Here is a 72,089-nt window from a genome sequence, read left to right on the forward strand (position 1 = left end):
CCTTCTTGTGGGTGTAAAAACAGTGATAGCTGAGCTTAGCTTGGCAAATTTCATTGACCCCATAGACCAGCGATGCCCATGCAGCTGGGCTGGGAGCACAGAGGGGCACGAGAGCACAGAGGGGCACAGGAGCACGGGCGCTTGAGGTTGCTCCTGGCTGGGTTTGGACGCAGACTCCCAAACCTCTCTTTGCCATCGCCCATTCCTGAAACACGAGCTTTGCCTCCAGGAAGGCCACGGCTCCTGCAGCAACAACATGATTTCCCCAAGGAGCAGTCAATATATTGCCACGATCTTAATCTTCTTTAGCATGGTAGCATGGTTTTAATTTTTCTGTGTTTGATCCCTCAGCTTTAGGAGTATTGATAGAAATAGGGGCTGCGAAGATCAAATAAAGAGCAGACTGTTGCATATGAAAAAATACCCTTCAGTCCTCACTCTCTCCGAGGTGATTCAGCTTTTCCAACCGCGCTGCCGAGATAAAAGGCTCGCATGTGAGCAGAAGTGTTAGCGAGGTCTGTAAGGCTTTCAGCTCAGCGTCTTGAATAAAAAAGCCTCGGCTGCGGGACCAGATACCGTCTACTCCTCAATCTCCTGCAGCTGCAGGGAGGCTGGGAGTGCGGGTGGGGATGCAGAAGAGGCTTTTGCCCCCTTCGCATGCCGGCACGGGCTGTTTGCTGCTCGCCGCAGCTCGCTGTTAGTCGGTAGCTCTGTTTATGCTCCTATGTTGGTTTTCCTGGCAGGGCGGTTGAAGGAGGCTGGCAGCCCCTCCTCGCCCAGCCAGGCCGGGCAGAGCCGGGCCGTCCGCCTTGCCCCGGCACCGCAGCCCTCATCAGTGGCAAGCTCCGGGCGCGGGGTAATTAGAAACATGGAAGGGGCTTTCTGTCTTTTGAAATCTGTCTCTCAACATCAAAGTGCTCCGCGTAAGTCGTCCTCCAGAGGTCGGCTCCCATATCTAAATGAGTGATGTATTTCATGGTGTCTGTCGGGAGGGATATAATGAAGAAAACCAAACAGGCTTTGAGATGGGGCATGATGTGAAAAACAGGTGGCCCACTTTAACGGGGTGAGGAGCATCTGTTTTGGAGTCCGGTTGTGTTCCCGTAAACTACGCAAACACGGCCGGCCGGCGGCGGTTGCGCAACCTCCGCGGGCGCGCAACCTCCGCGGCGCCGGGCGCTGCCCGGCCCGAAACGACGCGTTTCTAGGGAGAGGCAAAGGGGAAGGCAGAAAGGCGGCTCTGCCCCCCGGGCTGCTCCCCTTAAATCACTGCCTCCTCACAGTGACAAAGCAAAGCCCGACCCCCGCCCCTCCCCTATTTCGCTGCAGATCTTCTCCTTCCCCTCCTGCAAGAAAAGCGGGCACTGCCTCCACCTCGGGGAGATGTACAACCCCCTCCAAGCTCCCCCGCCCCCAAAGCACCCAGGGGTGTGGGTGCAGGTGCCGTGCGAGGTACCTGGCAATGCAAGCTTCCCCCCCTCTCCGCGCTGGCCCTCAGTCGCTCCCCCGGGGCTGCCTGCACGCCCCCACCCCGAGGCACCACCCTCTTTCGGGCGGTCACGGCCCCTCGAGGGAGCCGGCTTCCCCCTTCAAGAGGTTGTTGGCCTCGGGTCGCCCCCGGTTTGGCCTGTAAGAAATACTCCGCTGAGATCACACCGCTTGCTGGCACCGTTTCCAGCGCCGCCTCCTTTCTCGGCTTGCACAACCACTCCGGCTTTATTCTGACTCTATCTCTGCATTAATAGAAAATGTTGGCTAACATCAACCAAGCCATAAATCCAGCCGAGCGTGCACGTTTCAAGTGCCCGCGGGCAAATCGCCGTGATTTCCTTGAGGGTGCGCAGGGACGGCGGGCTGAGCGCCTGCTGCGCGCCGGCTGCGCTTGGCTCGGGCAGCGCGCACTGGGAACCCCTACGCGGTGACTTGATCTGCAGTGCGCGATGTCAGATGGCTGGCTGGGATAATATGCACGGTGTCGCCTCGGGAGCCCTCTGCCCTGCCGGGGTGGGACCCTCCCAAACCTACCGCAGGAAGGCAATCCGAGCCTCCCGCCGCCTGCGGGGGTGGGGGGGGGATCCCACTCAAACCAGGGAGGGCTGCAGGTGTCCCAACAGTTTTGGAAACGCGTTTCATATGGTTATGAACACGCTTACTTTGCAAAAAAATTATCCCGGCCTGCAACCTTGTCCTCCTCTACACCCGTGAAATCCCACTGAGCGCAGCAGGAACAGGGGCTGGCTCGGGAAGTCTGCAACGAAGCTGCCCGGGCATGGCCGAAAGGTAAAAAAAACCGCTGCTGCTGCTGCTAGGCAAGAACAGAAATGATTGGGGGTGTGGAAAAACCCCAAATCCCCGCAAAACGCAAACACCCCCCCCCCCCCAAAAAAAAAAACCAAACCCAAACCCCATCAACTACCACCAATCCCCCGGGGTCCAGCAAGCACAAAAGCCCGGCTGTTCATCACCCACGGCGAGCTTCCCTCCCACCCCCGCGGGGAGGGCAGGTGGCACCGCCCCGGCGGGCGGAGCGAGTACCGCGGGGAGGTGCGCAGCGGCCGCTAGGCAGCGCGTAGCGGCGCTGGGAGGCCACGCTGCGCGCGGGACCCTGCTGCCCCGCCAGGCAGAGCCCTCCCCTTCACCCCGTGTGATTTTATTTTAATTGGTGATTACGCGCCCTCAGTTATTTTTATGTGGTGATTAGTGCCGGGCTCCGGGAGTCCCGCTGGGAAGGGGCGCCCGGCCCGGCGTGCCGCTGGCGGGCAGCTGCCCGCGCCTCTGCCCGCCCGGTGTGCGGGGCCGCGGGTGGGCCGTGCCGCCGGTGCCTGCGGAGGGCTCTCGGGAGACAGCGACAGAAAGGCTGTAAGAGCGGCTGCTGGGAGAGGCGGTGGATCTCCTCCATCCCCTCCGGAGGCTGCCGCTGCCCGCTGCCCTGCGGGTCCGGGCGCTGGGGGCTGAGCGCCGCTTTCTGCCGGCGCTGAGGGAAACGCTGGCGATCGCAGCACGCTGGCTCCTGGGAGCCGTCGCCGATTTCCCCCCCCCCCCCCCCCCCTCTTATTGCCCCTCTTTTTTCCTTGGGTGTGTCCGATGTGTATTACCTAAGTGCTTCGTCCCTTTCCCTTGTTGGAAATGATTTCCCGCTTCCATTGTGGTGAACTTTGCCTCTCCTGACTCTTTACGGCTTTTCTCTTGCTGATGGGCTTCCCTTTGTGGAAGTTTCGCGGGCTGATTGTATTTGTTAATTAGTTGCTAACAGCATCGTAATGGGGGCTTGATGGATAACCATGTCATTAGCACTCACCCCTGCAATTCACATCTCCAACAGGGCAGGGGCTGCCCCATGCCGAGACCGTGATTTGTGGCTGTGGCCTCGTGTGCGCACCCCGCGCCCCCCTCTCCCCTCCACTGTCCAGCCCTCCTCCGCGCCCGCGCTGTGCCAGAAAAAGGCATCGGACCCCCCTTCCTTTCCGTGGCTACGTGGGTGCTTGTGCCCCCCCCCCACCCGCGACTGCCAGGGAGGGGGACGAACACAGGGCGTCCCGCACACACCGCTGCCGGCACGACTGTCACCGCGCGGCGCGGACACGCGTGGGAGCACCACAGCCACGCAGCTCCCGCCCGTCCCGGCAGCCCCGCCGGCGGCGCCCCCACCGCTGGGGCCGCGGCGCCCGTCGGGGGGGTGTGTCCGCCCGCCCACCCGCCCCGCCCCGCCCTGCGCCTTCCCTGCCGGGGGGCTCGGCCGAGCCTGGGAGATGTAGTCCCGGCTCCCGGGCTGGCCGGCGGGGCTTCCGCGAGGGACTACGTTTCCCAGGCCCCCCTGCTGCTCGGCCGGGCCGCGGGAAGGGCCGGGCTGTCAATCATTGCGCGTCGGCGGGGGTAGCGAGCCGGGGATCCCCCCCGCCCCCCCGCCCTCCTCCGCGTCCCGCTAATAATAAGTGCTTCAGAGGCTTAAAAGCAGGGAGGCAAGTGTCATGCGGGAGCGCCGTAAGGGGCTGAGCTCCGTCTGAGCGCCCGGGTCCGCTCTGCCGCCGGCACAGCCCGGAGAGGAAAAAAAAAAAGGGGGGGGGGGGAAAGCCTCGGAGCTGGTTCCCGGGGAAGGGGCGAGAGCAGAGAAGCCCGAAAGGCTGGACCAGCCGGCAGCGAAGTGGCGATGAGGCGCAGGAAAACGGCGGCGGCGGCCGGCTGCTGCCTCGCCTTCCTCCTGGGCACCCTGCTCAACGTCCTCTTCATCCCCGGCTCCGATCACCCGCCGCCCCGCGACGGGGCGCCCCCCTCCCCGCCCGGCGCCCCCCTCTACCCGCCGGAGGAGGAGGGCGGCGGCGGCGGCCGGGCCGCCCTAGCGCGGCAGATCCGCGAGCGCTACGAGGAGGTGCTGCGCTACCGGCAGCACCGGGCGGCGGCGGCGGGGCGGCGGCCGCTGCGGCCGCGGGAGCGGCGCCTGATGGACCTGGCGCCGCCGCGCACCTCGGCAGAGCAGCCGCGGCCGCCGGGGCCGCGGGGCCGAGCGGCGGCGGGGCCGCGGGCCGGCGCCTCGGCCGAGCTCTCGCTGGAGCCGCCGTTGCTGGGCTGCCGCGACATCCGCAATGTCAGCGGCGTGCAGTACTTGGGCTCGGGGTACACCAAGGCGGTCTACAAGGCGGTGCTCAACCGCACGCTGGCCGTGGCGCTGAAGGCGGTGGATTTCGGCGGGCACGACATCGCCCACTGCGTGCGGCAGTTCTCCGCCCTGGGGGACTGCTACCGCCTGGCTGCCTACAAGATCGTCAAGGAGATGATCCTGCTGCAGCGGCTGCGCCACGCCAACGTCCTGCAGGTACACGGGTCCTGCGCGGGCGGCCGCGGAGCCCCGCCGAGGCGTGTGGGTTGCGCCGGTTTTCCGCCGCTTTTTTGGCCCCGCTGCGGGCAGGCTGTCGGTGCTATCACCGCCGGCCCGAGCGTGAGCGGGGAGCGGGCCGGGGGCGTCCCGCGGAGCCCCCGAGAGTTTACCCCCCTCTCCGTGGGCAGCCGCAGCCCCGTCGAGAGGCGCGGTGGGGGGTGGTGGTGCTGACACAGAGGTCCCTGCGGGCACGGCGGGTCCTCACCTCCCGTCCCCATCCCGGGTCCCGGTCGATGGGCGCTTTCCGCCGGCAGCCGCGCACCGTCAGCGGTGCTCACCCCCTGCCGACACCCCGCGGGGCGCGGCGGGCCCGGGGGCACGGCCGAGGAAAGGTGCGGGATGCGGCGCATTCCCCCTGCGCCCGCTGCAGGGCTCACCTCACCGACGTCCTCCCGCCGCGGCCGGCCTTGCGGCTTGCCTCCCGATCGCTTTTCCTCGTAAATAACACTGAGGTGAGGAAGAGGGCGAGGGAGAGGGTTTAGGGAGGACTTGGAGATTGAAAAGCGCTCCCCACATGTAGGAAATAAAAGCTCTCTTGGATGCAAGCGCCGCTTGCTCCGGGCAGCCCTGGAGAGAAGCAGGCAGAGGGGGCACCCCTGGCAGCGCTTGCGGTGGCTTTCGGCGGGCAGCCCCTGGGTACCCGCAGCCCCGGCACACGGATCAGCCCAGGGGCTAACCAGCGGGGACGGGCCCAGGGTTCGTCTCGTTAGTCAGCGCGCCGGCACCGCGGCACTTGCCAGAAGGGCTGCATAGTCGGACTGTTACACATCAGCATGAATCTCAACGGGTCCATTTGGATGTAAATGCTGGTATGGAAATTCCTATTGCGTTGCAGTAGAATAAAAAATGAACGTTAGAGCAGCCGGTCTCACAGTAGGTGCTTTTTGAACTGAATCGAGTAAAGGAGTTTTGTGTTTCTGCAGCAGCAGCAGCAGGAGTACCAGCTCCCCCACGAGAACTTCAGATCCCAACGATCAAAGCTCTCGAGTTTCATATACCGTTCAAAGAAAGGGTAGTCATGATTTATCCACGACAAGAAAATAGGTATTAAAATTCCTTCCTTCCTTCCTTCCTTCCTTCCTTCCTTCCTTCCTTCCTATTTCCGTATTCTTTCCTCAGAGGTGTCAGGTCTAACTATAAAACATGAGGAGAACAACATCTAGCAAGTTACAAAGAGCTGTGCTCCTAGTAAGGATGTTACTTGCCTCTCTGTTGCTGTGATGAATTCTTGTTGGGAAAACCGTGCTTGGGTGCAGCCATCGTTACTGATTGAGGTGACAGCAGGAAATACACCCTACAGTTGTAAACGTGGAGGGGATTTTTTTTTTTTTGCCCCCAGGATTGTTTTTCTTGCTCAGTGGAAGCGAGCTTGCCAGGTCGAGCTTGAAGTGTGTGTTTTTAAACTTGCGGGTCGTTTTGGTAGGCACTAGTGTTTCTTCCCCATGTTACTCGTGTGTAGTTTTCTGCTCTGGAGAGATTAATTTGTAAATAGCTCATCCTCCTGACAAAATGACAAGGGGTTGCGTTGTGTGTGAAGGGTCCCCAGCAGCCGCCCCGTGGTGTTCCCGCGTGTGCAGGCAGCAGGCTGGCAGGGCCGGCTGCGCTGCCGGAGCTGCCTGGAGCACTGCTCCCTCCGTAGCAAACCTTACAGGAGCCGCAGTAATTCACTCCTCCCTTTTGGGATGTCAGGTGGACTCTGGAGGGCGAAGCGCAGGCGAGGTGTGGGGTGTCCCTCGGCGAGGAGGGCCGGGGCCGGAGGAGCTGGAGGATGAGCAGGCGCTTCCCCAAGCGCCGGGAGGAGAAACACACCCAACCTCCATGCTGGGAAAATGCTCTCACGGGCAAAAATCCCACGTGTTAATTAGGGCTTCATATTTACATGCCACCCAATTTAAAAATAGATTTCACTTAAATCAGAAACATGTTTTCAGTTTTGTTCCGATTTTGTCATGGCGTTTTCTTTTGTCTGCCCTGCGGCTCCATCAGCCCCTGGCAGAGCTGCCTGGCTGAGATCAGAGGAGCCCCGAGCCCCCGTACATCACCAACCTTTTTGTTTGACATATTTCGTTCTGGAGATGCATGGGGCGAGGTTACTGCGATGTGAGTGAGGGATGAACGTTTGATAAGACATTACCTTGAAAGGAGACTATAAAAATCGACCTGATGGGCTTTATCTAGGCACAGTCGGGGCAGCCGTATGGGCCAGGAATAGGTCTCTGGTGTCAAGCTGGAGTCGTAAAACCAGTGCGGAAAATGGGCACCAGTGAGCAACGTGAAATTTATGGATTATGTCTCTGTTAAAATCTCAAAGGGGACAGGATCTACCGACTTCAAGACTGATTTTTAGCTTGTTTTCAGCGGAAGCTGGCCCAGGGCTTAGAAATCACCGTCCAGGGTTTGCGGCCGAGGGAGAGGCAATCAGTTCAAAAGTCAACATCTCCTCCCTGCTCCTCTGGCTTTTGACAGGCGCTTCAGCTTCCATAGGAGCAGTGGGACCCACACTGCTTACAGATGGCACAGGCACCTCCCAACATCGACTGGGCCACCGAAGGCCGGGAGTTTTTCTGCCTTTCCTCCTTACCCCCTTTTTTCTCTCCTTACCCCCCCGGCGGCTCCTGGCATACCCAAATATGAGCCGGCTGCTATAAATAGCTCGAAGGACATGCCACCCTCCTGCCACCGTGCCGTGCTGGGGGAGGGCAGGGCTGGCGGGCAGCCTGCAGCAGCCCCGGCTCGGGGCAGGAAGGGGGGAGCCGGAAGGGTTTTGGGCATGGAGGGCGGCGATGCTTGTCCCTCGACCCCCCCGCGCTGCCACCTGCGAGCGCCGCCCGGCTGCCAGCGCGGCGGGATCCCCGCAGCCCCCGCCCGGGGCTGCTTGAGGACAGCGGGAGGTCTGCCTCCGCCTGCCCCCGCCGCGGGGTGGGATGGGAGGACGGCCCCGGTACCCGGGGACCCATCCACGCAGCCGCCCCCCTCCCCGGGCTGCCTTGTCCTGCTCTGTGCCCGGCCGCTCCGAAGCAGTCCTGGTCCCGGTCAGGGGCTATTCGGGGTGAATGTGTTCGTGAGGTTCTTTTGCTGGAAATAAAAGTCCCGTGTAGGTTCAGTCCTAGGAAAGGGGGTTTTCCTGTAAATCTCTGGCAGCTGACAGCCTGAAGTGTAGTTTGTAAGATAACAGGCTTGTTCTTTACTGTCTCAGCAGTTCCCATTCTGGCCTGTCTCTTGTCAAAATCAGCTTTTTTTTTTCTTTTTTTTTTTTTTTTTTGTTAGCCATCCTTTTAAAAGACTTGATTATTGTACAATATATGATAGCGGGGAAAAGAGCTCTTTCCAGAAAGTACCACTGCCTTCAGACAACATGTTGACATATCCGCCGTGCCCTCTGCCTGGGGAAGGAGCCAGATGTGTCGGCTCTGGCAGATGTGGTGAATCAAGCCCATCAAAAGAAACATGGAAAACCAGCAAGAGGGAGAGTGATTTTGCATTAGCCAACGCTGATGCAAAGGCAGCTTGCCTTCATATTTTTATTTCTGTGCCCTGCCCATCACTTGTATGCCCGCTGGAGTGCCAGCGCTGGGCCATCGCCCCCCCTTGCCCCAGCAAATCTGGGGCAGCCCCCCGCCCTCCCCCCTGCAGCTCGCCGGGGCTTCCCGAGGCTCCCTGGGCCACTGGGAAGGGCAGGTGCAGACTGCAGTGAAAATATATTTGCTTTGGAGTGGGAAAGAGAGGGGTTGATTAAAGTTGATTTTATAATGAAGGGCACTGGGGAAGAGGGGGAACTGGGTCACTGATTTATTGTAACAGAGGATTTAGCGGCCCGCTAATTGCTTTGCAGTCGCTCTGTGTCAAACGTGGTGCCTGATCTCTTCCTTTCCCTCTGTGCTGTGGTTTCTTTTCTTGCAAAGTTCAAATGCTGCAGTCTGAATCCTGGCTTTCCATGCGTTTTAGTGGGGAAGATGATTTAGTGTGCTTTAATTCCTCCCTGCCCGTATTTGAGGAAGAAAAGAAAATCAAACCATTTGCAGTTAATTTCAAACAATGAGCGCGATTGTAAAGACACAAAGGCAATGTTTGATTTACTGTAATAATGTAATTATAGCCCTGGAGTATCAGAATTAAGGGTGTTGCCATTCATGGGCATAAGCCGTTCTTTGGAGGAATTCTTTCTTCCTTTGCATTGCTGAAGCTAAAGAGAGGGGAGGGAAGGTTTGAAAGTGCAGACGTTTGGAAAAGTGCAAGCTTATTTCTGTGACAGCTATTTATCAGCACTTCTAGTGTGAGTTCACAATGATTCATTTAAGAAGGAGCTACCTCTTTCTTAAAAACAAAGCACAAAAGCTCAAGGCAAAGGGTTGCCTTTGTCTGAAGCCAGTGGAAGACACCAGCTGCTCACAGAACCATTGGTTTGCTGAATGCCCAGACAAGGCCGTTTCATTTGGCTTAGTGAGCTTTAGGGTAAAGTTAAAACACGCAGATGAAATACTGGGATGGAATTGACACTAAAAAAGTCACCATCCAATTTATGACATCAAAGCAGTTTCTGTATGAATTGGTTCAGTTAGCTCTAGTGTATTTGTTACTGATCGGTTTTAAATGGTCATGATTACAGTGAGAATATTTATCACTTAGAAAATTCATTGAATGAAATAGTACTGAAAATAATTCATCACTTGCTGTTGACAAGTTCATAGACTTAAGATGTGCTAGCCGGTCATGGTATTTTTAAATACCTATTTTAAAATAAGGTTTTCTTTTCTTTACATGTGATAATTAACAGACACTTTACCCTGATGGTTTCCCTATACGTATGCGTAGCCAGCAGGATAGAGCAGTTTTAATTTTAATGTGAGAATTAAAATAGTAAAGCTTTCTATACAGTTTGCTTATTCCAAGTGGAAGTAGACAGTCTTTCCAAATCTGAAGAAAGTCAATATACAATTAATTTCCAGTGCAAATACATTTGCATAGGAAGTGTATGGACTCTTGAAGGTCTGGTCCTTCTCCATCCTTCTTGCATGAATACACTGTTGTTTTCACAGAAAGGAGGGGGGAAGGGGAGATCAAGCCATGGTGGAAACAGCTACTTGGGGACCTCTTCCCTCTTGCCAGCGGGTGGGCATTGAATCCCCTTTGTGGTGGCAATGGTGCAAGATTCCCAGCAACAAGCCTTGATCTGCAGTTGTCTGGAGTTTGACCATGACAGCTTTGGGAATGGCTGGCCTGAGAAGAGTGCTGTGGTTGCTGATATCAGCTGGTGGGTGACTATGTGGAGAATTTGTCATTCTGAATTTCGGATGGAGCAGCAGAGGTTCACAGCTCTTGGGAGCAAACCTTTCGAAACCAAGCACCTAATGAGAATTAACCTTCCAGACTGGGGCTGGGGCTGGCTGGGGTCTGACCATGCGCTCCACATGCAGTCATCGTTGCTGGAAGTAGGAGGGTCATTTTAGACCAGGATTTTTTTCTAATGCTTTTCTAAAGTAGCTCAGTTGAGCTGCTCTTGGGACAGGTTGGCTAAAGATGAATGAGGCTACCACACACGGTGCAAGACCAGGCTGACACCATCGGTGTAACTGGCTTTAGGATCAGAGGAACTTCAGATCCCAGGCAGATGAGCCTGCCAAATCCTGGTGAGCTGGCAGGAGAGGTTTGCACTGCTCGCTTGCCACCTCTGTCCTCTGGTAAAGCTGTCACCACCGCTGCCTGGTGAGCTGCGATGGAACTGCTTCTTTGTCCCAGTCACTCCATTGCTTGACATTGCTGTAGGTGCACCTTGCAGGACACGAGGTGCCTAAGTCACTTGGGCATCTTTCAAAATTGTTAGTGGTGGTCAATATAGGGTGTCAGCACTGGACATTTACGTGGGTGGAGCGAAAAGAAGCAGGCAGTGCCACCTACTGATGGCTCGGTGGAGACAGCTCGCTGCTGCTAACAGATGTCCCCACAGCCCCAAGGAGCTCGGGGTGGAGTGGAGAAGGGCAGAGAGAGCAGACAGATGCGGTTTGGCGAGGAAAGAAGAATTACACAAAGTGCTTCTTTATTGCAAGACTGCTTCCCAAAAGGCCCAGATGTTATCCTGCACTTTTAAGAGTGAAGAAAGGATCTGTTAACAAGAACTCCAGAGCTGCTGGAAGCGCAGAGCTGATACAATTGCAAACCAACTCTAACTGTTCATGTCACTGGAAGGCAAGCTGTACGTCTTGATGATGAAGTCGCCAAAAACCAGTTTTTCCCATTGAATTGCATGGGATGGCAGAGGGTGTTCAACTTGCAAAGCTGTTGGCAGGAACAGCTTTCCATAAGGCACGTGCCATCTCATAAGTTAAAAGGGCTACATTGTCCGTCCTTTTGTAAGCAGCATTCATAAAACTAATCCCAGTCACTTGTTGAATGATTTCTGTGATTGCTTCTCATTTTTATGTGCCATATAAATCGTTCCAGAAGACTCTGGTTTGAATTTCTGCCTCCTTTATGGGAGCTGATGACTCGCAACCTCATCCAGTTGCCTTCAGGGGAGCCCAGCACTGCTCCTTCTGTGCAGCAGCTTGGGGAGATCGCTGGTCACCATGGGATGCTGGGGGTATGATCAAGTTCTCCCTTGCTGCTTGCTTTTTTCATGGGAGTGACAATGAGTGAACAAGGCCGCTCCACCCCGTGAATATCCTGCCCTGGAAATTAGTTATGACCAGGGCAGAATTGCAAGGGAAAGCACATGCTTTTTAGAGTTTCTCTTTTCACTCTTGCAGCCCCCACAAATGTGGGGTATCTGGGTAAACCTCTTCTCCCTGGTATCCAGTGATAGGACGTGTGGCAGTGGTTCAAAGCTGTGCCAGGGGAGGTTTAGACTGGACATTAAGAAGCATTTCTTTACCAAGAGGGTGATCAAACACTGGAACAGGCTTCCTAGAGAGGTGGTCGAAGCCCCAAGCCTGTCAGTGTTTAAGAGGCATTTGGACAATGCCCTTAATAACATGCTCTAAGTTTTGGTCAGCCCTGAAGTGGTTAGACAGTTGGACTAGGTGATGGTTGTAGGTCCCTTCCAACCGAAAATATTCTATTCTAATCTGTTCTGTTCTATTCTGTTGTATCCTATCCTTGTAACGGATGGTTGTGGCCCTTTTGCACATGCTCTGTCTTCTCCTTGCAGCCCTGTTTTGGGAAGGGCTGGTAGGGCTGGAGGCAGGAGATGACCCCTGGAAGGGCACACCAGGGCTGACAGAGCTCTGCTTCTCTGGCCCTCTGCTCGCTGCACAGACACAGAGTCTTGGTGGCCTCAGGCATGAGCTGGCCCACACTTAGAAGTGTTGCAGCCCTGGTTTATGAAGTGTCTGTGTCAGATATACAAGCTGGGTTTTTTAAAGGTCTTTTTCATGGATTTTCATGGATTTTTTTGTGCCAACACAGCCACCTGATGGTTCACATCAGTGCCTTGTGGCATCTAACTCCCATTGCAATATTTCATTTCTGTGATGGCCATGAAAAACTTGACAAGAACGAGTTCTCACAGGCACTGTGCTAATACTAATATTGACTCTAGACTAATTTTAAAGGAGTTGTTATTTTTTGTCACACTCAGCTGAACCACTCAGTTTAGGTAGTAGGCACAAAACACGGATATTTTATATTGTTTTAGGCCAAATTTGGAACAATATAGTTTGGAAAGAGTTACTTTTTCTTGGACTATGTAGCTGCAGATAGATTCCAAGCTTATTTTAAAGCTCCTGATAAAGTACACAGTCATATGACTCAGGTACCTAAGAAAGAAGAATTATACAGACGAGTAATGAATCCAAATCAAGCTTTTACGAACACACAGTGCACAGTTATTTGATAGTTTTGTAATGCAAAATCACGTCATTAGGAAGGGTTAAACTTGAGGAGCAGTGGAACTGAATGCAGTGGCTGTGGCTGGAGGTCAGGGGAGCTTCTGGTCTGGCTATTTACAAGCTAATGAACTGTGCATCCAGTGATATCAGCCCATTTCCACTGAAATCATGGTTGTGTGAGTGATCTATTTGTCTTCACTGGAAGGCTTTACAAGAGTAGGCTACTTGTGTGACTAAATATTTGCAGGGTTGGGCCTTGAGCTTGTGCAGTGCGATGCAAATTCAAAGTGCTGTAAATGTTTTTAGTAGAAGAATTTTCCACTTCAGAGTGTAAGTAAAGCAGGGAGAGTAAAAGGGAGATAACGTTATTAAATCATAAGATTATAGCCAACATAATATGTGTCAGAACAGCAGGTATATATGGATATGTATACACACTCATACATTTAAAATATATGGAGATATCTATGGACCTCTGTGGATATACTGACAGGTATGGTTAGATATACATATGTGTGTGTTTCTAAATAATAAGTTCCAATTTTTCTATTAATGAACTTCCATGTTTCGTAACAGTGCCAGGTCTGAGATTCCTGTACCTTCCAGCTCTTCTGGAGTTTAGTGCTAATCGTAATAATGCATTTATAAATAAAAGCCTAGGCAGAGCTGTGAATTTGGAGTTTAATATTAGAATTACCCACTGCTCGCTCTTGGTTCTAGTATCCAGCAGCAGAGGAAATCCTGCCTCACAGCTGTCAACACACAGTTTTGGTCCTGTTCTTCAAAGGTTCTATGTGGTGCTTGGGTTGCCCTGTATGAAAGTCTTTTTTCCAATGAAGCTCAGCACTTGGCAGGGCTTGATTGCTAGATTCACTTCTCATGCATCATCTCTATATACTCTGTAGCAGGAAGGCTGATGTTGCATCGATCTTTATTAAGTTTAGGCCTTTCAGGGAACCCATCCTTTTTCCAGGGAGGTGCATGTTTGCAGATGCTTTTGGGCTGAGTAGGTGTGACAAGATATAAAAATATTTTAATGTATTTTTATATGTATAAAACACATTAAAATATAGACACAAATATTATGTGTATATATTATATAAACACACATATACATATATATGTCATATATACCCAAATATGTACATATATTTGTGCTTGTGTGTATGTGTGTATACTTATATATGTATATACCATCAGAAGTGTGTATATTTATATATGTATATATATTATATATTCATCAGCAATGAAGGGAGATATTTAAAATCTGAGAGATTACTAGATTTTAGAGTGACATAAACATCTCAAATCATGTATTGGTAAATCATAGCTGTATGAGGCAGTGCTGTATGTTCCTGCTCTCACAGGGACTGTCCCAGCGCTCCAAGAATTAAAGGTGAATCCAAGGACTGGTGGGCATAAAAAAATATTACATTCACTTTGATAGCAATACAGTGGAGAGAGCTTCCAAAATGTGCTGTTCTGGTTTTGACTTGTAGCAAATGTCTCATCAAATGGCTAGCAATGGCAGTGGGAGCTTTTTATTTCCGTCGGGCACCAAGTCACTACAAAATGCCGTCTTGACACAATGAGTTTTGATTAAGTAACCTTGTGTCCATGTATTTTTGAAGTTGAAGACTGTGGCCAGTGTTGACTGCTGTTGCTCTTCATAAAAGTGAGATTCTTTTTTTTTTTTAATTGCACTTTTCTATTGTGGGGAGCAGTTAGGCCTTACTGTAGTAGTTTGTGCAAGTCCAAATGAAAAGAGAATTAGGTTTCTAGAAATTACTTCTGGTGTAATGCAGTTGAGTGTGTCACTTATATTACTGCTGGAAATAGTGTTCTCGAAGTTCCTGTTCCTGGGATCATGGAAATCACATGTTCATTAAATAAAAAAGGGGGAAATTTCCAACTTTTGTGGCTGTAGAGAAAATCTAAAAATCGTGAACATTAAGGGTAAAACCTAGCAAGGCAAAGAGAAAGATTCACAGCGTGTTGTGATTTTTAGGGAAACCACATGATCTTTACAGGGGAGTTTTGCCCTCCAGTAGCCGGGGCAGCAATTCTGCCACAGCCGGGCAGAGCCAAGCCCAGGCGGGGAAGGTGGCCGGTCCTACCCTTCCCCGCTGAGCAACCTCGATAAATGAAATGTAGCACTTTGGCAGAGGTTCTGGCTTGACATTTATTTTTCTGAAAATCCAGCTAGGGCGCCTACGGTGATGCAGGAGGGCCCGTTGTTTGCACAGACTTACCCTGCTGATGACAGCTTAATAAGCTCCTTTATTTTGTGTTTTTATTCAGTAATCTTGTCAGCTTTTGTGTAGGGGCTGACCTCTGCTTTCGCCCTCCCCCTCTGCCCCAGCTCCTCTGAAAGGGGCACCTCTGTCCCCATAATTTGTAGTAAAAGGGGATTGTAAAGGGAGGTGAACTGACCGGCTGTAGGGACATGGGCTCCTGCAAAGCAATATAACTTTCGCAGGGGCTGACCCTGCGTGCCCAGCGTGCCTAAAAACTGCTGAAGTCAGTGGGAGTTTTGTGAGCATAACGACTAATACAGGATCGAGCCTTTATGACTGTGAAAATCCAAACAGTGAGGGAAGGATTCGGTAAACAGGGCTCCTCGAAATGAATTACGGCACACGATGTGAGAACAGGTCAACATTTCATCTCTGGCATATGTTTTTCTAAACAGACAGAAAGGCATCCCAGTATTGTGACTGTTTGCTATTAGATTCTACACAAAAATATATTGGGGTGGCATTTAAATGCAGTGACACGAGATAGCAAAAAGATGTGGGATTGTATTTCTTTCCATTCATTTAATTGGAACCACGCTGAAAAGGCGTATGAAAACCATCACTCTTGAATATATCTAAAGTGTAGCTTTGCGACGCTGAGAATGATGTCCAACCTAATAGAATTTCAGATAGAGGAGATATTTTGGCTCATCTTTTGCTTCCAGCTATATTCAGTTTCCCCATGTGGTTATTTTACTTGTTATTGTATGCATCCAGCTATCTGCTTCTTACTTCACTGTCTGGGAATACAAACCATTTTGTCTCATTTCAGACCTTAAAATGGATTGGACAAAAACAAAAAGGAAGGAAAAAAAAAAGTATTTTGGGTAGTACCTCTGTACTTGTTGTTTCTTTGTCTTAATAAGTCAGCTTCTTAAACGAAAGGCCTAAGAATTACTGTCTTGGAATATTTTGCATCTAAATATATTCTATATTTTGTAACATCTGTGTGCTGGGTGGTGGTTCATCAGGAGGGGATGAATGTAACCAGTTTAGATGCTTAACTGGCTGTTGGGACATGCCCAGTTTGTAATCATGGTAATTGCACATACAAATATGGCCATGTAATTACATGTGCATTTTTGCATTTAGTTTCAGGAGTTCGTTTAGAAAAGTATAAATGCAGCCCAATAAATCCTTTATATCTCAGACTTCTGTGCTTTTATAACTCTGTATAATTATGTAATAAACACTGCATCTGGAGAGGTTTCACTTAAGTAAAAGCAATAAAGAGCTCAGGTTAGATTATATGTTTTTGAGTTAGACCTATACTAACTTGCTCAGTACTGTGTTTTTCAGCTTGTAAGATTGATTGAGTTCAGCAGTACTCGTGCAAGAAAATTTTCTTGTGAGAATAAAGAGCAATTTAATATAAAACCAAAACGGAATCAGGTAATTTAAGCTTCCACAATGACTGGAGTAATTAAATGGGCATTACTATAGTAAAATATACACTGAATACTCATACACTCAGGCAGTGAAGACTTTTTTGCCAAGGTACAAATTGAATACTACAATGAAAGAATTACTTACAAGCAAAGTTCCAGCTCTCTGAGAACAAATCTAAATCATTATTATTACTATTGGCATTCATGGATTGAGATAAAATAGATACAAATAGATACTGTAATTCATTTCTAGTTACGTGTTCATATGCACATAAATAGATAATAAGACTGATTTCTCATTTATTTTGTGTGTACAGATATGTATGTATTATGTTTTTATAATCAAGTGGATGTATAGTTGTCTGTCTCCCATATTTCTGTTTCTGGGGTGGTTTTCACAAATGCTGAGAATATCTAGTGAAGACTGCTATCTTTTTTGTATTCAGTGTTACCGTGACCCAGCAGTTACTGCGATACTGTCATTTCCCAGTCTGTATTGCTTGCTAATTTCCCTTATGGTGCTTTTTTTTTCCCCCTGCAGTGGATAGTATTACTGTGCTAAAGACAAGCGTTGAACTCTGCAGATGATACAGAAGCAGATGTTAGCTTTTGACATCAGAAGTGAGGGTTTTCAAACCTACTGAGCTTCATCCTGCCTTCTTAGTCTGCCCCCACACAAGACAGACGTGAAATGCCTAGTAAGAGCTGCAGAACCCAGCTCGTCTCCTAAGAGAAGATATTGTATTAAATCTTTTCATTTAATTTCTTTTTTTGCTAGTTCAGAAGGCTTAAACAGAATTGTGCTCATGTGATCCTCAAAGATAGTTTGCAGCACACGAAGATTTAACTCCTGTCAATTAAGCTGCCCAAAAATGGTGTCACAGATGATAAGGAACAAACCCAAGTCTGATATGAATGGCTCTAGATTAAGAAATGGTTGCTGTTTCAATCTTTGTCATGGTTCTGGCAGTAAAGAGAAGGGTCCCTTTTCCTATTTCAGATGTTCATATCGGCATCTATCTCAAATTCTCTTGTGCATCAGTGCCAAAATCTGTTCGGCATGTTTTAAAATAAAATCTTCTAGCCCTTTTTTTTTGTTTAGGTTAACGTCCGTGTTTAAGCAGCTGTTTTGAAATACAGCGCCATTTTTACACTAAAAAGAAAAATTGTTTACTTCTTTTACATTTTTTGGCACCCTTTTTTCCTTTAAATGTAGACAGCTACAGTCAGAGCTAGCAGAACGGTTCATAACAAATCCCCGTAGTTGCTGACTTTAGCCTGGTCTTTGCTCTTCTGTCTGTGAGGGTCACAAGGCATAAGAATGTGCTTGGTACTCGAATCTGCTCGCAGAGGTTGTGTTCAGCCTCACCCCACTCCCTCCATCCATGACACTCGCTAGTCTGGCTCTCTGCTTTCCTGGTGAGTTGGGGTCGGTCCCCCTTCTGCTCTGGATGAGCCTGGCTGCTTCTGTGGGGCCATATCCAACTCCCCTCAGCTCAGAGGAGACCCCCTGTCAGCTTCCCTGAGCTTTTGAAAACTAAGAGGTTTGAAAAGTGAAATTACTCAGGGCAAGGCAGTAGAGCAATAGCAGCAGGGCATTTTTTAATGCTGCATTTTCACACAGACCCTTTTGCTGTATGGTTTATTTGACTGGCGGCAGAGATTACATTTAATTTTATTTCATGTGCATGCTGTTCTGGCTGGAAAGTTGCAATCAGATCCTTATCAGGCTCATTTAACTGACTCTTTGCCAGGGCTTGGCATGGAGTTTGTAGAAGTCTGTCCCCTAGCCCTGTCAGACATTGTGCCACTCCATATAAAGCAAGACATCTCTTCTCCACAGTCTTTAAATATTCTTCTTGTGCAATTCTTTGTGCAAGTGAAAATTAATCATTCAAATGTCCTTGGAAAGGAAGTGCAAGAAGGAGCTGGAGTATAGCCGAAATTGCCATTTAAATGCTTTTAAATTGAAGAAGCTACTGGTAGATAATATTTTGGAGTATTTGCCCTTCTTTAGAGATTCTGCACACACAACTCCATCAAGTGTAGTGAGAGACATTTCTGGCTGGGAACAGATATGTTTTGGCATTTCAGTTGCTTTTCAAGCTACCGTGTCATTGAAATACACATTGCCACTCAATGCACAAACAGTAGTGTCATTAAAAACTATTTTGTGGTGTCTTTTAAGCAGAAAATCAGTCTGATTTAGCCAAATATTGCATAGGCTAAACTACTTTTCCTCAGATAGAATTCTATTTCTGCATTCATGGCTATTTTAATTTCCCCCCCCCCTCCTAAACATTCATTGGTATAAGATCCTGTACAGAGGGATATTCAGGGGCCACTTCACTGGCACTGTGCTGTATGATGCCCACAAGAGACTGCCAGCTAATTTGGGAGTTTCAAGGGAGCGTCACTCAAATGAGAGGATACAAAAGCTACTGGGGAGGACTTCAAGGCAATACAATGTGTAGAGCTCAGAGCCTTGTAAGAAATGCTCACTTAGCACCTCATCCACAGAGAAATGTAAAAGCATGCCAAGATACGTTACACTGATATTGCCTGGTTGTGATTTTTTTTCAGCTTTATGGCTATTGTTACCAAGATAGCAATGACATCCCAGACACGCTGACGACCATCACTGAACTAGGCTCGCCTTTAGAGATGATTCAGCTTTTACAGACTTCCTGGGAAGACAGATTTCGAGTGAGTAACAGCTGTTTTAAAAGGACTTTTAAGAGAGCGATGAATACAAAATAACATCAAGCATGAAGTAGGGGTTATGTACTATGCAGTGCAATTCACATTTATTAAACATTTGCTTTGCTTATGTTTACATCTTGGTTTAGAAAAAACATTTAGCACTCCCTTTCTGCAGTGTTTAAGATACTGTGCTATTTTGTCTCTTGATGTTATCTAATTGTAGCTGGTTATATGCTTTTTACATGGTATCTTCAAACATTTCTTTCTTGTTAAAGCTTGAGGCCCAGAATTTTTGGCGTTGAGCGTTGTGTTCTGCAACTGTGATTTAAACAATAGAAGGATGTTACATTTCTTTCCTGATCCTTATCGTAGGTTGGTTTTATAATTGTTTTCTACTGCTTCCTGCTCTGTTCGTCTTTTAGTGGGGGGAGAGTGAAATAAATGTACACAAATCTCAAACCCGAGTTGTCCACCACATTGGCAATTTACCAGGAGCATGAAGGTCACACTTAATTTGTCCAGAATGAAGCCAGACTGTAGCAATGCTTTGATCAAGACAGCGCTGTCTCGCTCAGTGTATATTGGGACGTGTCGTCAGCTGAGGTTAACTCCCTCAGACGTTGCGAGGCAGCAGCAGTCCTCATCTAAAACACTTTGGATTGCATGGCTACATCTGTACCAGAAAATTAAAAGTGCGCCGGGTTGATCTTGGAGACGAACCAGCAAGGTGCAGCCCACGTCTGTGCCATTGGATTCCTGCTCTCTCTGAAGGCCGGGCGGCTGCTCGCAGGGTGCCCGTTGGGAGTGGTCGCCCGGCCCTGCTGCCTTCTGGATCCTGTCTGGGGACAGTGGGGGAGAGCAGCCGTGGTGCCAGTCAGACCTGGGCCAAGGCCGTGCCAGCAAGTGTGCGTGTGGGATTAAGTTTCTGTGCCCAGGAATGTTCCCAGGCAGAGTTTATTTTACTAATATAGATGGAGCAAGTGTGTTCCCTGCGCTAAGATTCAGCTCCCTTTTCCTGAAAGAAGTATGGCCTTCATACACAGTAGAGGTGTTCGTCACGGCACCTGAAGTACAGGACCTGTCTGCGGCTCATCTAATCCAGGGAATGCAAATAACAGACTGTGACAGCAACTACGTGCAAAGTAAATGACCAAGAGATATGTTAGATTGTGGATAATAAACGGGGAAGTTTCCTTCCAGCATGGATATTTCTGAGCAAGCAATTGCGAAGGGAGATGAAGGAGAATTAGATGAAGGTGCTGAGCTGATTCACAGAGGTGGAATTACAGATGAAACATTCCTGCAACCGCTGTAATGACGTCTTAGATAATGTCATACTCGTTAGCTTGTCTAGAATGCGACTAACACATAGAAGAAGGAGGAAATAAAATTGTATCTTCTTGATATGTGAGACTTATTTGTGGTCCAGCCCTGAAAACGGCTGCATAAATATTTGACCTTATTCCTACAAATAATAATCTCCTTGTGTTGAAAGACTCAGCAGTAAGCTTTGTCCCCAGATCAGCGGCCCTGCGCTCGGCAGAGGTGTGCGATACTGAGCAAAGCCTTCCTCTGTGTGCTTAAAGCTTGTTGTATGGGGGCATTTGCAGTCCCAGCCTGGCAGCAGGTACGCAGGGCAGCAGCCCGTCGGGGTCAGCCTGGTCACAGAGGCTGCCAGTGTGGGAGTAGGGGCCTTTTGGTATTTCAGATGACAGCCTGTGTTTTTATTCAAGCTAAGTTCTGGGTTTGTTGGCAATTGAAGATACGTGTATTATAGGTTACTTTGGGCTGGATGTGCCTTTCATGTAAAGTGTATTGTAGGATGGCACATACGTGAATCCTGTGTCCTTCCAGAGGGAGGAAAGGCTGGTCAAGTCTGGCGTCCCATAACCAGGCCCGTGTTCGTCTACACCTACAGGCATCTCCATGTGAACTGTGGTATCCTATAAGTAGGATAAAAATGTTCTAGTCTGGTCAAGCAGGAGAGTGATTATAGAAGTGTGAGATAGTCCTCATGTCCCGCAGGTGAAGGGTCTGTGAGGGATAACTTCAGACCCGCTCAGCTTTCTTATGAAGGACACATTTAGGTGCTCCCCTGAGTATACCGTTTATGCCCCGAGATTGAATTTAGGTTTGACTGCTTCAGTGCACGTGGCCTTAACGGTGTATTTTAACAGAAAACAAAGATTATATCTAAACAATAAAAAGCTTGCTAGACTAAGGCCTGTTATTAATTTAATACATAGAATAAAAATTCCAGTATTTAACTGTTCACATTAATGCTACGTTTGCATTAATACGTGACATAGTGGACTCTAAAGGAATGCAAGAATTGAATACAGTGCTTTGGTAAGGGGGCTGAGTTCAACGTTCATCGAGTTTGCTGTCTAGTAATAGTTACTCAGGTTTCTAACCTGCAATTATAAAGTGCAGCATCAGCGCAGAGCTCCCACCCCAGCCTCAAAGTGGCACATGAGGGTCCACTGAGGCAGACCCATCAAGGCAGACGGACATATACGCTTACCCTGAGGCACAGTGAAGAGTTATGGGGGAGCTTTGGAACTCCTCTTTCTGGGAATTTGCTTCCTTCTTCCCTGGAAAAAGGCAAACATAAGACGAACCAGTGGAAAAAAATTCTAAAAGCAGTTAACGGCAGGATCAGTAGGGAGGCAATACAGACAGCATCTACAGTTGGAGCTCCAGGCGTGGTTGCAGGGCAGTCCGGCCAAAACTTCCAGACCTGGAGTTTGTAAAAGAGCAGAACCAGGCTGCATGGTCAAGGCCTGTGCATAATGTGTTATTAAAAGTTAATGCTTTTATTTCTATTAAAAGTAAGAATAGCAACAATGAGCCTTGCTTCAAGAATAGTGTGGGAAAGCACTGGTAAAGCAGCTTATTTTTGTTTCAAGTCTCTAAGGGTTTTACAATCAACTATGTTAATCCTTTGAAAAATACCTTAGTTGCAACATTCAGTTTTGAGGTTAAGTTATAATGCTTATATTAAGTCATATATTTATGAATATATCTTCAACTAAAGTGGTTTCACTTATATACTTTGCACTGAGAAAGTAACGCAAGGTACCCACGTTTTTGCATTTCAGATATGTCTCAGCTTAGTTCGCCTTCTCCATTATTTGGCTCACTCTCCTCTTGGCTCTGTGACGTTACTGGATTTTCGTCCCCGGCAGTTTGTGATCGTGGATGGGGAACTGAAGGTGACAGATCTGGACGATGCCAGTATCGAGGAGAGCTCTTGCACCAGTAACAGCGACTGCTTCATGGAATTCCCCGCGAGGAACTTCACCCTGCCCTGTTCGGTTGAGGGACGGTGTCAGAGTATGAACGAAAAGAGGAATCTCTACAATGCCTACAGGTGCGTGATCGGATAAGGTAAAAGAGAGTTGAAAGTGGGCAAAAAGTGTCTAGCGTCCTTTATAGTTATTCACATCAATGAGTACGTATTGCCTCAGAACTGTTACCCAAGAGTAAGTGAAGCCATGAATAATTGTTTCATTTTTGAAAATACGTAGCATTTATAACTTTGGACATGTTTTGCATATTTTGAGTGTGATTCACCACTTTTAGTCTATTTTTACCTTGGTTTCATTTCACTGTATTCTTCACACGAGTAGAGATTTTCATAGGAGTGAAACAGAGGTGCCTGTGGAGGTGGGGGCCCATTAGCTCTGTGGTGGGATGATTCAGGCAGCTCTTCTTCAGTGTGAGTTAAGAAGGGTCATCACGTGTTCCCCACCACCGTCTGAGGAAAGGGCTGGCTTCAGAGGCAGAGGTAGAGCTCAGCTCTCATCCTGTGCTCCGGCTCGATGGTCCCCGCCTCACCGGAGCCTGCCTCGGTAGGGTGATAACAGTCCCCAGTGCAGCCATGGGGCTACATAGAGCACCCTCAGTGGCTGACCATCTGGGGTGTAATCCCAAACCTTTGAAAGCAAGGGGTGCTCCCTTTCACCCCCCTCCCAGCACTGGGGGACTGGCTCTTAGTGCTGTTCCCGCTCCGCGGCAACGCCACGCCCGCAGCGGGGGAGACGTAGGTGACTGGCCACGCCAGACCAGTCGGCCACGCTGAAGAAAGCGTTCAGCTGATGCATCCGTCTTCTGAATTTGATTTTAAGGGTTTCTCCAGATTTACAGCAGAGTCCTTCTGAGCGATGGCTTTGTGTTTGTGGTCTCGGCTCTGCCCCGTCGGCCATCGCTCCTCTCGGAGAGCTGGGCTGGGATGCTGGGGGAGCCGTGTCGCTGCTTCCCAGGGAGCCGGTAGCCAATGCTCAGTGCTGCGCTCCTCCTGCCGCCGCTGCTCCGGCTGACAGGCGCTGCTGGGGCAGGCAGCCGCCTTGTCTGATCCAGATAGGAGGATCTCAAAGCAATGCCATAATGCTGTGCTCATTTCTTAGACTTCCCTTTCAAGTATCATACCATTCACTGTCTGCCAGACCACAGCGAGGAGAGGCTGCTCCAAAGAGAGTCTTCTGCTGTGGTCCCAGGGCGCTCACCAGCATGTGTGTTGCATTAGCTGACCACAGTGAAATGGGCTGCACCACATGACAGCCATCTGCAGTTGTGCAGCGCAGTTTTTAGTGTGTCCTGCAAAATTTTCCGTTCCCATTTGCTTGGCTTAAAGATCCTGCTTAGCTTGCTAGCTTTTGGTTAAGACTGTTTTACTGGTCTGGCTAAGAAACCTTTAATAGGCACCCATCCATCTCGGTCGTAAGTGGGGATATGTCTGCGGTGTGGTGGGCTTGCGGCAGGTTGCTGGTCTCGCTGAAGGAAGCAGTCTTTCTCTGTTACGGTTCTTAATATTGCCTTTGAACTGCGCACCAGTGTGTAACAGGCACAGTGCCCCAGTGTTTTCAGCCCCCGCTTTTGCTTAATTCGATAGAGACAGTGGGTTTTTGTTTAACAGCAGATTCATGCTATGGTAGGTTTAGACCACCCATGCTAGGGCATTAGCAACAAACTGCGCACTTGCCTTGGGAGGCGAAATCTTCGGTTCATTCGGTATAGGCTACTAGATTTTGTATTTTCATGGATGCCCTCTGTTGCTGTAGGGTTAGAGATTGCCCTCAGGAAAGGATTGCTGGTGCTGTTAGGTAGAAGTCAAAAGCAGCAACATGTCAAACAATGCATAAAACCGTCATAATTTCAAAATATAGCAGGCCGTAGCCTTGAAAGCGTAATTAGGCTATCTAGCTGGTTTCTTTATGAGGTAAATAATTGAAGGAAAGAACTCTACTATGCAAGAACTGGCCTGCCTTGACTTTCAGATGGTTACCTTCTGTCACAAATGTGCCTTTATGAGTTTTACTCCAAATGTTTGGAGGAACAATTTTCAAAGCACTGGACAGTTTTAAAAGGAAGGATAATTAATATTTTGAACTATTAACCAACGGCTGATATGAATTCTCCATCATTTCATCATTCTAGATGATCTCCAGAGGTCCCTTCCAACCCTAATCATTCTCTGATTCTGTGATCATTGACAATTCTTAAATTAAGATCAGATAGTTCTCAAAAAAAAAGGAAAAAAAAGGCCGTAGGAACAAATGTAAAAGGGTCTGACAGTCTGTGTTATGCAGATCACAAGGGATGCCACTGGCCCTGGAATTGATGAATAACAAATGTTCCTGCGATTAAGTTGTGCGGGCACCAGTGTCCCTACATGTCAGAATTTCACATGTGGGTGTTTGCATTAGAACAAGTCGTATATTTATATAGCCACGGAAAAAGAAAAATCTCCATGACTCGCATCCATCCAGCGTTTAGCACAGTAAATGACAGCTACTGAATTTTTGCAAAGAGCTAATCACAGTCAGTCGGACTCTGCTTATGGATAATCTCTAAGCAGAAAAATAAGGTAAAATTTGCCAGGCAAATTATTCATTACAAATGTTATGCTGCTCTTTAGATTTCTGTGTGTATTTATATTGGCTGTTTTTATACTCATCGCTAAGAAAACCTACCAGTGGATAATCTTGCTTAATAATATATATATATTTATTTATATATATTTAAATATATTTTAATACAGTTTTATATAGTAGTAATAATATAAATATTATAGATATTGTTTATAATTAAACAATATGAATATATAATAAATCATATAAATATTTTTGTAAGGGATGAAAAAGGGACTTAAAATCTTAAGGAAATATTCATTGTGTAAGTGGAATATGTCAGCTCAATAATACCTGTGTCTATGATCAATTTTTACTATCAGTAACTTAATTTTTTAATTTATGCCTATGTAAGATATCTGCTAGTCTCCCTTCTGAGCATGAGTCCCTGGAGGTTTCTGTTTGACAATGTGGTCTCTGTACATGAAAAAAAAACGTTTACTTTGCAGGTTAGGTGTAAAGCAGGGCAATTTCCCAATTGTGTTCCTGTTCTGCTCATTACCTAATATTTATGTCTGGTAGTTCTGTTTATATTGTCAGATCCTGAACTGTCCATCTCCCTCTTAGGTTGCTATGACACTAAGTTTGCAATAGGCAGCAATATTGGCAGAGTAATAGAAATTTAAAGGAGCAATGTGAAAATTAAGTGTACTTCAGGTGATGGTAAAGGCATATTGTTTTTTCTTTTGTAATTAAAAATGTTAAAATGGAGACTATACATCCATCGATGAATATCTACATGACTGCATCTTGAATTTAGATAAATGATGAGAACGGAGAAGACGTTTTGAATTGCAGTGGTGTTAAAACAATAGAAGGTGGCTTTCTCCTGGCAATTCGTTTGAAAGTCTAAGAAAACTGTAGAAAAGAAAATACTAGTCAATTATTTGAAATGAGCAGAAATTTGATTTATGCACTTTCAAGGTTTGAAAAAAAAAAATCCCAAGACTTCTGGGGTTGATGGCATCCTTTTAGTTTGTTAAAGTAGAGACAGCTTTGCAAATAGTCACAATCCACGGGGCTTCACAGCAAATTTCTGTATTAATGGAACATTTACATGTAGTTACAAGGCCGCCTTGTGTATAACAGCATGGTCTAGGTACGCCAGACAGCTGTGTGAATAGTCTCAGCTATATATTTATTTAACTATAGAATATGATTATATTTCCTGAATAGGTCAGTGGCTTACAAGCAATAGGAATTTTATTCTTTATTTTGTTCAGTAGTTACCAGACATTTGTAAACTCTTTTTTTTTTTTTCAAATTTTTCAATATGGGTTACTTTTCCATTGCAGGTTTTTTTTTACGTATCTTCTTCCACACAGTGCGCCATCCTCACTGAGACCATTACTGGATAAGATAGTCAATGCAACAGGTAATCACAATAAATATGGTAATGCCAAGTATTTTCCTTTTTTAGTGTGACTATCATGTTTGGGATGGGGAGGATGCTGCTTTTATGTTCACTGCAATAGAACCAGATTGTTGTTCTATTCAGGATAAAATTTCCCCCATACAGAGAAGGTAAGAATGGCCCCGTATACCAGAGAAATCCCATTTTGAGATTTTTATCTAGGCTTCTCAGAGGCATTTACTTCCTCCTGTCACCTCAGCGCTGGGGTGAACAACTGCATCGGAATGCAATCCCTTGTGGAATCTGGAGGAACCCCTGTCTCTGGCAAGGGGAATTTTAATGATAAACCCAGGATACTTCCCCATTGCCAATGGCAGGGGTGGTGCTTCTCTACCTCAGAAGCCAGAGGCAAGTGACATTGCCATAGATCTTTACTAATTACCAAGGTAGTGCCTTTGGGACAAGAGTAGTTGCAGGTGCCTGTAAATCTGATTTGAGGGGTTTTGGTGCATTGTTTTAGGGGTTTTATACCTTGTACTGTGTGTATTCAATGGGGAAGTTAATGATGCTGGGCTACAGCTAATTAACAAGCAAAGCCTTTGGAGTTCCCTGTATTGGCTAAAGCTCGTCCCTCGTGGGGAGCTCATGGCAATGTTTTCTGTCCACAAACCTGGGGTTCCCAGCTGGGCGAGCCAGCCTTTGACATGCCTGGCTCATGTCAGGTGTGAAACCCAATTCGTAGTAACTTACGGACTTCATGTCCACATCACAACACCGTCGTAGAAGAGGGCACCGCTGGGCTCTGCTGCTTAGGGCTTTATTCAAATGCAACCTTGTTTTGTCCTGTACAGGTTGCTTCTCATCTAACTCATTCTTTTTCTGTGCTTTTAAAGGAGAGCTTCGCTGGGGAATAGATGAGACGGCTGCTCAGCTAGAGAGAGTTTTGAATCTGTATAAGAGTGGAGAGTACCTACAGAACATGACTCGGATGCCAAAAGCTGGTAAAGTGGTCTTTCTTGAAACTTAAAATTAGAGACTCTGCTTTGTCTTTTATTTGAGGTTTGAAAGGGCAAATGTGCAGAAAATGGAGCTCAATGGCCCTTGAAATCATGCACATGATAATCTGTTGTCTGCTTTTTGTTTACTGGGTGCATTCTGAAGCCCTTCTCTCTGAATGAGGTAGCTGGGCATCCATAGGTGTGAGCAGGCTGTAATGGGGATAAGGAAATCCAACGGAGCTTTGCTCTCCGTAGCAGATCTGCGGAAAATGTTTTTTTCATCACATCCGCACACTTCTCTGCTGTTGGAGTATCAGAACCTCCCCAAACATGAGCTGGAAGGAATCTAATCAAGATGCCATAAACCTCCATGGATTTCCTGGGACTTACAGGAATTTCTTGCTACGTAAGCACTTGTGGATTGTAAGACTAAAATTTTTGCTTGCTTTGCAAGAGAAAAACAATGCGTCCCTCAGCTTCTGCTAGCAATAGAGTAAAAAAGAAAATAAAGGACAGGATGAAAACGAAATCTCTGCAGCACCACAGGTATGTAAAATGCTGTTCAAGCAACTGTGATACGGAGGGATGCGTATTCTTGCCGGAAGGATAGCTTGTGGAATTACACACGTCAAAGAGGATTATGTATGATGGAAATGGCTGTGAAGTCTAACAATTGAAAAAGCTGTTTTGCAAATTATTTTTGTGTACGTACAGTATTCATGTCAAACTGTCAATGTAATTGACTGCAAGCTGATAGGAAAATTATTGCTTTGCTGCAGAAGCTCAGTAAAGAGGGAAAGATGGGTTCTAAATGAAGATGAATGTTGGCACAGGGGGTTTGAAGGTTCAGTGAAGCATTTGCTCTGTGAAAGAGACACAGGAGCCAAATTCATTCTTGTCGTAGCGCTGTTAACCTCAAAGGGCCATGACACCAGGGATGAATTTGACCCACTTACCAGAATAATTCAATATTTATTTTGTTGTAAAATTGGCAGGAAAATTGTTGCAGGTGTTCATTTAACTTTCTAATTTTCAGCTTTTCATCACAATCTGTGCTGAGTGATGCCTGTCAACACAGCAAAATTATTTTCAGCAGTACAATCAATAGTACAAACACATCCTTTGTTGAAGAAGTGCCAGGAGGGCTGAAGTTTTTCTGTGATGCTGCTTGATTCCAGATTTAACTGCCGTATCAGGACAAGATGAAGTTTTGAATTTGAGAGGGCTGTCCTGTTTATAAAGAATCTCAGGGAGAGAAGTTTAGGACAGCGGTGGTAAATGTAACAGTGCAGGTTTCTAGTGATATGGAGCAGAGCTCCGTATGTATTTGGCTACTGTAATAATTACACATTTTTGTGTTAGTGTAATTCCATAGAGTCCTGGATAGTATAACTCAGAATCCGCTACCCACATTCGTGGTTAGTAATGCCCTTCTGTGCAAGGAGCCCTGTTTATTTGTAGGACACTGCTCGTGGATTTAGGCACTCTACTGCGTGAGCAAAGACGTTGAAAATCCATAGATGCTTTGTGTAACATATTTGGCCAGTCTACATTAAAGACTGTGTGTAATATTGAATTCCTTGATAAGAAAATGTTCTCAACCCATGGCAAGCCTGAGGAATCTGATATCTTAGTGGAAATTACACTTAGATGAGATGTGTTCTCAGACTTAGCTGCCATGCTTTTAAGATGTGCAGGCCTGTTTCTTGTTTGTTCTAAGGCTACTTTAACCAAACAGAAAAAGGGTTGTAATTTATTTCTATTTTAAGGCTCCCTTTCCTTGCCAGAAGAGTATGAAGAAGTCATATTGTGAGGGTGAAAATATGCTTACCTACCCATTCGTGTCACTTTTATTCCAAACATATTCCTTCCTCAACTGGTATTTGACTGGTAATACCATACTAGAATTAATTTTTAATATTCTCAGTCCAGAGATTATGGAATTAGGAATTATTAATTAGAAATTATCTAGAGATTTTGGAATGAGATATTCTCCTGTGGTGTGGTGAAGTTGCAGGAGAGGGTGACAGTGGTGCTGGAAGGGACTGACATCCAAGTGATCAACCTCTTCACGCTGGCATGATGTTCACTGCTGAGCTGGTGTCCTGACCACCAAAACCAGGGCTGAACAGCTGAGCTGATAGAATATTTCATATCACTCTTGGTGGGTAGTAGAGGGGGAGACAGGGGTGAAAATGGACAACTGTGATCCTTTCCCAGGCTGTCAGCTGAGGTCCTGCTTTGGCCCTGTTTGGGGTCTACGAGGACACTGTGTTACTCTCTGAAAGCAAAGAAAAAATATTTTTAAAATTGTGGGATTTTTTTTAAACCTTTTCTGTCTTGCTCTACAGCATAATGAAAGTTCAAGGAGAGTGTTTTCCAACCCAGTGCTAGGTTAAGATAAAACTAGAGATGATCACAGAATCACAGAATGTTAGGGATTGGAAGGGACCTTGAAAGATCATCTAGTCCAATCCCCCTGCCGGAGCAGGATTACCTAGACCATATCACACAGGAACGCATCCAGGCGGGTTTTGAATGTCTCCAGAGAAGGAGAGTCCACAACCTCTCTGGGCGGCCTGTTCCAGTGTTCGGTCACCCTCCCCGTAAAGAAGTTTTTCCTCATATTTATGTGGAACCTCCTGTGTTCCAGCTTGCACCCATTGCCCCTTGTCCTGTCAAGGGATGTCACTGAGAAGAGCCTGGCTCCATCCTCATGACACTTGCCCTTTACATATTTATAAACATTAATGAGGTCACCCCTCAGTCTCCTCTTCTCTAAGCTAAAGAGACCCAGCTCCCTCAGCCTCTCCTCATAAGGGAGATGTTCCACTCCCTTAATCATCTTCGTGGCTCTGCGCTGGGCTCTCTCTAGCAGTTCCCTGTCCTTCTTGAACTGAGGGGCCCAGAACTGGACACAATACTCCAGATGCGGCCTCACCAGGGCAGAGTAGAGGGGGAGGAGAACCTCTCTTGACCTGCTAACCACACCCCTTCTAATCCACCCCAGGATGCCATTGGCCTTCTTGGCCACGAGGGCACACTGCTGGCTCATGGTCATCCTGCTGTCCACTAGCACCCCCAGGTCCCTTTCCCCTATGCTGCTCTCCAACAGGTCTGTCCCCAACTTGTACTCATACATGGGGTTGTTCTTGCCCAGATGCAGGACTCTACACTTGCCCTTGTTATATTTCATTAAATTTCTCCCCGCCCAACTCTCCAGCCTGTCTAGGTCTCTCTGAATGGCTGCGCAGCCTTCCGGTGCGTCGGCCACTCCTCCCAGTTTTGTGTCATCAGCGAACTTGCTGACAGTGCACTCTATTCCCTCATCCAAGTCATTAATGAATATATTGAATAGAACTGGTCCCAGTACTGACCCTTGAGGGACTCCGCTAGACACAGGGCCTCCAACTGGACTCTGTCCCGCTGACCACCACTCTCTGGCTTCTTTCCTTCAGCCAGTTCACAATCCACCTCACTACCCGATCATCCAGACCACACTTCCTCAGTTTAGCTGCGAGGATGCTGTGGGAGACCATGCCAAACACTTTACTGAAATCAAGATAGACCACATCCACTGCTTTACCATCATCTATCCACCGGGTTATGTCCTCATAAAAGGCTATCAAGTTGGTTAAGCATGACTTCCCCTTGGTGAAGCCATGCTGAGTGCCCCTAATGATCCCCCTATCCTTGATGATTTGGTTCTCAGGCCGAATCAGAGTTAATCAGAGCTTTGCATTCCTATGCTGGTGTGCCAAGATCGGGCAGGCACAAGTTCACATCGATTATGTTCCAGGTAATGGAAATCTCACAAGGTGACTTGGCTCCCAGGATTTTCACTCTCTCAAACAGTAGAAATGACAAGAATTAACAATGCCAATCTATTCTGGCATCTGAAGGGTTGTGAGAAAATAAGGCCTTTCTGGTATGTGATCTGTTTTGAAATCCTAAAAGCAGAACTGGAGGAGAATTCAGATCCAAGAATTGCAAGGTTTTGGGTGGTTTTCTTTTTTGGGAAAAGAAACCACAGAAGGTTCAGGTAATGGCACTTCAGAATTTGTCTTAGGTCTAAATGCATTGAATTATCCGTTGTCTTGGATAGAGCATTGTAAATTCATACTAGGAAAGAAGAGATCATGATCTTGGGCAAGTGATCTAAGGCCGTAACTAAAACATAAACTTTGAGGAAACAGTCTGTTATCTATCTGAACCTATGTTTTGAAAGGAAGACCTCTTCCTATGAACACCATGAAGTGAGAAAGGTGATATTGATAATCAGTAGGGAAGCGACATGAAGAAAGTTCTTGTCAACCCCAGTGTTCCCATAAATAATGTTTAACAAGATGACACAGTCATATTACAGAAGGTCTTGGATATTAAGCTTTCACTGTGCCTCAGTTGTAAAAGATTTTATAGTGCTGTAAATTATATTATGCTCTGGACTTTGCTTTAGTATCTTAGAAACAGAGTAGAGGCACGGGAGACATTTGATAGCTATGTATGTGTTCTGTAATCATAAATCACACTACTGTTAATGTTGATATAGGAACATTACGGTGTTTAAAACACCACCATGAACAAATACTTTTATATTCCGTTGACACTTGGTCTCTCTTGCTGGAATCCAGAAGAACGTGAATTAAAACAGGAACCATGTATTTCTTCTGACATACGGTATCTAAAAATGATGAAATTGTTCCATTAATTATCCAGATTAAGTAAACTATAAAAAAATCTACTGATGTTCATCAGTAAAGTCCTGCCCCAGCATCAACATTTTTATTACTTCAATCGAGTGACACTGATTTGTACCAACTGGATGTCTGGCCCTTGAGCTAAGCTCCAGCCCTTCAGTTAACTCAGAATTTACTCAGAAATGCGTGAAATCAGCTAACACTAGTAAATCCGATAGCTTTGATATTAATTAAAGCTAATAGATGACCCATTATTAGGCCTGAGGGTGTGCAAGCCCACAGAAAGGCATAATTAGCTGCTGTTGTTAGTTGGAAGTACATTCTCAATGCTAAAAAAGCTGGAAGGCTGGACATAAAGCAAAGTGTTTTCCTTTGTCCTAAGACAATTTGGCAGGATTATGCTGTATGTAAACATTTACAGTACAACAGTGTTTTGAAAAAATATTCTGCAGGGTCACTATAGCAACCTGCTTAGGAAATGGTAAATCCACCCAAAAATTATGGAAATCGAGGCGGGGGGTGTGTTTGTGCACATGTGTATGTGTGAGAGAGAAATTTTGCAGGGTTGCTGGAGTATTGTTTGAGGCAGTTTGTATATCCTACGGCAGGCCACGATGTGAAGGCTAAAGTATGCTGCTGAAGGCGCTTGAAGGCTCAGCCAGGAACATACTGTAGCCCAGATTCCTGCTTTATCTGGCACTTGCACGTTTGGTGTTTCTTCCCCAGGGACATCAGGGCTGCTTTGGGACCAGCTGAGGGGGAAAGGTGCACGGGGCTGCAAGCATGGGCAGAAAGCCTTCCTCTGTGCCCTGCCTTGCACAGAGGGCTTTTGCATCAGCAGCCGGGCAACCCCAACACACAGAGGAATACAGGAGCAGGTTCCTTTGCACCCACATGGCACTGGAAATACAGTGGGGCTATATAGCTGTATAGTGACCAGTTGGTTGTTGCTCACAGGTATCTCCACCATTGTGCAAACCATACGCCCTATTCACTGAGCAATGTGTTCTGCTGTTGCTAAACTTCTCCAGATCGAGCTTGGCAGGGTACAGCAGAATGCTTTCTGCTGATGGATTAGGTCCTCAGCTCCTTTCAAGAACACTAAAGAAGTCACCGAGTCTTTTACAGATCCCATAGACAGCTGTCTTTAAGCTTAAATACCCCCCCCACATGACCCTATACACCTTCTGGCTCGTCCATCATCAACATCACTGTTTTTAGGAGCGTGTGGGCCAGACGCAGCTTACAAGCACCTGTGGCACTAGTTGGGGATAGTTGCCTTCAGTAAATCGGTGTGCTCTGCAGCGGTGGCCGTGGGTGCAGAGCGGCTCCGCAGCCCAGTGAGCATCCCTGGGACGTGGGGCACGAGGCAGGAAAACTGCTCCAGCTGTGTCATGTTAACGGGAATAAAATGTAAGGGAACATGTCGTTCTTCTCCTTATTTATTTGTGTTTCGGTGACAGCCTGCATACCGATTTAAATATGGCTCTACTGTAAGCACAATAGAAGCATGTGAAAAGAGGCAAGCCTTCCTTCGCTTCCAGCGTGAAACAGCCAAAGGACGAAAATACTCACCAGAGAAGCGGGGCTATCTCCCGGTCTGATGGCAAACCCCTGTCCTGCCAGGCCTGTCTGTCTTTCCAGACAGTTGGGAATCGTCAGAAATGATTGAAAGCAGAGGCACGCGGGATACGCCTAGCATGTCATTTGCTCAGACATACCAAAAAATAGCTTTCCGTAGCACAACTGTGCATATGGGCTTGTGGGGCTTGTTGTCAGAAGCGTGATTAAATATGAGGTATTGAAGCATGAGGCAAATTTCAGGATAAAATGAAGTGTACTAAAAACATAAGTGTATTATTGTCTATTCGGGATCCTGTTCTGTTCTCCTTAAGCTCCCTGGGAATCAGTGGGGACTGTGTGTTGAGCAAAACACTGCTCAATACTACTTTTTGCCGAGATTGGCAAGATCAGGCTCTTTCTGCTCACTTGTAAGCAAAGCAATTAAAAGCAAATCCAGATTCGACTGCCAATGTTCCTCTCAAGAGTGGAGGAAAAGAGGAGGGAGGAAAAGGAGCAACTTGGTTTCCCTCTCAAGGATGAGCATTACTGCATCTGTGTCATTGACCCATGGTGTATTGACAGGTGATAACTAGAAAAGAAAACTGGGCAAATTTCCAACGAGTAGCTGTAGTTGGTAGTAAAAATGCAGTCTGGCTGCTGTGGCTGAAATAAATGGTCATTAGGACTGATTAAAGTCAGATTTAGGGTGACTCAAACAAGCTAAAATGGGGAAACCACAGGTGGTTTCACATAGTTTATTATATGCTTGTGGAGTTATTTATATGATTAAGTCATGTACAGTGAAAATGAGTATGTTTATAGATTGTAGTCAGCTTTGGGACAACGCAGGTGATTTTTGATGGAAAAATTTTAGAAGGAGATTTTAAGCATTGACTTTCTTTTGTAGCTCTTGCCCTGGTCAGTGAGGCTGCAGGTTGGTTTTTAAAGATGCCTCTCTTACCTGTCAGGAGAAGGTGCTCGGTTTGAATATCACCGTGGCTGCTGTGGGGGCTGGCTAGTGCTGTAAGAAACTTCTAAGAAGATTTTGGCCTGATTGAAATGGCATATTTTGATTGACCAGAGTGAACTTGCAAAAATATTTCAAAACTATTAAAAATATCACAGACCAAAACTTCTGAGGATTGCCCAGATTCAGCATAGCAAGATATTTGGAAGTTTCAAAATGTTTACAGGGCAGGACAAATGTTTCCTAATGGGATTTATTTGTATAACTGTGAGCAGCAGATCAGCTCCTGTATGTTAAGATGGAGTAAGTCTGTCATAAGTCACATCAAGATCAGGCTTACTGCATTACAGTTATTTGCTTCAGTCCTCACAAAATCTGTAAAAGGAGAAAAGGATTCTTTTTCCTTTGTGATACTGGTAGGAGCATCTTGCTTTTCTCTGATCTGTTCCCTGCCGTTACCTTGATAGACTTTATGTACTCTGTGTCAAGCTACGTGTATGTACGCAAAAGTGTAAATTTATGGCTGCATTTATAGTATTAGGCAAGTATTTATTGGTTTTAAACACCATTAGTCTGGAAATCGACCAGAACTTTGACCTTTTTATGATGTGATTTACTGCCGTGAGCCTTCAAATTCCACGGACTCCATTTAAGCAAGTCTCAGGTCTTGGCAGGACAAAAACCTGAGCTAGGGCTGTCTTTAAACCAGAGGAGTTTTGCTAAATTGAGCAGGTAACTGCACTGTAGTGACCAGGATGATCATTTAAAGGTGTAGGGGACACCCAGCTCTCCTGTGGGCTGGGGCTCAGGGAGTGCAAGCAGGAGCAGGAGGCGCCTGTCATTGCCAGGGCGCATCTCGATGGAGGGGCATCCTTCAGGAACGCCCTTGTAGTTCACATGAGAGGAGGGCATTTCTTCACAACTCATGCAAATAAGGGCTAAGGGGTCAGCTGCCTAATTTGTTGCTGTGTAAACAAGAGATTCCAGGGATATTTGCCTTCGCTGTGCAAGTGGGGAAGGCGCTACCTTGCTCTGCTTGAGATAAAGTGAGTTTTGGAGAAAAATGCAGTTTACTCAGACCAGCACTCGGTTGGTGTTGCAGTGAGTTTCTGATCGTTTCTGACTGTAATAATTTAAGAGGAGATCCAGTGTTGGCTTCTCAGGGTGATGGGAGCACCTGGCTGGTTTGGGAGCATGAGCCAGGGTGCGGGGCCATCGCATGTCCCGCTCTGTGCTCCTCGTGGGCGCCTTCCCATCGGGATGCTCCTGGGGGAAAGCTCTCCTGGGCAACCATCCCTGCTGCCTGCCATACACGTGGGGAGAGGGGCTGCCTTCCTGCCTTTCCCCCTCGCTGCATCCCACTCCCCTCCCTGCAGGCAGTGTAGGCTCAGAGGGGGAATGGTTTTAAACTGAAAGATGATAGATTTAGATTAGGTATTAGGAAGAAATTCTTTACTGTGAGGGTGGTGAGGCACTGGAACAGGTTGCCCAGAGAAGCTGTGGCTGCCCCCTCCCTGGCAGTGTTTAAGGCCAGGTTGGATGGGGCTTTGAGAAACCTGCTCTAGTGGAAAGGTGTCCCTGCCTGTGGCAGGGGGCTTGGAACTAGATGATCTTTAAGGTCCCTTCCAACCGAAACCATTCTGTGATTCTGTCCCCAAGCTGTGGACATTCAGCGGTCTGTGTCAGTTTGGGGGAGCTGCCAGAAGCTGCCTTTGCAGACCCCATGTGCCTCTGTGCTTTCACTTAGACTCCAGTGGCTGTGTTTTCACCTGTCTGGCACTTGGTGATCTCCCAGCTGAGGAGAATGCTCTTTGCATGTGGGTTGTGTTGTTGTGTACCTGTTACGCCACCCTGTTTCCACAGGTGTGGCACCCTGAGGTCGTTGCAGATGATGGTGGCTTCCCTCATGTAGGAACTGGTGGGGAACAGCAAGGAGAGGAGGGACAGCTACAGGGCTCTGCCGCATGGCAAGACCATTCTAAGTACTGGTGTTGGATGTTTCCATCCTCTCTGCCACGCACAAACCAGGACCTCGCCATCACCATCGCAGTTATTGCTGGCCCAACTCTGTCGATTAATGTGTCCAGGCTGCCCAAATGATTTACCAAGCTCGGTCACCTTGAAAAAGTCAATGGAAAGAGAGAACTTTATCTCCGGCCTCTGACAGAGCCTCAGGTCACGTAAATCACTGCTGCTCTTTTGAAATCTGTTTACAGCAGCAGAGAGCCTAACCCCTGACAGCTGTGACGGGAACAGTGCTGAGAAGAAAAAAAGTGCTATGGGGCTATCAAGAGGCATATCCATGCGCAGAAGAGTTTAAAAATTGAACTATAATTCAAAATAAGGATTTCCAGACAGGCTTCAGCCTTACATGACGTGACGTGGGGCTGCCTTTGCTTCGTGCCCTAATGGAGTGCTGAAGGATGGTGCAGCTCCCTCCCAGTGCCAGCGCGGAGGCTGGCAGGCTCCGAGAGTGCCCTCGGGAAGGGCCGGCGCACAGTCCCTGCTGACATGGAGAATCAGGCAGATGCTTCATCTTCTGCTGCTGCAGCAAGTGCTGTCATTCTGTGAACATCCTCTGTGGCGTGGGCTTTGGCGGAGTGTGGTGTAAGGTGGCACTTCTGTAGCCATGCAGAGGAAAGTTGTGAATAGTCACATTTTATATCCAGTAGACATGGCACACACACTGATACAGATGGTTGTGTACGGTGCTGACAACGATGAATAGATTTTTTTTTGCATCTCATTTGCAGACACCATTTTAGTGACCTTGACTGTGAGGTACAAATCAATACTCGGCAGTTACCACACGGAGATATTATTCAGTTACATGCAATTACTGTTACACTGTACGGTTGGCACAGAAATTGGGAAAAAAAGGGACTTTACCTATCCAGCCAGTAGCAGTTTGATTTATGCTCTGACTTTTCTTTGGAAGAAATATATATATATTTTTGATGGAGGAAGGACCATTTTTAATGTGAAACTACATTTTGCTTTGCTTTTTTTTTTCTTGATGTGCATGAGTCTGCATGTTCTGAATTAATGAAAACTTTTTTGCCTTTGATTAAGTGGGATGTGATCAGCTCTGATTTTGCTTCTTGTTTGTGAAGGTTTCTTATGATACTTTTAATGAGCCAGGCTTAAAAAAAGAATGCATTTACTGCATTTGTTTCCCCCTCTTTCAGACTGTGTGGTGTGAACGAGCACCTGTGGTTGTGTACTTCTTTTCCCAGTTGAAATACTGGCAGTTTAGAGTAGCAGACGCACTCGCCTCTCACTCGGTGGTGTTCGTACAATGTGCTGCCTGAAATATTAGCGGGCTGAATCAGAAGAAAATTTCAGCAGAAAATGCCTGAACCAAAGTGGCTTAAGAATAGGCTGTGAGTCAGGGCCGGCAGCTCTGGTTTCCATAATAGATACAATTAGAAGAAATATGGAATGTTATTTATTTTTTTGAATAGGATGTGGGGGGGAGAGGCGGGGACAACCGTCAATTTGTGCGTCTGGATGCTAAATGGAAATGTTTATAAATGATGAGTTGAATTTGGTGATGCATTCATTAGAGAAACCCCCGTCAGCGGCTGGGAAAGTGAGAGGAGCTGCGAACAGAGAACAAGAGGCAGCTCATAAAGGCAAGTGAGACTGAACGGCAGCCAAGGGAGAGGAGTAATCGGCAGGGAAGTGCGGAGGCGCTGGGCAAGGACCACGCTGACATACTCCTGCTATTTTTTTTCCCCCCTTCTCTTCGGAGGCCCATCAAGCGACTCCCCTTTTGTGCTAATCTGAGCAAGCAAAAAAAGTTTGCTTAATTAAAAGCCTGTCTTTTTTTCCGTCTGTAAAGGGGCCAGAGGAAAATAGCATGCTCTTCTGCGGGAGAGGGAGGGCTGGGAACGCCTGGTCGGGTCTCACCCCGACAAGCCCGCTCGCTGTTAAGTAGGACAGTGAGTCAGTTCATTCAAGTGGATGCTGTTTATTCAATGGGACATTCTTCCTGTAAAACTCCCAGTAAAACCAAAGCCTCGCCTACGCAGTGGGGAAGGGGAAAGGGTTTTGTGCACAGACTGTTTATTTACAGATGCTTTCTGGAGAAAAAGGTGAGAAGAAGAAAGGAGGAAAGGAAAAGGAAAGTAAGGTGCAGAGCTATAAACACGTTTGGCAGTAAAGCAAGGCCAGTACAGTCTAGCCCTTCACCTTTTCCATCATGTATCCTGCTCCTAAGCTGTTGTAACAAACCTTGCCTGTTAAAAACAAACAGTGTGCTGGAGCTTTCAAAACAATCACTTTGCTCTGGTTGTTTGCAGAGTACAGACGGGTGCCTGAAGCTTTTATTCCTGATGAGAACTACAGGTGCTGGCCATCTTATCATCATAAGGGCTGCCTCCTCTCTGTGTTTGATGTCAATGAAGCCATTGAGATCTGTGACAGCTACTCGCAATGCAAAGCTTTCGTCTTAACTAACCGGACAACTTGGACAGGTAGGTTGCGGATGCTGCTGAGCAGAAACTGCATCCAAGCTACATATTCTGGCTGCTTCAAGTGTTTTAATACAGTTTGGGGAGCAGGCTGCGCTGGGCTGTGGGAGCCACCAGCAGCAGCTAGAAGTTTCTGAAGCTCCAGCAAGGTGGTTTGATTTTTGGTGGGGCTTCTCTTTGCTTGCTGTCGGGGGAGCAGGAACCTGTGGACAGGCTCAAAGGAGCTGGCACCAAAAGGGCTACAGCACATGGACCATAGGTCTCCAAACTGTGGGAGTCTGAAATTTTATTTTAAAACACAGGAGCAGAAACAACAACATAAGCCTGTGACCTGTTTCTGCAGTTAAATGTGCAGGACATAGTCCAACATCTGCATTTAAATAAATCTTTCTGATCCATATGGTTGTTGCGGTTTGACACAAAATCAAACAGGTTCTCCCATGCATCTAGCTGGGACTTCCCAGCTGGTGTCAGAGATGCCCTGCCACTGGTGGGAACACTGTGCTTCTAGCAGCAGGGCTTTGGCTAAAGGACAGCGAGGAGGGAGGGTTTAAAACTAGGTAGCAGTAGAGGTAGAAGTAAGTAGAACTTCCAGGGGAAAATCCCATTTGCTACCACAACTCATTTTCTTGTCTAATAGAATACACTTGTTGAAAAGGGAAATACTTTTTCCAAAAAGTCTGTGGGCCTGGCAGTCCCCATGTGGTTCCCCTGAAGGCAGGCAGTCGGTGCCGATTGACATCAAGTGGAGAATTGGCTCTGGCTCGCTGCTTCTGCACCAGACTTGTGCCTATTTCAGGCAATTCCAGAGCAGTCTGAGAAATGAAAATGTTACAAGTCTCTGCTAAAAATCTCTGGTAGCTGCAGCTCTGGAGTAGCTGAGGGGTTCAAAGAGCTGAATGCCAGAGCCAGCTCCCAACCCTGTGCCCCATCCCTGGCCAGCTCAGCTGGGCAAACTGCACCCCTTGAAGGGTAAAGGAAAAAGTCACGTTTGCGTGTATAAGGTGCAATGGACCAAATCCGTGTTCTTTTGTAATCTTCCCCCAAGATAAAGCGCCCCCTGAAGTCAGGGTGAGTTTTTCTTCTGTGTGTTGTCTCCACACGCACGGAGCTGTTTCCCTGCCTGCGATTGCCATTTTTTGCTGGGGCCAGGTCGGCTGTCTTTGCGAGGAAGGGTGGCTGGTGCTAGCCACACCTTGGGTGAGGTGGTTGAAATCCTTGCTCTGCCGCAGACTTCAGTGTGGCAAGTTATGTAGGCTCTGAGGCTCAGCTTTCTGTGTGCACATCTGCGATCACAACGTGTCTTAACCTTAAAGTCAGAATTTGCCCTGTGTGCAGGTGGGTGCTTTAGTTGTTCTTAGCTGAGCAACGTAAATACACGCCAAAGCCAGGCTTATACACATGCCTAGCAGGTCCCCAGCTCTGAAAGTGTCACAAACTAGTAGAAACTTTAGACAGTCCATACGTTTCAGAGTGTTTTAGGCAGTGGGCTGCTATGGCTTTCTGCATTTTTTGTGCTTCTGAGAGGTTTGAACAGAGACTTCCATGGAATGTAGAAAAAACTAATTTATATTAAGCTTGCCTGTGGCTAACTGGTGACACTAGGTCATCATGTCAGACTATTCATAGTCAGACTATTGAAGTTAATTAATATACTAAAAAAGTAATTATTAGGGCACAGGGAAATTCATAGGAAGTTTAGAGCAGCTCCTGTCTCAGATTATCATATTAAAAGCAAATGAGATATATTAGCAATATTTCTAGTCTTATTTGTCATTCTCTTTACCTTGTTGCTCCTGATGTATAAGGACTCGAGTCCCTGAAATCTGCAGCATGGAAATTTGCTGAGTAGTTGAGGCATCCCATTTGCTGTGTGATACTTTTTAAGAAAATAGTGTTATGGGAGCCCCCTAGAGAGGCAGGCTGGGAGTAAATAGCATTTGATTTTCTGAAGTACAGAGAGAGGGAAGGCAGAGGTTGAATAGCTGTGGAAAATTTCTCTGTGGCCCTTGCTCCAAGGAAAGGCAATGACAGTGCGGGTCTGTGGGACAGCAGGTTCTCATGGAGGGGCAGGGATGTGAATGAGATGCCAGGTCAGTAAGCACAGGGAGATACAACAACTGTGCTGCGGCTCCCACAAATACCGCTGGGTGAAACCTCACCAAACTCAGCCGCCGCTGGCCTCGGATGCCTGTGTGGCAGGTGCCTTACCCTGCCCAGGCTGTTAGCGCTTGATGGTGCTTTTTGTATGAGGAGTAGAATCCTCTTTCCAGCTTCTTTAAAACCCAGAGCTATGAAGTGATCAGCAAGAGCTATTTCAGAGAAAGTCGTGTTTAACACGCATTGCACTGATCAGTTTTGCAAATATTCGAGGACGCAAAGATGATTCTGCTCCTGTACAATCAAATGAATGCCCTGAACCCAAGCCTGTTTTTATCAGTGGGAGAGTCTTTAAATAAGTTTTTTAAAGATCACGTGGAATTTGTATTAAAATCTTCAGACTGTTCCTTCATTTACCATATTAGTTGTGCGCAGCTGTATCTTGACCATAATTAGGTAAGAGTAAACATACTGAAAGCAGGGGAGATTCAGTGTCATTTTAGACGAAAGCATTTCAGTTTTATACCAGGTAAAGTTAAGAGTGAGCTCAGTCTTGGGTTCCCTGAAGAATGCATAGGTTGAAGAAAAATATGAAATGTCAATATTTTAAAGTTTGCAACCTTTTGCTCATCACTTCTAATTAATTTTTTTTCCTGCCCCTTCCTTTTCCTATTTGGTGCAGGTCGGCAGCTTGTCTTCTTCAAGATGGCCTCAAATCATATTGTGCCTGATCCTGACAAGATAACATATGTGAAGGTGACAGACTGACGGCTAAAGTGGCTCAGTCTGACGCGTGAGTGACAAGAGCTGTTTGTGTATAAATATAGGCAGCTGTTAGGTATAAGGTGGCTGTGGCCGGAGAGATAATTGCACTATTACTCATTCTAATCTATAGAGTGCTAAACAAAACTTTAAAGAAATAACCTGCATGACCAGGATGAATGTGCAATAAAACAACATTTTGAAAATGTGATTTTTTTTAATAAAACAAAACAAAATACAAGATATGATACACTGTTAGGGTATAATTTAGGTTATAAATCAGCTGGCAGCTCTGGTTTTTCTAACCAAGGTTAGCATAATGTTTCTGACCTGTGCTTTTGTGCACAGGGATGAAAGCTGATCATTTCTATGGGAAGTCTGTATCCTCTGCGCTGATATTTATTTGGGCACGTACAATCACAACAGAGTAACTGAAGCATATCAGTTTGTAAGCTGAATAGCAAACGTTTCTGAAGACAATCAGCATTTGTGTTGAAGCTATCAAACATGCACTGCCGGCGTATTTGTCAAAAGGAAGGAATTGGTTATGTTTAGAACTGCAAGACTGTAGCTAATTTTCATTTGTGCTTCCAATGTTATCATAAAGTTTCATTTTTAATTTAAAAGAGCCATTTTGTAGGTCTAGCAAATCACATAAGTATATGAATAGTCCCACTGAACTAGTGGGGACTTACCCAAGTGCCTAGTGCTTTGCTGAATAGGGATAGGCCTAAGCATATGCTTACAATTAAGCTTGTGCTTAAGACTTTTGTTGAATTGAGTTTGAATTGTTCAGGAAGCCTCATCTTTGACAGACAGGCAAAGCAATCCAGCTGGTGGAACAATACTAGTTTAGTGACTATCTTGCAGTTACTCATATTTTTTATCATAAAATCCTTGGTTTTCTAAGGCACCGCTTGCTAATTCTTAGAGTGAATGAAGTAAATGACCTTAATAATGGCAAATGAATGCTAGCCTTAATTCTATATAAAATGTGTTTTACAGGCATGGTGTGTCTAGAGAACTTGCTTTCAGTGAAAGCAATAAAGTAAATGCTAAAGTGACCAATGTCATACTGTTTTGTAGTTTGTACAGTCAGGAAAAAAAATGTGCTTTTGTTTCACAAATTGTTTATTTTTGTAAAAAAAATAAAAGATAAATACAATTTCTTTCCTACTCTATTTTTTTTTTTGTGTTGCAAATAAATGCCTACATCCAGTGAAGGCGTAGACATAACGTATTTTATGTAAACTTAAGCCTGGGATATTTTTTCCAGGAAGGAACTGAGTTTGTTTCAGCGGCTCCCAGTGAGGGGTATGTTTCTGGGGGTGCGTGGGGGCTTTGTCTGCGTGGTTACCTGTTGCAAAGCAAGTGACCATTAGAAGACAAGGCTTGAGCAGCCTTTCTTTCTCTGTAGTTTGAGTCACATCAGTACCAGTCTTTTAACATTTGGAAGGGGTGAGGATGAGAGCAGAACCTGAAGGAATTACTCATCGGGCTAAGTGGTGGTTTTTCTTACCGGGCTTTACCAAGGAGGGTCTGAGAAGGAGTGCAGGAAAGCCAGGGAAGCTGGGCAGAAGTGCTCATAGCCTGTGTGACTGCTCAGGAGAGATGGTGTTACTGTTCCTCAGCAGCGGGTCTTGTCTCACTGTGGTTTCTCTGAGGTCACCGATACGCTAACGACTTCTGGCAATTGACTGAAATGACATGCTGTAACGGCTGTAACTCACAAATTATCAAACTACCAGCCGTAATAGCTCAGCTGATTGTGTCGCTGTGCACTTAGGAACCCATCAATCATGCTGTGGTAATAAACAAACACTATGGATTCTTTTAAAATTGCTACATAAATCATGCCAACACATACTGCACAGTTCATTGAAGTGATATGGGTTGTTGGCACTGAGGTGCTGGTATGTATTTTGAAAGTCTTTAACCTCCCGTGATTGCCTTACCATTAAGCACTGTACACCGCTCCAAAAATACTCAGCCTTTAAAAACATTGTGAACAGTTAAATTCTTCAGTTGCATTCCTAGGTAAAAAATACCAATATTTAAAAGAAAAAAAAAATATATTGGGGTAATTCTTTCTTTAATGTTGTAGACAGGTAACTTAGGATAATTTTATTCCATCACTTTCCGCACACCAGAAAAAAATGCCTCTTAAGTCAGGAATTGTTTATCCCTGGAATTAAACAAACTTGCCAAACCAATTTACATCAGCTTTTGCAAACAGAGATCAAGTAAGCAAGAAAGAAACATAGCCATGAGCCAAGAAGCTGGATTCTAGATTTCAGCAGTAGTCAACTTTATACAGGCAGTTTTATAGCTCTTTGAGAGTAAGGCTTTCCAATGGAAACGCTGATTAAAATCTTAATAAGAGAGGCGTGATACTACAATAAGTGAATTTAATAGCTGTAATAAACACTGGCAAAAGTCTAAATTTATAGGGAGAATGTGTCTTTGGCAGCACTGTGTCTGATTCAGCAAAGTGCCTGGCTGGCGCTTGTGGCATGGAAACTCCTGAGAAGCCACAGAGGAGGAGGAAGCAAGGCACAAAGTGAGCTGGTAGGTCTGGGCCAGTCAGCCTGTGAGCTGCTCCACGTTTTTTGTGGAAAAGACATTTCTATCTGTTTTTCTTCCCCCTAACATTTTGACTGCTTTTTACATTTCCTGGCTTCCTCAAGCCACAAGGTAGAAATGTGAAAGAAGACACGCACAGGCCTTTGAACGACTGATGTCTGCGTGCGCGGATGCATGTGTGTGTATGTGTATACATGTTTATGTACGTGTCATGCTGAACAGGGAGAGTCCTCGGTGAAAAACCAATTGACTGCGCACAAAATGAAGTGCCAGACAGGATGTTGAGTTCACCTGGAGAAGTGAGAGCTGCGTGAAGCAGTGGGCGCTGCAGCTCTGCACGGGGCTATGCTGAGCGTTCCGTCCCCTCCAGTGCTGCATTGCCCCGTCTGGGCTGCGGCTCGGAGCACCTCCAAGAGCTGCCCACCATCTCCGTGACGGTTTGGTGAAGGGGTGATGCTAGCCCCAGTACTGGGAACGGACTCCAGGCAACAAAGCGGGCACTGCTCGGCATCACCTCTGGCCTGACATCCTGAGGGTTGTAGTGGAGACTCGCCAAGAGCTTTGGTCTTTGCTTAGACCAAAATAAAAACGTGTTCTTCTATTTTTCTGTATCTTGTCTGAGCCTACTGTTTTCTCTCTGGTCATTTTTCAAAGCTGTCTCCCCAGCTTTAATGCATCTTTTTAAGTGGAAAGCTGAGGTCTCATGTATTCAGCTCCAAAAATAGGTTGTTACAACTTGCATCACGTCTAAGAGAAATCTGTGGTGAAATTGGTATCAGCACAAGCGTTCATCATCCTGAGAGAAAGCCTGAAAACAAGTGCACCCTGTTGCCAGCTGAGGAGCTCGGGTAAGTTTGTATAGAGAGTGACGGGGGTTGGATGGGCAGTGAGATGCTGGTGAAGAATCTCAGATGTTCTTCCAACATGAGATAAAAGAGTTTTATGTAAGTACAACTGTTCCTAACGTGCTTTGCTCTGCCTCTCTTTGCTTCACAGAGGCATTTTGCTTAGTCCTTCTGCTAGCCATGGCCACCACATTTCCCGTAAGATTTGTGAGAGGGGTGCAGGGAGGACAGCAGCTCGGAGTGAAGGCAGGTCTTCTATCACCAGTTACTCTATGTGGTGTGGTAATCACTGGGGACCACTGTCCTGGAGCAGGACCATGGTAGGTGTACAGTGAAGACCTTGTCCCTGCCTCTGAAATTCACCTTATCAACTTGTACCACAGCTCATGCTAAGTCAATGCAACCTTGTGTTCATACCAGGTGAGCAAAGGAGTAGACTTCGTGACTAATCCATCAGTCACAGACAAGCATCCTGAAAAACATAGCTACCCACGTGGGCTCTCTCTGCTACGGTTACGGAGAGCAGAGCCCCAGCAGCTCCCCATGGGACTGCCCTGCACGGCTGCTCTCGCACGGCTCGCTGTAACAGACACCTGGGGACACGCGGGAGGCATGCGTTACAAGGAGAATTGGAGAGGCAAAATATATACCATTATTCCACTTCTACTGGTGCTGACCCTATTAATGTTTGTAAGGTCCCACGCCTTCGTGCACTGTTGCTATTTAGAGCAAAAAAGACAGTCTTGTTGATAATAATTTAGATTAAGCAAATGATTTAGAGGACTTGTAATTCAAAGCATATGGAAGGTGATAGCGAACATCCAGAGATCATGTTATGCTGCCTGTCAGGAAGATATATATGAATACAGCGATGTTCCAACTTTAGTAGGGAGAGCCTTATCTTGTATTCTTTAGCACTAAATTATTTGAAGACTAACTAAAACATACTACCAGGGGAAAAAAAAAAAGAAGGAAAAAATGGAGTGCAAGACTGTTCACAAGTTTTTCCAGGAAAACATATCCCTAACCTTTTGGTCAAAATGTGAAACACTGTTGAAAGAAGTCAAACAGATTCGGGTTGAAAGGACTCAACTGAAGTTTTCATCAATTGAATGCAGAAAGAAGAAAATGGGGCTCAAAGAAGAGAAGGAAGATTTGTGAAAGGCAGTATATAAAGACTTTACAATCATACTCTGCTTAATGTTTTTTGAGATGTGATCATTTGATCCTTTTTTTTTTTAAGAAAACATATTTTATTCTCTCTCTGAGTTTTAAGCGGGAATGAGACACATCAGGCTGACTCGGGCTGACTGCCTCTGAGAGCTCCCAGGGCACGTAGAGTCATATCCTTCTTTCAGCATAGACATGGACCTTGGTATTTTAACTTGCAAGTAAGTACAAGTGATTTTTTTTCGAGTTGACATGGATGCTTTTAAGAGTTGCATTTTAAAAATGTAAAGGAAACAAAATGTTGTGTCTCTTCCCTTTGTACTTGCACGCAGTCAGCAACTGCCTTTGTGTAACAGGTGCCCCACTTCCCCATACAAACTGAGGGGAAATATAATTCAGTAGGAGCCACCTTCATTATCAAACTATCTGATGTCAAACTAGAGGACAAACAACACATTTATTAGAAATTGTGACTTGTAAACAAAAAACCCTGCTAGTCACAGTTTTTCAGCAAATGACTGTGAGGCTAGGAAGGAAGGCTGACCTATCCTACTTGGAATATTCCTACTTGGAATGATAAAACCAGAACCTGATCTTACTTAGCTTGATTTTACCAGTGTAATTCAGTTCATCCCTGATTTATGTTCACACAAAACTGGATCAGACTGTTAGATTTTAAAGTAGCTATGGAGTAGGAACTTAGTAAAACCTGCCGCTTGGGCCTAAATGTTTGCACCATGTAAGTGAGGAAAAATACACCGATTTTCCCATATATACACACATGTGTGTGTGAGCACGTGTGTAGGTTCCTGTGAGAGTTACACAATGACAACCTGAAGAGTTTCCTTACTTTAAGATGGAAGGTTTAGCAAGACACAGCAAATTAAGACATACTATTTAATAAGTAATCTCAGGAAAGGAATGAGTTCTACACATTTACACTCACTGTTTAACAGGTATAATGCCATTCATATTTATCATCCTTGTGCTGACTTCAAGTATGCCCTAAGAACAATTTCCAGTTTTCAGTATTACAAGTACCTGGCATGTATGAAGATAATGGTACAAATTGGTATTTACGAATTGCAGCTTTCTATAAATACACTCAAAGGAATGTGGAGCAGCCAGTCAGAGAAATAGATGACCAGGGGCAGAGTGGCACTGTTAGAAGTGGGTGTACTTAACATTTTATACAAGACCTTGTCTTTATGCGAGTTCATGACCTATTAAAAACCTTATATGACTTACTAGCAGGACTTACTCTTGGACACAAGCCGTTGTTCAGTGTGGATGCTACTATTTCTCCATGTTTTACCATCCTGACCTTTAGTCCCAAGAATGACAAACCTTAAGCCTGTTTGAAGAATGGAAACACTTCAATTAAATGTCAGGTTTTCGTCTGTATACAGCTCTGATTTCTGATTCATTATAGAATTTAGATAAAAGACAGCTCTTAAGCAGAGAGAATATTACAGAGGCAAAATATGATGCCCATTTTGTCATATAGGCAATGAATTTGCAAACAGACTCTGCACACTCTACCTGGAGAATTGAAAAATTTATGGGTCAAGGTGGCAGATGTGAAAATAAATCACCATTTTGCTGCCGTATATTGCAATATGTGTTCCATGACCTGTAATTATTCTGATATACAGTCCTAGAATCATGTGTTTGTACAGGAACAAACTCCTCTTTGCTTCTTTTTACCAACTACTAAAGAGTATGAATAAAAGAGACCTCTTTAAGTATAATAATAATCTTGCAATTCAGAAACCACTGTAGTTGTGGTGCAACTGATCCTGCACAGCTTCTTTGCAGTAACAATCATGGGCAAGAGTAGGTGACTAAAATTAGCAGTAATTCCAAAGTGAATGCTGATGCTAAACAAAAATATCACAGGATGGCAAACATATCTCATTCTAAAAGTAATAGGAAAGGGACATGAGAACTATATAGCTAAAGAGGTGCAGGAAAAACAGAGATACAATTTATACAATAAATATTTGTATAATTTGCTGTGGGGGAAAAACAAATATGCACTACCAGAAATTCCACCCTAAATCTCAGGAACAGATTAACTCTTACCTCTCTGAAGTCACCAGCCCATGTATTATCAGTTCTCAGTTTCTTCAGTACCCTTTGCAATTTATTTCTGTCCGAATTTCAGTCTTCCAGTTCTAGGTCAGAGACGGTGGACTCCTTGTGTGTGACAAAAGGAAATTGCAGCAATGCAATGACTGCTGAGCCAGCCTTGGGTCTTGCTTCGTGTTGCAATCCCCTCACCAAAGCTGCATGGAACATGCCTTCAGCTTGCTTGGAATAAATTCCTTTAACTACTAGTGTTCCTAATAAAAAATTACTATGAACTGCTGACAAAAGCTGCCTTTCTCCTGTGATGAGATAAAGCACCCTCCAATGCCATCTAGTGATGCTGAATCTTTTTCTAAAACCTAGATCTTGTGCATTCCAAGTAAGTTTTATGCGTGTGTATACTGTGATTCTTACGCTTTCATAGCAAACCTGGAACAATTTTTCTTCAATGAATTTCAGCAGTTTTTACTAATTTATTCAGTTAATTTATTATACTATTAGTATATTGCATTTTTCTTCCTTCCGAATTGTTTGGCGATGTAAGAGGCCAGTGAGTCTGCTCCAGCTGTCACCTGGGAAGGAAAGTTATTTGGTGCCATATTCCATGTTGAATGCCCTTAATTCAAATTCTGCCACAGGGCCATGTGAAGCTGGCTGTTCAGTACCTTCCAAGGGACATGCAGCTCACTTTAAAGAAGAGCTCTGAATGCAGAATCCTACAGGAAAATACTACTAATAAAAAAACCTGCACATTATTTATTGTAGCAAACCAAGTATGAATGGCATCAAATTTCTGTTGCCATGTCCTCTCGGAGCTGTTGAGACTGATAAGATTTCATACAGCCACAGAAAATCTGGGGAACAGAACACAGAGGGGATGAAGGAGGGAGTGGCAAATTTGCTGTGTTTAATGTATTGGACACCATCTGTATTTTATTCAAATAGGGTTATATATTTTGTGAAAATAAAAACCAGCCTCATGAGTCAGTGTGTGCAAGGCAGTCACTTGAATATCTATAATGGGAAACATGTTTTAGGTTGGAAGTTGCAAAGGGAAATCAAATGTTTGAAGTGTCAAAGTTGGAAAAATATAAAATACGCCTGACACCGTAGCTATTGAAGCCAAAATGAATAAATCATCATCTCAGGAAAGAAAACCCCACCAAGCTCTTGGCTATAACCTTCATTTTCCTACACTCAAATAAAATTACATACAACCTGATAATTTAACCAGACTTGTCAATAAGAACTGATGGCTTCAACAGACACTATCACTTCATGCTTCAGTGTAGACTTCAGAAGCATCCAGTATATTATCCAAGAAATAAATTTGATGTCAAACTTTTCTCTTTAAGTTGATAAATAGAAGAACCTTACACAGTGGAGCTGATGTAAAGTATGTCATATTGCAGAACACTAGAGTAAAATGAAATTAATGCCAGCTCAGTAGTTTATTCCCTATGTACAGCTTTTCCTGAGCAGTTATATAAGAAGTATTTTAATATCTTTCTAAGTAGGGCAAGCATGACTTCCAAGAAGGAATTTGAGAGAAACTTTGGGGTTACAATAATAGGAGCCTGAGTTTACACTCCAATTTCTGTTACGGTCTCGGTATTGATTCTGGTCAAGTTTTAAGCCATTTTCTCTTCGTGTTAGGCTCAGTGTCAGAAATGTGATTTGCAAACGTAATAGCACCTATCTGTGCCTGTCTGGGGAAAGTTACTGGGACATAGTGTTTTCTGGCTTTGTCTGCATCGAGATTTTATTTATAACAAGTGAAGTAGCCTGATGGAGAGATGAGAATACCGCCTTTTTAGCTGCAACTTGACGTGTAATAATTAGGGCAAACTGAGGACTTTCATTTAGTGTTTAAGGTGCATACATACCTATTTATTTATTTGTCAGAAGGGAATAGTCCCTGGAAATTGCAAATCAAAATAACGTCTAATTTTTATTTGCTGAAAATAACCTAGCTGGTCTCTTACTTGCTAAAAATAGACTAGTTGCTCTAAAGCCTCTGCTGTGCGTATCCTGAGCTGAATGCACCAGTGAGGGGAAGAGGGATCGGGACTGGATTCGGCATTCCTGAATCTCTCTTTCTCTCTGGCCCTAGATATGTGTTGCAAAAGACTTTTCTTACCTGTTCGGGCTCTGTACAGGTCTCAGAGGACTGTAGCCCCCCCTGGGGAGTTGTCGGAGTGCTCCTCCAACTCCACCCTCTCTAATTTCCTTCTCTTTCCCAGATGTAACCCACAGCGAGCAGTGCGGCTTCTCGGCCATGGTTTTACACTGGGAGAATGCCCCAGTTTCACCATGCACGTTACATTTAGAGGTAAGTTGACTTCTACTGAATGGTGCCAGGTAAGCAAACTGGGCAGATGATGCAAACTCCAATACCTTCCCCCACACTAAGCAGCAGTTAACTTTTGAAAGGTCATGTTGACTTTCAAAGGATCACGTGAAGTTAGGTATCCAAGACAGTGGTCACACAGAGAGTTTGTCACCCAGGCAACTTTCATCTGCTCCAAAATTACCCTGATAGCTCTGACCAAAAAGCCAGTCACCCTGGCTGCGATGTCAGACGGTGGCCAGCAACTGACCCTGAGGGAAAGAGTAAGTACAGACCTGACCCTTCTTCTGACACTCTCCTCCTCTCTGTCAAGCAGCAGTTCAGGATTTCCACGAGGTTAAATTATTAAACCAACTCCAGTCAATATCTACAAGACTGTCATTTCACTTGTCTTGGCAACTGTGGCAGGACCAATATCTCCTACTTTGAAAATAAGACTCCTCAGTTTTGGCCTGGTGCATATACAGCAGCAGGAAATTGTTATTCTGTGACTGAGTGCTTTTCTATTGGCATGATATCTTAATTAAATCTACAAATGGAACACGTCTTTGGTGTTTTCAGTAATTTTTTTCCTCTGTGAATTACTTTCAATATTTGTTTGTTCATCAGCCAGAAAAGCGATCCAAGGGAAGTTGGAAACAATGCTCAACTTAGAATCTTGATATTAGTACATAGTCCACATAAGGCCATTAAAAACATATTCAGCAAAACCTCAGCCTCCACAAAGAAGGTAGGGCTTTTCATCATCCTTGAAGATTGATGTAAACCTCTAGCAGTGGACGATATTGCTACATGTAGATTGGTATTTTTTATTACTCACCTCTTGAACAGTTAGGAAAATTTCTTGAAGTACCACTACTGATGGAACTAAAAAAAGTGCAATACTGCATTCTTTTCGACATATATTACTATTATATAGATCTGGACTAAGCCATAAGTTTCTGATTTTTCTGGACATAGTTTGTAAAAACAACTGAAGCAGATTCAGTGCTATCTGATCCTGTAGTGCAGGATCTCCCATCTCAGTTGCTGAGTTCTTGTCCACAGTTACCTTGTTGAATGAATGGATTATAGATTGAACTAATCCAGGAATTATGGTTAGGTAACTGAACACTGAATTTGGGCTATTAACTTCAGATGACTGTGTGGATATGAAATATCTAATGTGTCTATTTTTTTACAACATTGATGTTAAATTCGCTGTTTGGAATGCAAGTTTTAAAGCATGTCCAAAATCTCTCTTTTGAGGTCACCTGTTAATCAAACGTACTTACTAGAAGACATTTATATGCATGAAATTGTTTTCCAATCTCCAACTGCGCTTAACTTGATAAACTTCAAAAATCCAGTGATCAAAGGTATTAATTACTCTGTTTCATACACTGAATACCTTTGCTGTAAATGAACGTAAGAGATCTGATCCTCTTTTCAATCTGCATGAAGATTTTATGAACCATTCTTTATCTCCAAATGTCTAAGCTTCAAAGATACAGTTATCCAGCTTTCTGGTAACTGTAGAAGACTAGTAAGAACAAAATACAAATGGCTAAGGAATTGGACAAGCGGAGATTCCCTTACTCTTGAGAACAGCTCGTGTCCTATCTCCAAACCAGAAAAACATTTGCAGAAAACTGCAGGAGTGCAGAACAGAGAGGAGGAGGGAGAGAGAAGCCTGCATATTTTCCCTAAACTGTTCTGTTCACTCATGGGACTCAAAAAGCTTACTGCTGTCACGTTAGGTGCATGAGAGGCAAAGGAGGCTTAAAACATTTACATTATAGGTACTTCAACTTGCCTTTCTTACTCCTTTCTGTTTCTCACTCTCTATCATGTTACACTACCGTTCATATATAGCAGTGGTATGTGAACTGGTGGTTTAAGTCTGTTTTGTCATGAAAAGGTCGAATTCCCACTGCCAACCCATCCCTTCTGAACTGGAGTGCAAAGTGAGGGCTCCTCACACAGCCGTTGCTCTCTGGCTAGTCCTAGCCCAATACAAACAAAGCCATTGACTTCAGCGTTGCCTGCTTGTATGAATAAGGCCTGTAAGATACGGCCTCTTCATTCCAAATTGCCTCTTTTTTGTGCCATTCACAGCAGGGATTAATATCTGTGGGAGGCTTTGCCCTTCCACAGTCCAGCAGTAGTTGTGACTTCAAGGGTGCAGCTACATTTTTTTTTATCCATACTGCCCCTTTGTAAAACGGCACTTTAGTTTAGCATGCAGGAACTGAAGGTTTTCTTCCAGTCTGCAATTTAAAGTCCCAAATTGCCTTTCTTGGAATACTGTTGGAAGGGCTGCAAGCCAGTGCTTTTCAGTTCCCACTGCCGAATGACACTTCCCTGCCCTCTATGTCAAAATTTCAAAATTAGAGAACGGCAGCGGCCGTGGAATACAAGCTGTCCATTTGCTCACCTAAGAAATGATGCATTGAATATTCATTGTTCCCTATTGCAAAATGTCATTTTTCCATGAGTACTGCTTGAAGCAGTACAGAGAATACATTTGCATAAACTATTTGTCAGAAACAGAAGACTCTTTGTGAAGAACTATTAAGAAACCACATAATCTACTTTTCTGTTCTTATGCAAGTTCCAGGGAGAACACAGAGCTCCTTTGTAAACAGAATCTAAATACAAGTGCTGGGTATGTTTTTTCTGCAATCAAGATTCTATAAATAATAAAATTGGAGTTCAAAACCAGAAGTACCTGAAATTGTTGAATGTAATGTTAATGATTTCCTGGCAGTATTTGAGATTCAGAAAGTTTAACACTATTAATACCCACGCTATTTTGACCGAGCTGAGCTCCCCCTCCCCAGTTCTGCTAAATAAAGCTGTAATTAGTCTGCAATACAAATTTTGGTATCTCCAGTTCCTGGGGAAAAGCATTTTTATAATACATCAGGGGAAGCTGATTCTGTAAATTCAGTTGTGGGTTTTAATAGCCTTCATAATTCATTGCTGTCTCAATGATTTTCTGCTTTTATTGCCTGTCTGAGCCCTTTTGTCTAGATAGGTGGCCTTGAGGGTTGCTTTTTTTAATGATACCACCTTTCCTCCTTAACATTTAATTGCCCTTCTCCAGTAGCTGATCTCGTGCACACTTAAAGAGGCCCTCCACCACCTCCATGATCACACAGACTGGGATAAGTAAGCCAGATAAGTCAGGGCAAACAAAGCCCAAGTGTGGCACACCGAACAGCCAAAGAGATTACTACTCATGCGATTAACATCTTTTCATGCCCCTTCTCCCACTGCAAGATGGTCTTGTTTCCTTTTCACTGGACAACACAGTTCAAGTATTTACTTGTTGCATTTCCCTGCGGTGAATTACTCGGGCATTTCTGCCATTCCCTGGGAGCCCTCCCGTGCCTGGCTGTGCTGCAGAGGGGAGGCGCAGGGGCAGTGCTGCTCAGTGGGGAAGCACTGGCAAAAAGCTCCGCATGTGTTTTGCTAGGCAGTCTTGGCACAGAGCACATTAACATAATCGCTTTTTTGTTTTATTAATGGATAACTTCTTGTTTGAAATGGAATATGAAACATTTGCAGATAACATATGCCCTCAGCGCACAGTGACAGTCATTTGGGTTAGCGGAATTCAGCCATTTACCTGCAATTATCAACAAAAGTCATACGGACTAATTATATATCACCTTTAATCCCACTGTATCAGTCTCCTGCCAGCGTCCATTTACATTGGCCAGTCATGCTAGATGCTGAGTGCCTCCTGATACCAGGCAAAGTGAAGGTGCCCCAGTGTTTCCTGGGGCAGTGCCGGACCTGGCTGGAAGCCCCCCAACGTTGTTTTCTGCGTGCCTGGTTTTCCAGCTGACTACATTCCAGAATTTGAATAGAAAATAAATAAATTGATAAAAAAAGGAAGAAGTGTAGGAACCACCAAATGCAGGAGGCCTAATTTAAATTGCCCACATTTAAATGATTGTGTAATGATATTGTATAATTGCACAGTTCGAGATTCAGCACAGCGCTTACACACAAAAGGCCTCTGAGACTACAGTTGCGCTGCAGGCTAAGCCTAAACTTAAGTAGACAGAAAAATTCCTCACTACTCACCCCTTACAGTATATCCCACACTTAGGGCTCAAATCCTTGATCCATCAACTTAGTTAATTACACCAAATAGCACACATTCAGCAAGAGGAACTGAGATCTCTTTTTCTCAGGAGCTATAGATAGTGGTACTGATTGAATTCTGCAAATGTCCTCCCTGGATTTTAAATTAATTTATTTAGCTCACAGCTGTTCGGTGTTTCCTTTCCATAATGTTTGTGTGATCAGACTTTACTGGCTCAAATATTTCCAGAAAGTGGATTACTGGAAAACTTGAGGAAACACATTTCAACGTAAACATCAAATGATTCCTTCCGGATGTATTTGTTCACACATTCACTGCAGAAACAGAGCCAAATCCATCCGAGGCCTTTTGGACAATCTTCTCTAAGAAGCACAACCCAAACGCAGCTGATCAGTGACTCCAGCCAAAATTTAAAAGCGTATCTGATTAAGTGCACTGAGTTGTGATCGACTTGCATGTATTCAGAAAAGAGGCAAATTTCATCAAACAAAGTCTTATGGGCTTGCTGCAGCCCTGATTGAGGCTGAAGGTAATTTTTCCTGCAGGGTTTCACACTCCAGGATGTGGGGTGCATCCCATGCCTGCCTCCGTCTCCGTTCCCCGCTCTGCGCTCCCTCACCCTGCTCCAGTCTCTGATGGGGTGTGCAAGCTCACGGTGAGAACAGATTTGAAACTGTCCCCCAACCTCCTTTACCAAACTAGACAAGGAACAAAACAATGCAAATCAGAATAGTATTTGGTGGAAATAGGAAGTATTGAATTTTAGCTTACATTTAATCAGACTCAAGAGGGTTTGTTACATGCTAAATGGAAAGCACGTAAGATAATCAGAAGCAGGTTTAAATATTTCAAAATACATTGATGGCAATATCAATATTTTTTCATTATCATTTGTTCATTATTTATTTGGTTATTTCTTTCATAAATTGCTTTTAAGACATGGTGAAAGAAGTATTTACCTTATGCCCTGAAGTTTTTCAACAACAGTTGAGTTTTAGGCACACATTTTTTCTTACCAGCATACGTCTGTTTTGAACCCTGGTACATCGCAGCTCATTCAGTACTAGTCAACAAAGTTGGTTTGATAACTGATGGTGCAGGCAGAGAACTGAACAATTAACTCTGAGGTTAACAGTAAAAGTATATCCCATATACCTATTCTTCTTTCTATAGATCCAAGAGCTTGAGAAAAGCTGTGCATTTTAGGCGAATTATTTACTTTTTGTTAGTAACAACATTTAGCTTAGCATCCATGGACCCAACAGCTAGCATCCCTGCTGGAATGCAGAAGGGGGCCAGGTAATAATGGTTTTATAGTGTTAATACGAAAGGCTGGGATGGATCAGGTGCCTTCAAACAGGGGGCTGCCCTGTGGTGGGGTGTGAGCTTTATGTTGGAAAAGGGAATGCTGCTCAAAGATCTTGTTTTCATTCAGCGTTTATGAAATACACTGGCTGGGTGTCAAAGTACTCACTTTCCAAGATGGTGAAGTTTTGTTCTGTTTTTAAATGTTTCTTAACTGTGGTTTTCTGACTGCCTCTGCAAAGTCCCAGCAAGAATACAATTTTTCTGCTAGATCCTTGAACTGATAGCTGTCACGTGGGCTTTTTGGGCTGAGATTTTTGAAGTGATTGTTGCAGCCAAACACCTAAGTGTCACCTATATTTAGCAGGAGTCAATCCCCAAGCTCTTCTGAAAATCTCAGCCTTTCCAATAAAGTCAAAATTCAGGTTTCTGAATTGCCCAGATGAAATTACTCTACAGAGTAATTGTGCATAACAACGGGTAAAGAGCAAGCCTATGCATATTTTGTGCACTGTTCCTCTTCTGGCTGCAGAAACATGGCACTGGGGGAAAGAATTTGGGCAGCCAGCTGGAAAACTTAATCCTTAATATTTTACTAAAAATAAATGATTGCTCTTTAAAGACAAAGAAGAAAACAGTATGAAAATAATTCTTATATTCAAAGTATGTCCCTATATGTCCCTTTTCAGGGATTTTCTTCTGACCTTTACATTCCCCATATTCCATATTTATATTGATTTAAAATTGTACCTGTATATACCTCCTCTCACAAATATGTTAACTGGACATATATTTGTACTGAGAAAATGAGTTTCTAAAAAGCAAACCCTCCAAATGAATGGCATATTTTGTGGCACGCTGCAGAGAGGGGTGATTAATATGACCCTCAAATGCGAGAGGTTCTGGCAAATAGGATTACAAGCTTTGCCCTTCAAAACCCAAACTGGGTGCATGAAGTTTTTTGCAGGATGGAGGCCTGCCCAGAGCCACGGGTTTTTGCGAGCTCTTGCATCCGTTCTGTCTTTCTGGTCTGACTTGCGTTCAAAATAAGGTGCTGGCAGTCAGCAAGTTGCCATGTATCTTGCAGAAGCACTAACTTGTTAGCTGAGTGATGACTCCAGACTCAGCATTCCCTCAGCTCTCACTTGTGACAGTGATTGCCAAAGCTAGTGCTGAACCAGATAAGGTGGGAGGAACAAGCACAAAGTACTCCTTTGGATTCCTTTTGAATTTTTGAACAGTGACACATCATATGGCCTTACGTTCTTTAGACAGCCTAAGGCTGTGCATTCGCTAAGAAAGAATGCAGAGTCATTATTTCTCACTCTCTGTTTGCAGGCACAAAATTAAAATCTCACATGTTGTGCCAGAATTTAAGAGTTTTGTTACTTTAGCAGCAAACAGGATTACTAAGATCACCTTTTTTATCAGGGCCTGGTGGAAGACTAGCTTAGCATAGTGGCTGTAACTTTCAGGAGAGCCTGGGCATCTCCTGGGCTTAAAAGGAGAAGGCAGGATGAGAGAGGCCAGGCAGCAGCAGTTGTTCTGTTTTTCAGAAAAGGTTAAGTCAGTGCTCTGGCACAAAGGGAGGGAGTGTGATCTGCTGGGGACATCTCTGCCCAAGCACTTCGGGGGGCAATTGCGTAGGTGTTGCTTGAGCATTTCTGAAGCCACTAGCTCTGCCGGGTTTATGCTTGTGCCACAGAGAAGTGTGTAAAGCTGCAGGTCCAAACCAGCCTCTTCAGCTGGTGTTGCAGATGAAGGCTTGGGAGAAAGCAACCCACTCTAAATGAATTCCTCCATGACAGATCCAGGGTGGGAGGAAGCATCACAGGAAAGTGGTAGATATGTTTATCTGACAAGAATTCACTATAATAGTCCCAAGATACCCACAACATTTAATATCTAAAACTAAGAGTAACTGCCACATGTAATGGCATCATCTTCATTTTAGGGCATCCCTTCTACCGGCTAAATTTACTGCTTTTTCAGTCATTGATCTATCTGGGAATCCTTTTCAAATTCATCTGAATTTTATTAAATGGTGGGTAATATGTGACCCCATCAAGTGAATGCAGTGTCCACTTGGGAGACTTTTGTTCTATTCAAACCTTTGTCGACAATGCAGCAAGCTCTGCTCTGGGCTGCTGGGGGGTGGGCAGCCTGGGCTGAGCCGTGCTTTGGTTGATTTGCACAATAGGAATGAAAATATTCCTGAAACTCTTGAGATCACTCAACTTTTCCTGACAGACTTCCATGAAATATAACATGCAATCAATTTAGCTTACAGCCAAATTCTCCCCTTTCAGCCCCCTCTTTCCTTTGGTGTGTCAGCAAAGATAAATGAAAGAAGCAATAAGGACTACAAACAGCAGTAGCAACGAAAGCAGCAATTGCTTGTGTAGGGGGGGACTCATGGTGCCAGGCCAGAGCAGAACCCACAACAACTTGACCAAACACAGGAATGAATGAAAGGTCCTTTTGAAAGGGCAAAAGAAAGACTGTGTTGACCTCTTGGCAGAAAGAGGAAACTTCAAAGGGTTTACAACAGTTAAAAGACCCAGTTACACGCAGCAAAAATGACTTGCATTGGATGCTAACACAGTGAAACTAAACAACCTCACAGTAAGAGATATAGCAGAAGGTGGAGTAGAGGGGGCATATTTTCCGCTAGTCCCTGGAAAAATGTCGAAAAGGCTAATTCTGTCTGTCTGGTGTTAGGCGTAGGGTTCTTTTTGAAGCTGTACATGAGGAAAACAGAAATTTAGACAGAACTCCTAACAGGCTTTGGACAAGTCAGGCACATGTTTTCTTTTCATTTTTCTCATCAAGAAATGTTCTCATCACGTGCTTCTTTTGGAAACATTTTGCAGTTCCTTAGGTATGACAGAAACTATGTTTGAGGAAGTTAGAACTAATGAAATAGGGTATTTAAAGAGAACGCTTCTGAATGACCTGAGTGTTGTACATGATTTATGAAAACTATATTGAAAAGGGAAAAAAAGTGCTAATTGTGTGAGATAGTTGCATTCTGCTGTTTTTCTTCACCTGTGGTTCAGTTTTTTTACTTGCTTGGTACAGCTTGGAAGGTATTTGATCACACACATAATTTTAAGCAAGAGAGAGGGCCACTGGCTGCAGTGAGACTGTGTTCAGGGTTAAGCAAGTGCATAAAACCTTTTGCTAGACAGCGGTCTTGCAGGGCTCTGTCTCTGAATTCCAAGGATTTGAGAGCAAGTAAGTCACAGCACTTCAATGAACAAAGACTTTCCTCTTTAATCTACTCTAGTTGGGAAAGATAAGACCTCAAATGGAATCTACTTCAAGACTAGATTACACATTAAGATAAGCATAATACGATAAGGACCAACGGACACAGCTTCTGTAAGGGCAAATTGTGCTGCTCTATCTTTCAAGAATTCCTTGGAAAAGTGCACAAAGTAAGAGAAGAAATGTATCTTTCCAACAGAATTTACATGGAATTTCAAAAGGCTTCTGACACGACCCTGCATGAGAGGCTTTGAAATAAAATAAATAGCAAGTCATGTTGAAAACCTATAGGATGCTTGGAATTCGTAGTAAATAGCCAATTTTAAATTAAGAGAGCAATGAGAAAACATGTTGGGCTGCTGTTTATTATTTCAATTATTTTGGAAAAAGAGATCGAATGCAATTTGTTAACAAATTATTCTGGATAGGAAATAACTAAAGAGGAACACTAGACACTCCTAGAAATACTTTTATTCGCCCAAAGCATTCATTCTTCCATCCATCTACCAACATTCTGGCAGCTCTAATGAAAAGTAGTATGTGTTAGAAAATATAATAAACTTCTCATTATTGTAATGGACTTTGATGTAATACAGTGCCCTGAGGAAACAGATATGAATCATTGTATTACAGCTTAATGAATATGCCTTTCCAAAATAAACGAACAAAGAGAAGGATTAGAGAAATACTTTACAGAAGTAATACCTCACTGTCATAAGGATTTGATAGAAAACTATGACCGTTACATTTCCAGTTGCATCACAGTTCCGTTTTGGATGCCTCAATATAAATTGACATGCTATGCATAGAAAGCGTCCGAAGAAAAATAACAAAACCAGTCAAAGTTATGTGAAGATTCACATGAATGATTACTTCGACTATGGGCGTTTGACATCCAAAAGACAAGGTAAACAAAATATCAGGGAAAGTATGCTTTCTCAAATTGAAGCTTTGGAGTGTCCACATTCAAATTGTGGGTTTCTTATGAACTTAAAATAAGCATATGCTTACCAGATGCATGGTCAGTCCTTTTCAGCATGAGAGATGGGAACCCATTTTCATGAGGGCCATTGACTTTTTTTTTTTGCAGTTACCTTCTGCAGACTTTTTACAAAGTAGTCCATGAATCCCGTTATCCACAGCCCATGAGCTAAAAACAGCTGGCTTCAGTGAGACTAAAATGTGATTTCAAATGCAAAATAATGACTGTCAATGAGAAGAGTATCCGTCCATTTCTTTCTCTTTGCCCCACCGTATAAACATAACAAGGCATCTGATTGAACTCAGATGCAATACATTCAGGACATTTAAATTAAAGGAAATACTACTTTATTTAGTATTAACAGTAGTCAATTTGTGATTCATTGGCACATGTAACTGCCAGACCGTGGACATAACATTCCAAATTGAATATGGGTCCTCTGTGGTACTTGAGTAGACAAAGGTTTGGATTGATTCAGCTTTTCAAATCTGCATAGGAACTTTTAAGTTTTAGGACAATTCCTCAATTTTTCCTGACAAAATTATACATATAGTCTTGTGATTAGAAAGGTTTCTACCTTCTATTTATTTTCCTTTATTTTCCTTTTTTTTATCACTAATAGCAAGGTATCTTCTCTAAATCTATATAAATGTAAAAATCCTATCCTTAAATATGTTACCAGTGATGGCAATTCCATAATATCATGTAGCAGAACTTTGTTCTATAGTCAGTAGTATAAATTCTGTGGGGAATTGATACTTTGGTCTTTACTGATAAATAAGATCATATGTTTGGAACCAAGTATCAGTTTATAAATCACCATTTTTCCAGAATGCAGTTGATGTCGAAGTTCAGGATGACTAAGACATAAATGTAATATTGTCTGTTGGGTTGGTTCCATTTGTCTCTGAATATATTAAACCAATAAAGTGAGATGAATGTGTGAGGTGAGACTTTGTAAGTGCCCTGTATTAAACTACTGTATTCATGTTAGGTATGATATGAAAATAAGAAGCTACTGCCTTCTTTTCTTCCTTTGTGAGCTGTTACTTTGATACTTCTAAGTGGATAGGAATAAATGGTACATGCTTCAGCCTGTTGACTCACAGTTGCTGATTATTCTTATGTGGATAGCTGCAGTAGCATGAAGATTGATTGCACTAGCTCATAGGCAGCAGCTGCCATTTACAAATGCCAGCTAGTGCTTCCCATGGGGATTTGTGATAGAATACAGAAATAAGCCAGAATTACTTCTGTTAGCTGAATACATGCCTTTTTTGTTCGTATTTTGCAGTCACTCTGTGTGTCCCCACAATAATCTTTTTTACAACACTAGCTGATTTCAAGTAAATTTGACAAAGGCAGCTGAAATTTAAAAGGCAATTAAGTTCTTAAAAGTCGTGTCAAAATCAGTGATCAAGCAGAACAGAGAAAAAGAGGTTTTCGAAGTGTCCTGTCTAAAGGAGAGGCTGCCACATGTATTTATTATACATCAAGGAATCTATACAACCAAGAAATCTAAATGCTCCAAAAACCAGGGTTTTGTAATTATAAGATGCAAGCAATGCTTCCTTTAGCCAACCTGGTATATGTGTGTCAATTTATGTTGTGTGTCATCTTGTGATCACATAGTTGTGCTCTTTTTGTGGCAGCTTGGCATTTAAGAGGCAAGCCATAAACTAATTCCTTTCTTTTCATACAAATGCAGTTCACTTGATTTAAGATTAACAGAGAAATAATCACTTGGTGTGTTATTTAACAAGGTGTGGTCATACTGGAACTGTAACCCAAGTAGTTCTACTTAGTTTGGAACCTGGTGCAGTATTTTTAACAGTGTAAGTATACATGTGTATATAGATATATGTGTGTGTATGTATGTACATACATTTTAGACAGTGTGTATCCTATAACCAAGACTATCAGGTTGGGAACTTTCTTCAACATGTTTTGTTTCAAACAGGACATATTTCTGCCAGCTTTACACTCAGTGAATACTATCTACTGGTGACTTACGCTGTTGGTTTTATACCAGATTACTCATGGAGTAAAGAGCTAATCAGCTGGAAGAAAAAGTGCTGCCAAGTTTTTCAATTTTGTCACAAAGTCTTGTGATGTTTGTTCTTTTTTCTGTGCTAGCTGCTGGAATAAAGGAAGTTCATGAGAATCTAAGCTTCCATTAAATAGAGTGACTTGCTAGCCTTCCAGGATGTGGATAAAAGTTGAAAATATGAAGCAAATAACCTCAGGGGGTCAAGAAATGAGAAGTCAGATATAAACATTTTTCTTTCTTGAGACATTCTTGTAATATCTCATAATTTTCCAGTGTCAGTGATGAATGAATAGCAGTGTCAGAATTTCTTCCTTGACTTTAAAATTCTGTGGGGTGGCTTCAGCGAAGATGAAATATAGACATTTGGTTTTCTGCATGGAGAGATGGATCAGCATAAACAATATGTGGGGCTGAATCAACAACAAAAAGTACTATTATGGATTGAGCAGAAATATGGCCCTTCATCTATGACAGTTGTCAGAACTATTAATCTCCTTTCTGGAATCAGATTGCTGAAACTGTAGCAGTATCCTTAGCAAGTACAAGCACATGTGTCTCTGCTCATTCAAGACAAGCATTGGTGTATGGGTTTCCTGATGATGGTTTTACAAAACTTTGTGTTTCAGTGAAAGAGAAACAAAAAGAGTGAAAAGCTTGACAGAGCTAAAAACCAAGGACGTAACTTGTATGCAGCCTGGGGAATAACAGAATGGCAAAGCAATGATGGGAGAAGAAATTCAGAAATTTGAAAAGGAGCACTTTCTGTTCTTTGTTTTTGGGGAATGTCTACTCAAATTGTATAACAAATAGAATTGCATCAGACAAACTTTACTCCATCAGGTGGAGTGGAAACTGATAAAAACAAACCATGTCACCCATGTCAAACTTGGCTGTTTAAATGGTTAACATAACCTCATAATCCTATGCAAAGTGGTAATGGCTTGCTAAACAATTCACTATTTTTTTTAATGTTCTTGTTTGTGTGGACTCCAGTTCCTCAAGAAGTTAAGAGGACATGCTAAACTTTAAGAAATGTGTAATAAATTGCAGCAGTCTAAGAAACTTCAGGACCGTGCCATCAGGAGTAATGGCCCAACAGAAACAACACATATTTTAAGAAACACTATTAATCAAAATCACAGACAGAAAACCAAGTTTAATGTACTCAGCTTTAACTTCCCAGAAGTAACAGTTTTCCTCTGCTGTGAAGGGTATTTTGGATGAAGCCACCTAAAAAGAAGTTGGAGTCAAACCTTTAAACAGAAGGTAATCAGCCAGTGAAAAATTCGCCAGAACCTCTCCATCATTTCCCCTCTCACTTGATATTTTGTCTTTGGCTCATCCCCAAAAAAAATCCGTGTTTCCTGAGATACAGCTCTCCGTGGCTCCTGATGTCTGTCTCTCTCCCCCATGGACACTCTCCCCAGCGAGAGTATCACATGGATATCCTCTTTTGCATTTTTTACAGTGTTCTCATCTCTAGCTGTAAAAGATTAAATTAAAAGATGATTTGACCTGCTTTTCCCGGTCAGTGCCACTCTAGCAAGCGATACATCACTGGAGGAATGTCAACTTCATGACCCATTACTCAAATGAGGCGCCAACTAGGAAGAATGAGCTGAGAGATCCAGGATTTTTAAATTTATTGTCATGATACATCTAAAAATAAAATAGACTCTTATAGCATGGGGAGTGGGAGGCAGAGGAAAGAAAGTTTAGGAAGTCTCTCAGGTCAATCAAAAGCTTTAAATAAAGTGACTCTGGCAAGCAGGGTTTCTTTTCACATGAGATAGCTAATTCTGCTAAGTTCATTTACATCCTGAAAAAGGCAGAATCTTTTTTGTCCTCTGTCAGTGCGGCCGTTAAACTAGACTTTGGGCAGACCTGCAGCATCAGATTGGATTTGGATGGATGAAGATATACCAATCACTCCACCTTTGTGTCACCAATCATTATTCTGAAGCAAGAAAGACCAGTTTGTGACTCAGCTGCTGACCTGCTGCAGTTTTTCAGACCAGATTGTTTAAGCTGGTTCTCATTTCAGGGGAAACAGTTGGGACAGTAACGTCTCCAGAAGTTTAGTTTGACTGTCCTGTGCCTACTACAGCATGGCCATTCTTCCTGCTTCCATACTCTTTCCAACCTCTGGTTTTCCTCATGGCTTTCCTGCAGCCTCACTCTCCCTGCCCTGTGGTCTTTCTATGTTCATCTTTCCTTCTTATTTCCATTTGTCTTTTCCATAAAGATTTCCCTTGTTTCCCTTTTTAAAATTTCATATCCTACTGACTCACCTCTTCTGGGCCAGCCCTCCTGGTAACATATCCTTGAAACAAATCTGGGAAAGGAAACAAAACAAATTCTTCACAGGTATAAACTCTGCTCTTTTTGCTGGCACACTTCAGCCCTGTTGCCCCCCTTAGTCTGATACATCTGTATAAACTTCATACTCTTGCAGAATGCAGCTTTTTAAGGATTTCTGTAGCCAACAGTGAGTTAAACGAGTATTAACAGAGCCCCAAGCCTGACATGCACTTCAGGATGCTACTAAAAGGCAACTGTGGAGGAGGGAGGGCTAATATCTGCAAGCCAGGGCACAGCATTTCAAGATTTAACATAGAACCTGAAGTGTCTGGTTCGGATGAAGAAAGGCTGAAACATAACATTTGATGTAGTCAGAAGTATATCTCTTTGTGCCATTGACAGTCCTCTTTTAGGGGGCCTGATGAAAAAGTACAACCATGGGAGACACAAAAGTAAGGTACTAAAAGGATGAGAAAAGGACATGATTTCAGCCTAGTCTCTGGTGTGTGACATGTAATGTTTTGGAGTGCTCCAGCGTGGAAGAAATTCCAGAGACCCTCCAGGACTGGAGGAATTTTTAAAAAACATTTAAGGGTTCAGAGGTGCTCTGTGTTACAGTATTTTCTTTTAAGTGTATATGATTTCACAGCTTCTGCAGTACCAAGGATTTTCTTTCATTAACTTCGTATTAGATCTTATGAAGTAAAAACAATATATTATCTCACTTACATTAATACAGGACAATATAACTACAGAATGCATTTATGAATTAGTTGATCAGACTTTTGAGGGACCCCAGCCCAGTGGAATGGAGAAACACACTGTGCCAAATTCTGCCATAAATTGTACCCGTATGACTCTGCTACTGCCTGCAGTGGTTTTGGTAGGATTTTGAGGGTAGGAGAGGAGAGAACGGAATCCAGACTGTTGGATATAAAAGTCTCCTTGTACATGTGTAATGGTTCCCACCTTTTCTTCCTCATCTGTTCTCCTATGGCTCTTACTTGAATCCCAGTCCTGCTATAGCCATTGCTGGGTCATTTCACTGAGCTGCCGAGGACCTCTCTGTGCTCATTTGAGATTTGTCTGCATGGAGTTTCCTGTAAGGTTGGAGCTTTTGCTGCTTAGAAAAAGACAGTCTAATTCATTATGTTTGACCAGCACCCAGAAAAATGAAGCTTTAACTATAAGAGTGTTATTCTACTACTACTATGATAATATTAGTGATAATATTATTGGTACTACATTTTCCTATTACATTACAGTATTAAAATATGTTATTATATTATTTTTATTATTACAATAATTTACTTAGTTTCACTGTAGTGAAACCAATTTTTAATATATATATTTAAATATATATATAAAAAGAAGGAAACACTTTTTAAAAACCTGTTTTCATAGCTGCTGAAAATGGCTCATTTTCCAGGCTCTGACTTTTTGGAGGGATAATCCCCAGCACAGTAGTAAGCCAAGACACCGTAGACTGGAAACAAAAGTATATGACTCAAAAGAAAGGCTCTCATTCATGGCAGAATTACTGCAGCAGCTCACACTTCTGTGCTGGGACAAAGCAATCTCCAGAAGGGTGTGATCTTGGCTGAGAAGAAACAGTTTAAGTCCAGTCCTCCACCAGTTTTGGTTTATGGTGTCTCACGGGCTGACAGGAAGGTCAGTCCCTACGCAATAGCTCGCCTTTCCCTGAGGAGCTGTGAAAGGCTGTGCGTCGCTCGCTCCTCTGGCCACGGCCATGAAAGAAACAGGCTATCCACACGCTCGCTTGCTAATGCAGAGGTCCCAAAGCAGCTGCCGGCGCTCCCTGCTTTTTTGGCACCTAGAATCCTTTTTTGTTAACCATACCCTGTAACAGGTATGAAGCATATCTGAGCATTGGAATTTATAATGCCACAGAAGGAAAAAAAAAGATCTTAAAAATGGCAACGTGGCAGTGGAATACTTAGCCTAAACCTTAGCAAAATAATTATAATGTGATTTATAGTATGGCTTCAGGAGAGACCAAATGAAACCCTTGAGTGAATTTCACTCAAGAAGATCAAAAGTAAGATTAATGAACTGGAATTCTTTACCGATACCATTTATATTATTTCACTGGGCAGAGAGGTCACTTTTGATGCTAGAAATCCCACCTATCTGTTTATATTTTAATCCGCTGTTTTTTGTATTTTTTGTATAATTCGATTTGCATATTTATACACAATTAATATTGCGATTTATTATAGTGCGCCTAAATGTGCCAGATGCTTTAGATACTATTCCATATACACACAGTTCTCTGTTTCAAAGAGTTTAGTAGCTGGAGATGTAAGATTGCAAATGCAGGTATGGTTTTCCTCACTTTAAGTGCAGAAGTGTTTGTAGGGTTGGGCCCTGTACAAACAACTGGAAAATAGATATTGCAGACCTGAAAATTGTAACTTGCAGACTTACTTCAAGGCCATTTTTTTTAACCTTTTTGGAATTAGAAATCATTAGGTTTAATACTCTTCAAATCTAACTTTCCTTGGAGATGACTCAGGGATGTAAATTTGAGGGAAATACGTTGGAAACATCTTCTTCAATCTTCTCTCCAAAAGCCATATCAAAATATAGTGGTATGACGGGGACGCAAAAGCCCTTGTGAAAGAAATTTCCTCAGCAGGATCATGCTGGACTATGGCAATAAGTAATGAGCCTTTGCTACAGAGGTTATGCCAGGACTGGGGATGGCACATCAGGGCAGGATTTGCAAGAAATTCCCTGTAGTCCTTTGATTAATATGTCTGAGGTAAATCAGGGGTTTCTCCAGTCCTAAGAATAGCGATACTAAGGTAGTTTGGGGGGGGGGACAGCTTCACTTTGTCTTCCCCAGAGCATGAAGCACCTCCACGAATTGCAGCAGAGACAATCCCTCGCCGTTTTTCATACAGAAACACCGTTTGTTCCCCACCCACAGAGCCAAGGAGCGCCATGAGGCCTGTGCTGCCCGCAGAGCCCACTTGTCCCATCACTGCCCGTCGCTGGGCTGTTCCCCCTCCAAGAGTGTCGCTAAACCACAGCTGGTGCTCCTGTACACCATAATATCTCTCTGAAAATATTTTTGGGCGAGCCTAATGGGTTTCTGTGTGGGAGGACACGGCCGGTCCCCCGCATGGTGGTGGGCGCGGGCCTGCGGTGGCAGCTGCTAATTGCAGGGGCTGGCTGGAGCCCTGGGGCCCGGCCGGCAGGGCCCAGCCGGCACCACCGTACACGCTGCCCGCCCTCACTGGGCCTTTCTAAACATTCCCTTTTCCCCAACACAAACCAAAATAAACAGAAGTGTCCGTAATGATGATGAATGCCCACCAAAGGCTAAAATAATGTGCAAGTTTCTAATTTGTTTTTAAATATAGCGATTTTATTTGTGAAGTTTTTTGTGTGAGCCTCTCAAACACCATTAAACTCATACTCAAATATTTACAATGTGTTTATACTTACCGTGTTCACCTCTGAACAAATTGTTTGACCTTATTTGCAAATGTGTTACAAGAACTCTTAATGACAGATGATCTTTCATAGGAAATCACAACATGTAAGTGAAATTGAAGCTACGCTGCTGCCCCATGCAGTATATCAAAGCGCTCTGATCTCCCCAAAACATAAATTTGCAGCACAGCCACCCTGGCAGACCCTGGGTGGGGGTGGAGGATAGTCCTCCTTTAACCTCGAGGGCACAGACGCCCACTTCAGGGGTCAGTTTACGCCATGTGAGATGAGGGCATTTGACGTGCAAAGCCTGCGAGGCTGATGCTACCCAGTCACTCAAATCACATAATTAATGTGCTTCTGGGTTCCAATAATAAACAATTCTGATGTCTACTCGCTACAGCCAAACTTCCCGGGCTAAGTAAACAGCTCTTTGCTTAAAAATGGCTCTTATCCAAAATGAAGTTTTTCAGCTATCAAGCAATCCTGCTGTGAGTTTATATTTCCATGGGTGGGGGGGACCAACTGGTTTAGTTTCCCACTGATTATGTTAAGATTGAAAGAACTCATTAAAGACTTATTTATGTTTCTGTACCTATAAATTTTATGCCAATGTTTGCTCACATTATCTCCAGACACAGTAGTCACACTTAAACCATGTCATTTTAGCTAACTAAATATTATTCTAATTATAGAACTAATGGAAGGTACAGAAAACAAGAAAGAAAAAGTGAAGGAAAATTAGGATAATTCAAAATATGCCTTTTTATAACTGAATGGCTAAAAACCAGTCATCAGAGAGCAAGAGGGGGCATACTCCTCATTGTGTGTCTTGCCCCATTGAGGAACTGCAAGGCTTATTAGCAAAGCATTTCCCATTTGCCAACAAATTGTTTTGGTCAGACTCTTCTTTCTTTGCTCAACAGCTTTACCAGCTGAGCTCTTAATAGAAGGGATGCACAGCAGGGAAGCCTCTCCTTCCTCAGGTGACACTGCGTGCAGCTTATTGGGTGAGAAAAATGGTGACGGGCATCCTCTACCCAGTGACCCAACCCAGTCCTTCCATCCACAAGTTTTGTGTTGAACTATTTCCACGGATATCATTGAAGTTGCTGTAAATCAGCAATCCTGATTTACAATATCTGCGTCCAATAAAAGAATCAGGCCAATTACAGTTCTTCGAACAGGAGCCTAAGCAATGTCTGTTCCCAGTTTACACACAGTCTAGACATCATTCTTCAGCCGTCCTAAAGCCTTTCGGAGAGGACAATATTTCATAGTCATGTAATCATTGACTCTTTGTTGACATAACCAATAAGAAAGTCAATTGGTGTCAGCTGTAGTGGTGATTTTGTGATGGGAACATCTGCCCAATTTATTCCTGATGAGACTTAGTCTTGGTCACTGTTAATTGGGCTGGGATGAAAGCTCCAGATCCTGTTACAAGTCCTTTGAGTAAACTAGTTACTCATAATTTTTTCACATAGTTTATCTCCTTTGATTTGCAAAATTGCTTCCACTTGATGCTTTGGGCCCAGATGCCTTTTGAGTAATAATAAACCTTTGCAGCAAACCCCTGACAAACCCTAGTGTTCCTTTCTACCTATCCTGATAATTTAGGAGATACTGTATCTTCCTCAGCCCTTCACGGTCTTTTAACTCTTCATGTCTGTTAATTAATCATCCTGACACACAGAGTTCTACCACACCAAAAATTGTTGTAAATATCCTATATAAAGTTCTCAAATAGGACTAGCAACTAGGGATTTCGGCTTTGTTCTTTTATCACACATATGTTTTACTTTGATGTAAACACTGTTTCAAAAACAGTAAAAAGAGCTTTTTCATGTTATGCATAGATTATTCCATAAACATATACATCCTGTCAGACACAGTAATAATTAGAAATAGCTGTAGTTTCATTGCTAACTCCGTAATACTTCAAACTGCTTAGATTTTAAAAAAGCAAAAATCAGATGCACATCTTTGATTCTGGGTAGAAACCCTTTAATTTCAGTTAATTTGCCTGTTGCTAGGACTCACTTAATGCTTATAAATATCACTGAAATAGTAAACTCAATAAGCTCATTAAATTTTTAAAAATTTTACAACAGTAAAATTTCACATTCAAAATTCGCCTGGGTAGAATGGTTGAAGTTGTTTAAATTTGAAAATGTTCCATGTAAAAATTAACAGTGAAATTCAGTGACGTTCTTACAATGTTCCTGATTTTTTTTTGTTGTCCCTAAAGACTTTTTGCTATTCAGACAAACTGATGACGTGTATAAACCTCTGTTGTATCATGTGATTGCAGTCAAAGAAAAATTTAACATCAGAAAAAAAAATTAAAAGCCTTTCAGGAGGAGGATGCATTTAAATGAGTCTTATGTTCCATGCAGCTATGTGGATAAGAACATTGGAGCACCCTGTTAAACACTGACACATTTATTTTTAATTAAACATCTCTGAGTGCAGGCAGTACTAGATGGTCTTTTGGTAACAACGGCAAAGTTTAAAGGTTCTTACACCTGTTCATGCAGTGAGCGTATCTTAGCTTCTCATCACAGCAGTGCCAAATAACAGAGAAGTAAAACTGTGGGGTTTTTTTCAACCTGGCCATCACAAGTAGTAGCAGGTTAATTTTCATCATATTTAATGGATCAGGTTCAAAACTCAGCGAACTCAACAAAAATATTCACAGTGCATTCAGGATGGATTAGGCATTTTTATATTGTCTGCCATTAAGGTTCAGTCTGGCTACAAGGAAATCATTTTGGGCAACCTTGAGACCTCTGCAAAATGCTGTAGTTCCAAGTTGCGTTTCTCCCTTATGGATCCGCAGCGCAGAGCCACGCACTGTGGGAAAGCGTTATGTCTTACCATTAAGCCAGGCAGAGTCTCGTGGCTCTAAACTGGATGGCTTCATCTGGCCATACCTCATCTGTTCAGGGTAAGATTAGGGTCTGCGTGTCAACAGCCCATTGTGCTTGCCAGCTTTGGGTCTTTCACTTTCAGCCCCCCCTTTTTTCCTTACCTCTTTTATAAGCAAACTTTTCAGGAAAATTCTGCTTTGCAAGGAGTTTTGCCAAGTGACATGCTTAGTGAACTGTGTTACCCTGGATAATTAAGAAGAGCTAAAAACCAGGTTTATTACAACAGCTTTAGCTACAAAGCTATTTTGACACTGTGTAATTATCAACAAAATAATCTCACACTGATCATCTTTCAACTTTTATTTTTGAAATACATTAAATGAACTATTGCTAACGCTAATGGCTCTGAAGATTAATGAAGTGGGTTGGGGAAGAAATTTTTTTTTAAATACAGATCAAGAAGTAACCTTTTCTGCCAGATATTTCTAATGCAACTCTAGGAAACCAAGTGGCTCATCATCTTAATAATCAGATTGGCTCAGTGGGAATTTCTAGTACAATTTTATCTTCTTCAAAATTATACCAGCTATAGAACAGACAAAAAAAGTTTTTCTTTGATGACGTTGCAGCTACAGTTTTTAAAAACATTCAGATGGATATCAGATAGTCTGACTTTGATGAGTCTCACAGTGTGCCTGGGACTTTCCTGTATTTGAGATAATATCACACATGTCTATCATTGAAAGATACCTTCTCTTTAACTCTCCTTTGACAAACACAAGATCTGATCTTCTTC

General features: G+C 44.1%; 1 protein-coding gene across 1 annotated transcript; it reads left to right on the top strand.

Annotated features, from left to right (window-relative positions):
* Positions 1 to 3,955: 3,955 nt before the first annotated feature.
* On the top strand, positions 3,956 to 43,081 carry PKDCC (protein kinase domain containing, cytoplasmic). Its single transcript, XM_068400634.1, has 7 exons — positions 3,956 to 4,810; positions 18,965 to 19,087; positions 22,186 to 22,457; positions 26,292 to 26,371; positions 27,244 to 27,351; positions 38,880 to 39,053; positions 41,833 to 43,081. The coding sequence occupies exons 1-7, from the start codon at positions 4,148 to 4,150 to the stop codon at positions 41,916 to 41,918; spliced, it is 1,506 nt and encodes a 501-aa protein (XP_068256735.1). The 5' UTR covers positions 3,956 to 4,147; the 3' UTR covers positions 41,919 to 43,081.
* The last annotated feature ends 29,008 nt before the right edge of the window (positions 43,082 to 72,089 follow it).

The sequence above is a fragment of the Nyctibius grandis genome, chromosome 1 (assembly GCF_013368605.1).
Source record: "Nyctibius grandis isolate bNycGra1 chromosome 1, bNycGra1.pri, whole genome shotgun sequence".
Taxonomy (NCBI): Eukaryota; Metazoa; Chordata; class Aves; order Nyctibiiformes; family Nyctibiidae; genus Nyctibius; species Nyctibius grandis.

What these genes read in the sequence shown, in the direction of transcription:
- PKDCC (XM_068400634.1), top strand. Translation starts at nt 4,148, where the DNA reads ATGAGGCGCAGGAAAACGGCGGCGGCGGCCGGCTGCTGCCTCGCCTTC. An exon ending in AATCTCTACAATGCCTACAG is followed by an intron (nt 22,458 to 26,291) that starts GTGCGTGATCGG and finishes TTTCCATTGCAG; the next exon opens with GTTTTTTTTTACGTATCTTC. An exon ending in TAACCGGACAACTTGGACAG is followed by an intron (nt 39,054 to 41,832) that starts GTAGGTTGCGGA and finishes TATTTGGTGCAG; the next exon opens with GTCGGCAGCTTGTCTTCTTC.